Here is a 71,148-nt window from a genome sequence, read left to right on the forward strand (position 1 = left end):
TAATATTAGTACCCATGCTTCCCCTATTTTAAGCCAGTTCTGGTGGTTATCAGTAAGTTACAGTTTTAAATATAAGACTGGCATTCATTTTTGGCATTGGTGTCCTTCAAGATTTAGAAGCTAGAGTTGTCTCTTTCGAGTTGTAGAGTGTAGAAATGTAAGGACTCAATTGCTCTGGGAATTTGAGAAGATTCCAAGTTGTTTCATACAGAAATGATGGATGTCTACATTTGTTCTGTCTCTCTAGAAGCTCTACCAGTGCAACTCCAGCATCACCTCCTCTGGTCTGGCATCTGACATATGCACTATATGTCATATTTCATGAAGACAATGGCTAAAATGTTTTACCTTTGACAGACTCCATGCTTATCAAAGCTCACAAACAACACTTAATTATGGTGGAAGAACGAGATGAGTGTGTGGGACAAGACACTATCCCCGGACTATCAGGCAGGACCCCTGAGTTTTGGTTCCATAAAGGATCAAGAAGTTTTAATGGGTCAAGAATTTGATGTATTTTCAGGGGAAGACAAAACAGGGAACATCACCTTGGCCTGATAGCGACTGGTTGTATTTGAAGCAGGGGAGGGGTTATAAAGTTATATTTTGCCTATCTTAGTGCTTTATTATTTGTGCTTTTGAAGCTTTGATCTTACTGCATTACTTTAGTATGGTTAAATTGTTGGAGTTCCTTAATGTGCAATCAATGTTTCTTCATTTACTTATTCATATCCCACTATATTCCCAAAATGATTCAAGGCAGCTTACAGAAATACCTACAGTTCAACAAGACCAAATGAAATATAAAAATAGCTGAGTGCATCTGAGCAAACAGAATGTAGGGCTACAAAAACAAGAACAATCCGGACGTGACAGGGTATTCTCAGGAGGTGCTGGCAAACCTCAGCTCCTCACTTAGAGGGGAGCCATATTGAATGCTCCCCTTGGCTTTCTAGACGCCAAAGAGGCAACATGACTTAAAATCTCAAGTGACTTAAACAAGTTAATTGCTCAGGAAAAAAAGAACAACTATTTCTGAAAGCAGAGATTCTTCTTTGGAAAACTTACTCAATAAGGAAGAATCCGCTTGTTTATTCCTCAGTCTAGTCATTTCCATTGAGGAATTTGAAAGCTAGACCATCTTGGTACCTAGTGAGCTGGCTACCTTTTTGTGTATTTTTTAGAAGGTGAAGTAAGGATGCCTGTGTTGCATACCCCAGGTCCACACACCGTTTAGTCCCAGTATGGAAGCGTTCGCTTAAATGTGAAGCCCTGGGTCCGTCTGAAATTAGCCTTCTCTGGTGCAGGGATCTTTAGGAAACATACTTCTCTTATTTGTGTGTACCTTTGATGTATGTGGCTTTCATGTTCAATTACTGTGTTAAACACAGTGGTCTTCCTTTTCAAGGCTTTGTGTAGCAAAAGTTGACTTTCATCCTTCGGTTAAATCTAATTAAGAAAATCAACCGAAGGAACTTCCCATAAAAGTGAGATGTTATTGTGTGCTAATGAAAGGCAGATTGTCCTCTTGTTACCCCAGCCATAAACACGAAGCTGCATTCCCATCAAAGGGTCATAATTATCTGTCCCCAGAGCGGTCCCATAATTATGGCATTCTATTGTCAGGTGTCAATGAAGGCCCAAACACGCAGTCTGCATGCAGAGTACCTTCTGTTGAATAGTTGACATGACAGTCTTGGTTAAGCTTATCCAACTTTAAAACCCTAAATGGCTCTACCTCTTGATAGCAAAACCATTTATTGTGTGGCCTCCCCATGGAAGGGTCCTTGCGTTTTTATACATCCAAGGGTGTTCTTGGAAAAACTTTGGGAGGGTGGAGTGGGAGTAAGTGGCAACACAGAGTTGTGCTTACTGTCCCCACAGCTGGAGGGGCTCAGTGAGGCCAGCCAGTGGGTCTTCTCTCTCCACCAGCCCTAATCGCATCAACCTTGCCCTCCTTCACCCCAGTTTTCTCACCGAACGATTGGCAGTACAGAGTCCTTTTGTCCATCCCTCCTGCCTAGGTAGTCTACCCCAGACCAATTGCATCAGACCTTGGTGGTATCTCTTTGTGAAGAGTCAGCTGGATCTCAGAGCCATGGCATGGCATCCAAAACACTAAGGATGGAATTTTTCTTTCACTTGATCACAAACCATTCTCTTGTCTCACCCGTAGGTGATGGGCCTTCCAGAGCTGAGTTCCTCAGATGCCCACTGTCCACTCTCTCTTATCTTGCTTTCTTCAATTCTCCTTTATCTTCTTACAGAGGGTTATTTTTTAAGTCCTCAATCCAGGCCAGTCTCTTCTCAAAGAAAACCCTGCTATCGCTAAGACAGGGATGTGTGTGTGTGTGTGTGTGTGTGTGTGTGTGTCTATATGTGTGTGTTTCTGTGTTTCTCTCTCTCCCTCTCTTTCTCTCTCTGTGTATGCATCTATGGGTGTGTGAATCTGTATGTGTGTGTCTGTGTGTCTGTGTTTTGCATCACAAAGCTTTTCCTTTGTCTTATGAAACAGTGTCCTAGGCTTTAATCAGAGATGCTTTCTTGGCTGGGTCACAGCTGCCCCCCAAACAGCAGGAGAAGGAGTGGTCTCTAAGTGAGTTCAAAACCAGTTAAAAAGAGCCTCCTTCATATCCTCCTCACCGTCTTCACTGGCATGAACTGGGGCAGGTTTCATCAGCAGAAGCAAGCATTGCACCACAAGATAAGCTTTTATTTTGAGGGAGAGAGAGAGAGGGAGAGAGAGAGAGAGAGTGTGTGTGTGTGTGTGTGAGTGGGGGAGAGGCAGAGAGAGAGGGAGAGAGAGAGAGAGAATCCCAACACGGGATCCTGACACCGGGCTCAAATGCACAAACCATGAGATCATAACCTGAGCCGAAATCAAGAGTCAGACACTTAACCAGCTGAGCCGCCCGGGCGCCCCTGAGCACTATTTTTTTTTTAACTGTAGCGTCCAACCCTTCCCTGGAATTTCTTCCAATCTAAGAGTAACCCAAATTAGACTCTTTCCTTCTTCCATTCCCTTCTACCCATAAGAGTGTTTCCTCTGCTGGGGGGCACCTGGGTGGCTCAGTCAGTTAAACGTCTGACTTCTGCTCGGGTCATGATTTCACAGTTCATGAGTTCAAGCCCCACATTGGGCTCTCTGCTGCCAGCCTGTCAGCGCAGAGCCCGCTTCGAATCCTCTGTCCCCCTCTCTCTGCCCCTCCCCCACTTGCGCTCTCCCAAAAATAAATACTAAAAAAAAAAAAAAAAGGAGTTTCCTCTGTTCATCTTCATATAATTGTAATATCCACATGTAAGTAATTGATCATTTAAAAGCCAATCATCCTAAAGAATAACCTTCAAATGGGAAAAATACCAGAGTTAACCGGAATGTGTCTTTCCCTTGAATTCTTATATTATTATTTCTCAACCTTTTCTGCCAACTTTGCAGTATTTGAGAAGTAACCTGTGACATGCCGATGAAGCATCATGTATTCGGCCGATAGGTACTCAGTGCCTGGCTGCTCAGAGGTCCATATCCCCACCCAAAGTTTAGCTGGGGCTCATGGGCACCAGGGCCTGTCTCTGTGAGCTGCAGGGTGCTCTCTTCCCTAGAATCTTGTCTCCTTAACTTTTTCCTGAGCTGTTTGAGATTACGCCCATGCTCATGCTTCTCTCCTCTCCCACACCCGCCCCCTGGCAGGCTCTATCTCCTCCGCAGCTACTTGCAATTTTAAAAATATGTTATTTAGGGGGCACCTGGGTGGCACAGTTGGTTAAGCATCCGACTTCGGCTCAGGTCATGATCTCGCGGTCCGCGAGTTCGAGCCCCACGTTGGGCTCTGGGCTGTCAGCTCAGAGCCTGGAACTTGTTGGGGTTTCTGTCTCCCCCTCCCTCCCCCCCCCCCCCCCCCCCATACTCTGTCTCTGTCTCTCAAAAGTAAATAAACATTTTTTAAAAATGTTAAATGTTATTTAGTATCTGACACTTTTGCTACAGAGTGAGTTCCTCCAGGGTAGGGAGACGGTGCCTGACTGGCTCACGCTGTTTCCATATCAGCGGACCTTAGTACTTTGCAAATATGTTCTAGATGAATAAGTGAACAGTGAATGTACCGTCTGGTTTCCCCACCAACCATAAAGCCTCGCTTTATTAAAAACTTCCCCAGAAAGAATTCAAGGTCACAGAATGCTACAAAATTTGAAAATAAACAAACTTCATCATAGCTCTGGCAATACAATTAGCAGACCTCTAGCTTCAGAAACGATCTTTTGATTCAATTCAGTATGTTTAGTTCTGTATAAAACATACCGACTTTTTTCCCCCAAGATGAATGTTATTCTAATTATCTATCTAAAACTATCGTCAAGAGCAAACTTAATTATAAGTGCTCCTCTATGCAAAGACATCCAATGCTTGCCTAAGACAGAAAGAGAACTTTTATTCCAGAGGCAGAGAAAAGAATCTTGTCTGGGAAGATTACACACAAATAGTCCCAGCAACAATTGTGAAGATCTATGTCTTTTCCGTTCAATGCCTGGCAAGCAAGGCAGCTGAAGCTGGTCTCTGGGAGCCAAGAGCACCAAGTTGGCTGACCTTGACCGGGACCCAGTCCAAGGCAGGGCACTGCCTGTAATGTAAGGGCTTCCAATGACAACCGATAAGTCTTGATACATTCAACAAGGAAAACTTACTAAATTTATCCCTTTTTACAAATTTGTATTTTTAATAAATAAGGTATGGAAGATGATAATTCAGGAGCAGCTGGGTGGCTCAGTCGGTGGAGCATCCGACCCATGACTTGGCTCGGGTCACGATCTCACAGTTCGTGGGTTCGAGTCCCTCATCGATCAGGCTCTGTGCTGATGACGCCGAGCCTGCTTGGGATTCTCTCTCTCCCTCTTTCTGCTCCTCCCCCACTAGTACTCTCTTTGTAAAAATAAATAAACATTTAAAAAAAGAGTATAGGGGTGCCTGGGTGGTTCAGTTGGTTGAGCATTCGACTTCAGTCTACGTCATGATCTCATTCTTCCTGAGTTTCAGCCCCGTGTCGGGCTCTGTGCTGACAGCTCAGAGCCTGGAGCCTGTTTCAGATTCTGTGTCTCCCTCTCTCTCTCTCTCTGCCCATCCCCCACCCATGCTCTGTTTCTCTCTCTCTCTCTTTCTCAAAAATAAATAAAACATTAAAAAAATAAAAAAAGATTATACTTCAGTTAGAAGGTTGATTTGAGAGCTGATTTTGAATATCAAAGACTTACTCTGTAGTTTAAACCTTAAGTTGCCTGCTGGTCGATGCTTACTCAAAAGTGAAACCCATAAAATCAAAGTTCTACAATGATAAATGAGACAGCTTCTAAACGGTGGCTCTGAAAATGAAGCTTTAGCAGGGCTACAAGATCTATTTGTTCAAGTGGATTGCTGCTATCTCTTCCCCCTGCTCCGAAGGGGAATCTTCTCTGTTCCTCTGCAGGACCGGCACTGGCCCCTAGAAATGGAGAGACTTAGAGCAAATCACAGCTAATGTAAAAATGCTTCCTAGAAGCACTCACAACCACCCTGCATTCTTATAATGGTCTGTCCGGGTGTGCAGACTCCCAGGGTTAAACCCGGAACCCACTAGGTGGAAATCAGCAGCCCCCTTGTCTTTCTGTCCCCACTCTGATACTTGGTGGGTGGCAGAAAGCCAAACAAAGGCAAAGAGAAGCCACACAGGGAGTGTCCTTCAAAGGTAATGAGGCCAGTGGGGAGAACAGAAGTGAGCCGGGGCTGTGTGCCAGGTCAACAGAAGAAATCGGGGTCAAGCCTGTGGGAATACTGGAGATGTGTGCTACGGCTCCAAAGGAAGAACTGAAAACATGAGCTCGTGTGACAAGAGAGACCGGAAACATGAGAAATAGAAGCTTGGTTTCTAAATGGGGACAGGGGAGGTCACAGTGGCTGCGTGAGGGCCCTAAGGCAGAGTTGCATTCCTTGGGGAACAGAGGTGTTTGGAAGCATCAGTACGAGAAGTGAGGTGCCTGGTCCTAGTCTGCTGGGGAACACGAGCGCCTTCGCTGAAAGTCTCAGTTTTTGCTTTTTGACTTTTCGATTTTAGCGAATCCTGCCTTTTTCCAAGCGGTTCCAAAGCACCGATGGGGACAGCACCTCACTCAGTTATTTGTTCCAATCCCGGCGATTTGAACCAACCTTGAGATTCCCAGGTTGAGGATCCAGGGGCCGATTGTGAGAAGTACAAAGTCCTCAAGCAAAAGATCCTCACCTCACCTCCCACCGAGTCATCTGCTTCTGCCACCTTTGGGCTGTGACATCCCCACCTTCAGCCCCCAGTCCTCCCCACGTCCCCTCCTGTCTGGGGATGGGCAAAGCACTGGCCTGAGCCATCAGTCAGAGCAGGTGGGGCAAACGCAGGGCCTGCGCCCGGAAAGCTGGGCTCCCAGCCCTGGACTTGCTACATTTTCTTCTGTGTGAAGAGGAACTACTGAAGTCGTTGAAACAGGGAGTGGTATTGTCACACCGTGACACTGGGGCTTCGAGAAGGCTGCCGGGAGGATGATGGCTTCTACAGAAGTCAGAGCGATGGCAGGATGACTGGCTGGTAAGAACAGGTTGGCCAGTCGTCCAGGCCAGAGAAAGGGCCAGTGGCAGCAGGGATGGGAATGTAGGCTCATGTGGGACAGATTAGGAATCAGCACACGCCCTTCTTTGGGATTCTGAGTTCTAGAAGTTCACTGCACTAAGAATACTTTATAGGGGGGCCTGGGTGGCTCAGTGAGTTAAGTGTCAGACTTTCGCTCAGGTCATGATCTCACGGCTTGTGGGTTTGAGCCCTGCATCTGGCTGTGTGCCGACAGCTCAGAGCCCGGAGGCTGCTTCGGAGTCTATGTCTCCCTCTCTCTGTGCCCCTCCCCTGCTCACGCTCTGCCTTTCTCTCTCTCAAAAATGAATAAATATTTAAAAAAATTTTTTTAATTAAAAAAAAAAAAGAATACTTTCTATCCTAACATTACTACCGCCTTGATTATCCCAGGAGGTCTAGTGTCATCACTGGGAGGATCCCCTAAATACCTGTGACCAAAAGATAAGGTCACTTGGAGGCCATGGGGAAGGCGAGTGCTTGAGAGACTCTCAGCCTGGCTGGCAAGCTCTCAACTCCTCCACGGACCTGGGCATGAGCAGCTGCATTTCAAGACAATCTCTTACCTTCTTTAAGCCCAGTTGTGTTTGGTTGTGTTAGGTGGTCAAAGAGATTTACAGGAGAAAAAGCACAAGGCAGGCACAGAGCTGCTCTTGCATATGCCGTAGCGTCCCTGGAATGTGGGGACAGCATGTCCTGCTCCCGGACGGAGCTCATGTTTACCAGAAGTGCCAGCAAAGGCTGGCCTCAGTGGCTCTCCTTGCGCCTGACTTGCTTAGACCGCGGAGGATTTGCAGTCCCGAAGCCCGTGGACTTCCAGACGAGTCAGCTGCGAGGGCTCTCAATGTCCTCTGTGAGCTCAGAGAGGATTTTCTGCCCACAGTCTTAAAAACTGTCCTTTGGAAAGAAAATACAACCAGCAGTAATGATGAGGGCACTGTCTACCAAGCGCTCAGCCTGTGTCCGTTCTGGGCTAGGTGGCTTGGAGGTATTTTTGGTAAAACTGACCACAGCTTCGCAAGATAAGCCCTCAGTGTGCTTATCTGCTGCTGCTTAGCAAACGATCCCGGAGCTCGGTGGCTTCAAACAACGATTGTGATTTATGTGTCTCATGATAGTGTAAAAAGGCATTTAGATAGGTACGGTCGGAGGACCTCACCTCTGCCTCGCGACGTGGGGGACCCGGGCTGGGGTGGCCCACCCGGCTGGGAGCCGCCGGCAGAGCTGGGGGCTGGCTGGGCATCTCCCCCTCCACGCGCACACAGACCATCTCCTGGTAAACTCAGGGGTCTGCCCATCATGGTGGCCTCGGGGTGGTTGTGTTCAGGGCTCCAAGAATGGCAGGAAGTAGTTGCTGCCTGGAACAACACTGCCGCCTCCACGTCCTACGGGCCAAAGCGGCCGAAGCACACCTCCCCACCCTGGGTTCAAGGGAGGAGGGGACACAGACTCCACCTCTCAGTGGGAGGAGCGCCAGACATTTGACTGCCATTTTGAATCCACCACGCTGTTATTATGCTTATTTCATAGAAGAGGAGACTGAGGTTCAAAGAAGTGAAATAATTTACATCCTACGAGGAACACAGCTGAGACTGGCAGTGGGACTGCCTCGAAGCCTTTTCTTTTTCCAGTACCAGCCCTGTTCTCTCAACATGTGAACCTTTGGTGAGCAGCAAAGAACTCTTCCGACCGAATCTAGAAGAAAGCGTAATAACTCCCTTCGCCACCGCCACCTTTCACTCTCTGTCACTAGCTGTAGGCCCCCGGTCCCAACATACAGCTGTAGAATCTAAAGTTTCCTTCAGTTTGAGAGGTTGTTCGAGGTAAAAGACGAGGAAAAATTACCAATGAGCAAAATCACCAATTGAAATGAGAACTACCTGGCGCGGGATAGGTTTCTCTCCACAGAGGATAGAAATATATTTACATTATGAAATACACTGCAATCCAATGGGAACCCCTTGTTATTATTAGATTTCCTCTTGAGAAGGATTCATAAGTGAAAACATAACTTGCTATTTTAGTATTTTGTTTTTCGGGGAAGAAAAAACCCTTTGCAAAAACAAATTTAAAAGGAAAACCTTATCCATTTCAAGCACTTGTTTATTTTTTTTATTTGCCATGCTAAAACCGTCTTCTTTCAACCTCTGATTTTGTTGGGAGCTGGGAGATGAGGTTTTGTTTTGTTTTGTTTTTTATCTTCTTCTTCTTCTTCTTTTTTTCTCGGGGGGGGGGGGGGGGGGGATCTGGAAGGTCTCCTTTCTAATGTGGGCATGACTAAAAAGCCTTACCAGAGTCTATTTCTGAGTCCACGCCTTCCTCTGGCAATGGCCGTGGCCCTAGAGCTCCCCCCCGCGGGAAGAACGGGAACCGCGAGCAGAGGGGAGCTTGGTGCGGGCTGTGTAGGTTCACCGGGATTGCAGGGGCCCTACTGATCCCTGTGAACATGATTCGTCTCTGGAACTTTTACGTCTCTTTACTAGAATGTGTCCCACCATAGTGTTATTCTATCTTCACAGCGACACGAGAATCTCGAGAAAAAGGCTGCTTTTGCAACTCTAGTGCACTTTGTGGGCTTGAAATTTTCATGTTTGAGTAAGCTTTCCATCATAGACTATAGGCACTTTTTTTTTTTTTTTGCCTTCTTTATTACTATTTGTTCATTTCTAATCACACAAGCAGAAGGAAGCTGTCTGTATGTGATCAAGAGGCATATTCCTGAAGATTTTCAACCAAATCCAAACTTTGCCTGGCCTTAGATGGGACTGGATGGAGGAGGGGTGTGTTGGCTCATTCACTCAGCAGTTGGTCTTCTGCACTCCGATGGGGCCTTGGCATTGCGGGTCCCTCGTGTTCCCTGGAATAGGCCAGGAACACACCCTGCCACACCAACGTGCTGCTTTGCTTTATCTCTCTATTAGCCATGCTCCTTGACCGGAGAGCCCACTGGCTCAAGCCATCGTGCCTGCGTGTCTTCATTCAGCTGTCACCTGCCCAGTCAGGTAACTGCTCCCACCCTTGTGCGTGCACTGCTCCAGCTTTATTTTCCAAGAAGCACAGATCCCACCTAGCATTCCAGCTGGTCGCCCAGGCCCCCACCCGCACCCTTCCCTCCCCAGCATATAAACTCTGAGAGCACCAGGCAAGTCTGCCTTCTGTTGTGTCCACAGCTGTACCCCCAGGGCCTGGAACAGTGCCTGGCACACAGAAGCCAGTCCACAAATATCTCTTGAATGAATGCCTAACGAGTAAACAGCATAGGGGCGCCTGGGTGGCTCAGTCTGTTAAGCGTCCAACTCTTGATTTCAGCTCAGGTCACGATCTCAGGATTTGTGAGGTGGACCCCTGTGCCTGGCTCTGCACTGGGTGTGGCACCTGCTTGGGATTCTCTCTCTCCCTCGCTGTCTGCCCCTCCCCCACTCAAGCATGTGCTTTCACTCTCTCTCAAAAATGAACTTTGAAAAATGTTTTAATGTTTGTTTATTTTTGAGGGACCGTAAGAGACAGAGCGTGAACGGGGGAGGGGCAGAGAGCTATGGAGACATAGAATCTGAAGCAGGCTCCAGGCTCTGAGCTGTCAGCACAGAGGCGAATGCGGGCTTAAACCGTGAGATCGTGACCTGAGCCAAAGTGTGACGCTTAACCAACTGAGCCACTCAGGCACCCCTCAAAAATAAATTTAAACAAAAGGGTCGATAGCATGAACTCAGTCTACAACTCTTTGTTCCTGACAGGTTCAAATTGTGCAATTCTTGAGGAATTTTTAATGTGGAAGATGCATGCTATTTGTAAAATTTCATTGATAAAGTCAATGTTGTGTTACTTCAAATTTGTCTAATTTATATTTGCACAAAATGTAGCCACACGAATGTATTCTTTTGCAACAGTATTAAATTATTACAATTGAAGGCTAAAGTCATCTTTACAGGTATATCTTTGGGATGTAGTTTTAAAAAGAACATTTTCAGGATGAAATCAGGTTGTCTGCAAGCAGGCTAATAAAATATACAGTAGGACTCTACTAAGCCGATTTGGTAAATTGGTTTCAACTTTCATTCAAAGATAACTATCAGAGTAAGTTCTACATCTTTTCTCTTCTTACAAGTATTATTTATCAAAACAATTGTGTTGGTTAAAGGGGATTTTAAAAATCTGTTACTAAGCCCATTAATGCTGCAGATGTTTCTAGCTTTACTGTGCTCTGAACTCTTGGGAAACGCTGCCTAACTTTGTGTACAAAATAGTGAGAGGTATCACTTTTATGTGGAAAGTTCAGTTATGAAGGCAGCGTGTTGCCGGAGTCTGGCTCTGTACCAAAAGTAGCAAATCACTGCTGTTTGGATGGCCCGCGGCTCTAAACGCCTGTGCGAGTGGCGCCACCGTGTGTCTACTAGGGAGAAGTACAAGACCACCTCAAGGAGGCAATGAACTGGGAAAGTCTCTGTAAGGTCCACTTACCGCATCTGGCAGGGATGTTTCCTTCTCAGCCATTTGGCAACTTCTGTCAGTCGTATCTAATAAACTCCCCAATTTTTCAATGATTAGTGAAATTTCCAAACACTAACAGATATGTAGTAAAACGTGCTCCGATTTTTTTTTCTTCAGAAATATTTGAACGTCTGTAATTGATCCATGCGCCTAAGTGGGTGTATTGTGTGAGTTGTTATTAAACGACTACAAAACAGGTTCCATTTTTAAGTCCACGAGAGTGGCTCAGGTATAGATTTTGGAGTCTCATGGTTCTGGGTTCAAGTTCTGCCTTCCCATTTACTGATTGTGTGATCTTAGGCAAGTTACTTAGCTTCTCTGAGCCTCAGTTTCCTCATATGTGAAATGGGATCGTCATCGTGCTTCTGAGGTGGTGCACATGAAATGCTTCGTAGGGTTTCGGACAGATTTTAGTTGTCCTATTGAGCCGTTTGTCTCTCAGCTGCCAGGGACTGCCAGGGTGGGGGTCTTGGCGGCTGGCCTCCATCCGTAGCCTGCAGGGTCAGGCAATCCAGACAGAATCCACTGTCAGCCCCGCAAACACCCATCTCCTCCCCACTGAGGCAGGGGCGACTGTGGCATCGTGGCTACGTGGGAAGCTATGCTCCGGCTGAGGCCACACTGGTCTGCCGTCTTGTGCCGAGGTAAGAGGAACAGCACACAGGGTGTGTCTTTTTCCATTCTCACACCCTTGCCCTCTTGTTCTGTTTCTGGAATTCTTCTGAAGATATTAAGGCATTAACAATGATGCTTGCAACAGTTTCCGATCTATAAATCCATCTAGAAATCATCCCGGGGAGGAGCCACACCAAGGCTCTGGAGGAAGCAGCATCTAAACGTCCTAACTCGTCTTCCTCTTCTTCCGCAGGAACGAGAGAATTGCAGAAGAGCGCTGAGTGAGCCTGTTCTCCGTGCAGCCCTGTACTGGGTCCTGCAGAAGTCAGGGGCCCTGTCCCCCAAAGCTCACAGGTGAAGGGCAAAGACAGATACTGCAAACCCTCAGACAATGCCAGATGGAGGCCCTGCGGCCACAGGGACAGGGAACAATTCACCAGTTAACCCCAGGTGTGCACATTGTGTGCCTCTTAAGGGTCAGGCATTGTTCTAAACACCAGCAAACAGACAGTACAAAGAAAGCCAGCCACACAAGTCTTAACTTCCACCAGGAGAGATGAACAATAAACAAAAATCTTCATAAAACAAGAAAATGACATCAGGTAGGGAGATAACAGATGGACTGGGGGGAACGTAGGGCAATGCTGAGGACTAAAAGTGTGGGTTTCTTATTTTTCTTTTTTTAAATTTTTTTAATGTTTATTTATTTCCGAGGCGGAGAGACACAGAGCATGAGTGGGGGAGGGGCAGAGAGAGAGGGAGACACAGAATCCAAAGCAGGCTCCAGGCTCTGAGCTGTCAGCACAGAGCCCGATGCGGGGCTTGAACTCACAAACCGTGAGATCATGACCTGAGCTGAAGTCGGTCGCCCAACCGACTGAGCCACCCAGGTGCCCCAAAAGTGTGGGTTTTTGAGTCAAAATAGTCAGAGTTCATCAACCAACCACCCTCTCTCCCAAGCAGTGACAAAGACACTTCATTTCCCTGAACATTCAGCTGAGGAAGGTGGGTCCAAGAATCTTGCTTTCTGGCAGCAGAGGAGACGAGGGGAGGGAGGTTTGTGCACATGAGGAGCCCGGGGATCCGGGCATGGGCATGAAGAACTCTCCCAAGACCACAGCCCAAGACCGCAGCCCGCCATTAGAGAGCCGGGGGTAACAAGCTCTACCTCAGCCTTGTTCACCCTTTGATGGAAATCACTGTAGTCAGATCCAAAACCAGGACAGCATGTGGGAAGGTAAATTTCTGTGGAGGCAAGATAAAGAAGGAATTTTTAGAATAAGAGGAAAGGATGAATTTGATGGGGTCACTTGAACCAGCAGCCAGCCTGGGGAATGAGTGGGACATTGAGCATCTGAATTTTTTTTTTTTAACGTTCTATTTATTTTTGAGACAGGGAGAGACAGAGCATGAACAGGGGAGGGTCAGAGAGAGAGGGAGACACAGAATCTGAAACAGGCTTCAGGCTCTGAGCTGTCAGCACAGAGCCTGATGCGGGGCTTGAACTCACGGACCGCGAGATCATGACCTGAGCCGAAGTCGGCCGCTTAACCGACTGAGCCACCCGGGCGCCACCAAGGGACATTGAGCATCTGAAGGGGTTCAGGAGAGGAGGTGAGAGATGCCCCGGAAGGAGGCGAGGCAGCAGGTGAGTCGAAGGCAAAAGCCATGATGGCAACCTTTGCTTGGGTGCTGGAAGCAGCTGCTGTGATATCAAGAATTATTTTCATGGGGTATACCACCAGATTTAGCTTGAAAGACTACACTCTTTCGCCTTTCCTCAGTTGGTCCAATCTTTTCATTTTTTGGCTCACCCAAGCTGGCTTCCCTAATATCCCTCCCTCAAGCCCTATTTCAACCCTAATGTAGGAAAAGATTGGTGGAGGCGTTGGTGGGGGGGGGGCGGAGAAGAAGGTAGAATATTTGTGTACCCCCATTTACTGTCCCTGTTCTCTTGCTCCCTTTCCTGTGAAGGAGAGTTAGCATGTACTTACACACCTTCCCTAGTCAAAGGTCTTTGGGAACATAGAACCCTCAGATGCCATGGGGATGTCCTAGCCTTCTTTCTTTTTTCCATTCTTTGTCGCTACTTAGCAAAAGTAGGTTTAATATTTGTGTCCTCTCATAGACCACAAGTTCCATGTGGGCAGGCATTATGTCTTGATAGGGTTTAGAACAGGCTACCCCTAAATATGGCACCTTGGCTTAGTGAAAACTTTAAGATGAAGAAATTTGAGAAACAGCAGGTGCAGGATGTCTCTCTGACCTCGCCCTTCTCTGCCGGAGCAGATCATAAGACCCTGCAGGAGAGGGAAAAGTTTTTCTCAACTCTCTTGGAATCTCTGGCTGGGTCTGCAAATTAAACAGGCAAAGATTAACAGGAGAAAAGCCTACAGGTATATTTCATGTAAGTTTTACATGGCATGGGAGCCTTCATAAGGAAACAAAGACCCCAAGATCCAGACCTGTGTACTTTTATCCTAGGTTCAGTGAAGAGTGGAAATATGACAGGTTAAGGAGCAGAAATCAGGGTATTAAAGTGGCGGACGCTTAGCAAAGCCTGTTTGTTCAGCTTCTTCTCCTCGGTCTTTGGGGATAAGGATGTTGTTTTCCTCCAGGTGTAGGGAGGCAGCTCTCACGTGAGGGTTTTATGACCTGTTTTCAGAGCAGCAGGGCGGTGGGCAGAGGAATTCAGAGTGATCTTCCTGCTTGTACTGTTTTCTCAAACTTCCTCAGCTTAAAACATTCAATACGCCAAGGTGACATATTTTGAGGATCATGTCCTGAACCCATCAGCCCTCCTATGAGATGTGCCCTCCTTATACCTGGAAAAGAGGACCTTCCTTATCTCAGAAGATGCAGGGATGCTGAGGGGACCCTGAATGATTAGTCCTTGCTAAGCCTCCCTCTGGTTACTACCCTTCACTCATACCCTTGGTCCTCTTACGTTTTCCCGCAACTTTCCTTTCCTTCATCGACTCTAGCATCACATTCAGGTTCACCCACTTTTGCACGTCTTCATTTCCTTGGGAAGGCTCTTGTGTCCTGTGAAACTTCCACCAAGCAGATCTGTATGCTCTCCTCCTGTTGATCTGTCTTTCCAGTCTAATTGACAGTGCCCCAGTTGGAGACTCTAAGTTGGGTAGAGGAAGATATTTCTTTCTCCCCTATGTTCCCTTGCTTACAGTTGTATCCTGTGGGTGTGGGCACGGTGCCTTGTGCAGAGTGGGTGCTCAGAAAATGTTTAATAATTGAATGTGTGAACAAGGGAGAATGAGGAGAAGCCTTTTGGTGCAGAAAAACTTCTGGGACAGTCAAATGGTTTTAGAGGTTGATAATGCTGGGTGGATGTTAAGTCTAATTTCCCTTAAAAATGTAAGACTTGGGGCGCCTGGGTGGCGCAGTCGGTTAAGCGTCCGACTTCAGCCAGGTCACGATCTCGCGGTCCGTGAGTTTGAGCCCCGCGTCGGGCTCTGGGCTGGTGGCTCAGAGCCTGGAGCCTGTTTCCAATTCTGTGTCTCCCTCTCTCTCTGCCCCTCCCCCGTTCATGCTCTGTCTCTCTCTGTCCCAAAAATAAATAAAAAATGTCGGAAAAAAATAATAAAAAATTAAAAAAAAAAGAAAAAAAAATGTAAGACTTTCCTGTTTTCTGATAAAGGCCCCAGTTCTCTTATACTGAACCAGTCATTCCAGAGCTGTGGTGAACTGGAAGTCAAGGTCACAATATTTTGCAACTCCTTTATTTCCCCACCTTTTGAATCTGGACTTGCCTTGTGACTTGCTTTAACCAATGAAAACTGCAGAGGTGATTTTGAGTTGCTCCCAGAAGGCCTAGATTTCCACTTCCGCCCCCCCTTGGAATGCTGTGCCTTCATATAGGGAAGCCCAGGCTAGATAATGGGATGATGGCGGGAAGCCCCATGTGTGGGTGGTACTTATACCCAAGAAACTAAGTAAGGAAGTGAGGATAGATGAGAGGGGTTCACTGGAGAAAAGGCGGACTATTCGGGAACTGATACAGAGAATTGGTAGATGGGCTGATGAGGCCAAATGCAAGATCTCTCTTCAATTGCTATTTCCTATTACACAAGAAGTTAAGAGTTGGCAGGCAGGCAGGCAGGACGATTGTGTTGGAATTTTGAGGAGAAAGAGGGTGTCAACAGCCATCCAAGTGAGTGGGTGAGTAATTTGGCAGGAAAATAAAGAACGATTGCTTAGCAGCACCAAAGATCTCCTTGATGCTTATGATCATTAGAATGAGTAATGTTGGCAAACTGGTTTGTTTTTTTTTTCTCCAGCCACATTTCCTTGCTCAAGAGCAGTTCCAGAGTAGGTAGAGAGTTGGGGGTTTTCTAAAAAAAATTTTTTTTCAACGTTTATTTATTTTTGGGACAGAGAGAGACAGAGCATGAACGGGGGAGGGGCAGAGAGAGAGGAAGACACAGAATCGGAAACAGGCTCCAGGCTCTGAGCCATCAGCCCAGAGCCCGACGCGGGGCTCGAACTCACAGACCACAAGATTGTGACCTGGCTGAAGTCGAACGCTTAACGGACTGCGCCACCCAGGCGCCCCTGAGAGTTGGGGGTTTTCTAGACAAGGAGAGAGGAGAAAGGGACGGCCGCGGAGGTTGAGGTTTAGTTACCAAAGAGCAGCTAAAATGATAGAACACAGAATCTACGCTGGGTAAAGAGGGGGAAATGAATAAGAGTAGAAGGATAGGAAAAGGTGAGCGTTCTGTTGAAGGTGAAAAATTCCTGGCACGAGGAAAGGTGATGTGGAATGGCAGGAGGAGGTTAAGTGGAGGTTAAGTACGCAGTTACGAGTAATTAGTAAGGTCAAGAGTATGATCCTGGGAATGGGTGGATGAGTTGGTGGGGTTAGAAACTGAGAGGCTGCCTAGGCATTGCAGGAATCGTCTTTGTGGATATTGAAATCACCGTGAATTAGCAATTGAGCCAAGGGTGTTACTGGCTATTATTTCTGCTTGAACATTGCAAGCGATCCTAACTCCGTTTCATTCAGAGCGCTCACCATAGTTTGTAGCGGCTGGGTGATTATTTGACAGTAACCAGGACGGACAGTCTGTTTTGCTTATTGACTGACGTATAGTTGGCGCTCAAAAGGCAGGATGAGCGAATGAATACTCTTGCAGCCATGGGACAAATGTAGTAAATTATAGCACCAACGTATTTTCACATGAAGAGAAAAGCAAGGCTCCGCGAGGGCGGGGGTTTTTGTCTGTTGTACCCCCTGCTGATTTCCCGGTGCTTGGAACAGTGCCCGGCACATATTAGATGTTCAGTAAATAATCATCGAACGAACGCCGGAATGAAACAACCACCGCCAGTGCCCACGGCGCCTGCGCTAGAAGCGCAAGGCTCACGCGAACCCTGGCACTCTGCGCCTGCGCGTTGTGTGCCTGCGCTGCCTCTAAACGCCCCGCCCCCAGCCTGCTTTGCCGCATTAGGTTTGAGCCCTACAGGCCCCTGTAGGCAGCCGGGCTGCCGCGTCGTCCCGGCTTTCCCCTCGGCGTTCCCACGCCTCCTCAGCCGGGCTCTCGCCCTCCACGTCAGGGCCCGGACCTTCGAGATGGCGGCTCAGAAGATAAATGAAGGGCTGGAGCACCTCGCCAAAGCAGAGAAATAGTGAGTAAGAGACACTGACGTGTGCCGCTGTCCCGGCAGTGGGTCGGTGCCCCCACCCCCGCCCGGTCCTGGCACCTGGGAGTTGGAGGGAGGGCGCGGGGGAGCGAGCGGGGAAGGCAGCGGCCTCCCGGAGGGGCTGCGGCCTGGGCGGGGCCAGCTTCTCCTCCGGAAGCGGACTTGGTCCCCCCCCTGCCGGAAGTCGTCTTCTCTGTCTTTAGGGGTCGGTGGGCTGGAGGCTGTGCAGCTGCTTCTGTTCTGGGCTCTCTGGACTGGATGATTGGTTTAGGAGACCGTCTTGTGCACTGTAGTTTAGCAGCGTCCGTGGCCTCTAGCTACTAGATGCCTGCAGCACCTCTCCTCCCTGTTCGAGCCGACGAAACTGACCCCCTGGGAGATAAAATCGCCTTCTTGAAAACCAGCACTCTAAAGTAGAGTTGAGAAAGGAGCTACAGATGTACCCTGAAAACTCCGCAGTTGTCTCTTGTGTCTCAGTATACGGTTTCTGGGGGGTTGAGCTTCCTTAGTCATTTTATGTGTTCGCCCAGCTTCTGAGATGGTACTAAGTAGGCACCCAACAGACATTTGCGGAACTGAACTGATTCGTCCAGTCCTTGAACACTCTCCTCCTCCTCCGTGTCATTACTGCAACGAATTTTTGTATAGCAGTACTACAACGTGAAAAAGTCTATACGGTGCCGTGTGTCAGATGCTTCACATACCTGATCTGAGATCTTTACAACTTTGGACGTGCAGAATCTCATTTTACAGAAGAGGAGGCGAGGCTTGGAGAAGCTTTATGGTGACTTGCCCGAAGCTGTACGGTTGAAAGATGGCAGCGCCAGTTTTTGAACAGTGGGAAAATTCAAGATCTTTCCGGTGTACCATATCACTGCTTCCAGGCAGTGTGTAAGGTACTGGAAATGACCACAACAGTCTTGCTTTCTACTGAGAGCAAACAAAAGTATCATTAGAATAGTGTGTGTACTAAGGACCAGAATAAAGCTGTGTTAACTTTGCTTTGGTAGCACAGGGAGAGAAGTTTATTCTGCCTGGGGAAATTTAGGAAGATTTCCCAGAGGTGATTTCTGAGCAGGGCGTTTTTAAAATGTTTTTTTTCAACGTTTATTTATTTTTGGGACAGAGAGAGACAGAGCATGAACAGGGGAGGGGCAGAGAGAGAGGGAGACACAGAATCGGAAACAGGCTCCAGGCTCTGAGCCATCAGCTCAGAGCCTGACGCGGGGCTCGAACTCACGGACCGTGAGATCGTGACCTGGCTGAAGTCGGACGCTTAACCGACTGCGCCACCCAGGCGCCCCAAGCAGGGCGTTTTTAGACGGAGGGAAAATCCTGTGAGACAGAATTTATGCACAGGATGTAGTCTGAGCACAGCCCTGAAAATATGCTGGGAGAATAGTTAATGTCGAGTAGTTGTAGTGCCAGGGGATGAGCTAGAGCAGAGAATTTGGGGTCGGACTTTAAAGGGGCTGCCCCTCTGATGGTCCTGAACCTTAGCTCTTCTGGGGATCATATAAGGAGTGGGACGTGTTTGGGTTTATTTTTGGCAAAAGAGGTGTGGCAGCAACATGGAGAATGGGCAGGGAGAGAGAAAAGTGAGAACTTTGGCCTATTCAGTAAGCAAACATCTGCAAAGTTGTCCTGTGTATCTGTCCCAGCCACTGGGGTTATTGAGGTAATGAAAAGTGGTCCTTTGCTCAGGAGCCTAGACTTCACAGGTGGGCATATAAGTCAGATATTAAATGCTAGAATAGAGGTATGCAGTGGTTTCAGTGGATATACAAAGCAAGGAAAAGTTACTATCCTCGGGGTGGGGGAAACGGAAGAAGAGAGCAGGCAGGAAAGGTGACTTTCCCATGACAGGTTAGTAGACTTGGCCGGGGTCCAAATTAAGTAACTGTGCAGGGGGCAGGATTGGGCAACATCTGTCAGACAGAATTGGCAATCTTTAATGACTTGACCGGAGTGAAAAGCTTGACAAGAGTCAAGGTTTCGGAGAGTTTGGAGAGATGAAGTGGAAGAGAGATCTTCAGCTATTGACTCTTCTCTTTTTTTAATTAAAAAAAAAAAAAAAAAAAAATTTAAATTAAAACAATTTTTTTAAATTAATTAGTTAATTAATTAATTGAGAGAGAGAATCCTGAAAGGATTCTGCAGTCACAGCACGGAGCCCAATGAGGGCTCAATCTCCGGGACCAAGAAATCATCACCTGAGCCAAGGTCAAGAGTCAGATGCTTAACTGATTGGGCCACCCAGGCACCCTTCTTTTTTGACTCTTTGGACCAAAATATCAAAAACACTAACAGGTAGAGCCATTAAATTAACCAGTGTGCCTTCTCTCTTTCTTATTAGAGGTATTTAGTTGACTGGGGATGATTTGCTGTATTTTTAAATCTCTAGCTCTTTCCATGTGTAGCACATCAGACAATACATTCAGACTGTGTTTGGATTGGGATTTAAGAAATTACGTTAGTATACGGAATATAACAAACCCTTTAGTGTAGGGTGAAGGATTAGAATTTTGCCTTATTGGAGTACTTCTCTAGTGTTGTGGATTAGACTGCAATTTAAACATTTTATTTTTCTGAGCAATAATATTCTTGGTGAGCTTAAAAGATTGCTCACACATTTGGATCTTATAGCAGTAAATACGCAAACACAAATGTTAAACATGCTTGGCAAAAAATATTGCTTAAAAGTTAGGGCTGACAAAATAAACATGTATTTCTGAGGGCTCTTGGGGATTCCCCCGTCTTTCAGTTAGGGTGCTCCTTTGAAGCACTTTACAGTGTTCTGTGTAAGTAGACTTTCCTTATTGAATTGAAATTTAGAAACTAAAATGACATTTATTTAGCAGTCCTTATGCACACCCAAGTTTGACAGTCACTTTACTTTAGTGACTTTAAAGTGTTAAAGTTACTTCAAAGTGTAAGTCTGAGCTTATTTTAAAATAAAAAAGGAATAAAATATTGAAGAAAGGGCAAGTAAGGTAAGGACTCAAAATTGATGGTCCTTTGCTTTGGTATCTAAGGAACCAGTGGTCATCCTGGAATAGGTTCTGTTGTTTTCATAACATCCTCATCTTTCTTGTTATCCTCCCTGTTCACTGGTGTGAGTTCTCAACCCGTGTTGCTGACTCCCTGTGTTGTTCCTCTGAATGTTTGTATTCTGTAGTCTTTCTGCTCATTCTCTAAGATATCCCTAGGGGATTTACCTAGGCCCCTGGTGTGGCATAAGCCAGTGGCTCCTTAGTTAATACCTCTAGCCCCTCCTGAGCTTCAGCCTCATGAATCCAACTGCTTACTTGATGCTGTGCTGCAGAGGGTCTCAAGCGTTAATGCACCTCATGGTTTGTTATACTGTGATTGCTGCTGCCAGCCCGGGGTTTCTGGTTCTGTAGGTCTGGGGCAGGATGAGTTAGTATTTCTAGCATGCTTTCTGGCAGTGCTGGTCTGGGGACCCCACACTGAGAATTTCTGCTGTATGTGGATGTTATACCAACATTTCAAAGAAGGAAATCCACATCTATGATAGTGAAAGGGAAAATGGCGCGTTGTAGTTCATTGTGAATAAATTTGGGTAGAGGTGGGCAAGATGGGGACTTTGTACCTGGTGGCTTTCCCATGTTGTTGGTGTTTTGTTTTGTTTTTAATATGAAATTCATTGTCAGATTGGTTTCCATACAACACCTAGTGCTCGTCCTAACAGGTGCACTCCTCAATGCCCATCACCCACTTTCCCCTCCACCCTACCCCCCATCAACCCTCATTTTATTCTCAGTATTTAAGAGTCTCTTATGTTTGCCTCCTTCCCTCTCTGTAACTTTTTTCCCCCCCTTCTCCTCCCTGCTGGTCTTCTGTTGAGTTTCTCAGGATCCACATATGAGTGAAAACATATGGTATCTGTCTTTCTCTGTATGACTTATTTCACTTAGCATCACACTCTCCAGTTCCATCCACGTTGCTACAAAAGGCCAGATTTCATTCTTTCTCATTGCCACGTAGTCTTCCATTGTGGAAGGCTCTTTCCATAATTTGGCTATTGTTGAAAGTGCTGCTATAAACATTGGGGTACAAGTGCCCTGATGCATCAGCACTCCTGTATCCCTTGGGTAAATTCCTAGCAGTGCTATTGCAAGGTCATAGGGTAGATCTATTCTTAATTTTTTGAGGAACCTCCACACTGTTTTCCAGAGCGGCTGTACCAGTTTGCGTTCCCACCAACAGTGCCAGAGGGTTCCCGTTTCTCCACATCCTCTCCAGCATCTATAGTCTCCTGATTTGTTCTTTTTAGCCACTCTGACCGGTGTGAGGTGGTATCTCAGTGTGGTTTTGATTTGTATTTCCCTGATGAAGAGCAACGTTGAGCATCTTTTCATGTGCCTGTTGGCCATCTGGATGTCTTCTTTAGAGAAGTGTCTATTCATGTTTTCTGCCCATTTCTTCACTGGATTATGTTTTTTGGGTGTGGAGTTTGGTGAGCTCTTTATAGATTTTGATACTAGCCCTTTATCTGATATGTCATTTGCAAATATCTTTTCCCATTCGGTCGGTTGCCTTTTAGTTTTGTTGATTGTTTCCTTTGCACTGCAGAAGCTTTTTATCTTGATGAGGTCCCAATAGTTCATTTTTGCTTTTAATTCCCTTGCCTTTGGAGATATGTCAAGAAATTGTTGCAGCTGAGGTCAGAGAGGTTTTTTTCCTGCTTTCTCCTCTAGCGTTTTGATGGTTTCCCCTGTCTCACATTCAGGTCCTTCATCCATTTTGAGTTTATTTTTGTGAATGGTGTAAGAAAGTGGTCTAGTTTCAATCTTCTGCATGTTGCTGTCCAGATCTCCCAGCACCATTTGTTAGAGACTGCCTTTTTTCCATTGGATATTCTTTCCTGCTTTGTCAAAGATTAGTTGGCCATACTTTTGTGGGTCCAATTCTGGACTCTGTATTCTATTCCATTGGTCTATATGTCTGTTTTTGTGCCAATACCATGCTGTCTTGATGATGACAGCTTTGTAGTAGAGGCTAAAGTCTGGGATTGTGATGCCTCCTGCTTTGGTCTTCTTCAATATCACTTTGGCTATTCAGGGTCTTTTGTTCCATTCAGGGTCTTTTGTTCCATACAGACTTTAAGATTGCTTGTTCTAGCTTCAAGAATGCTGGTGCAATTTTGATTGGGATTGCATTGAATGTGTAGATTGCTTTGGGTAGTGTTGACATTTTAACAATATTTATTCTTCCAATCTATGAGCATGGAATGTTTTTCCATTTCTTTGTGTCTTCTTCAGTTTCCTTCATAAGCTTTCTATAGTTTTCAGCATACAGATCTTTTACATCTTTGGTTAGGTTTATTCCTAGGTATTTTATGCTTCTTGGTGCAATTGTGAATGGGATCAGTTCCTTTATTTGTCTTTCTGTTGCTTCATTATTAATGTATGAGAATGCAACTGATTTCTGTACATTAATTTTGTATCCTGTGACTGCTGAATTCATGTGTCAGTTCTAGGAGACTTTTGGTGGAGTCTCACGGGTTTTCCATGTATAATATCATGTCATCTGCAAAAAGCGAAAGCTTGACTTCGTCTTTGCCAATTTTGATGCCTTTGATTTCCTTTTGTTGTCTGATTGCTGAGGCCAGAACTTCCAACACTATGTTGAACAACAGCGGTGAGAGTGGACATCCCTGTCGTGTTCCTGATCTCAGGGGGAAAGCTCTCAGTTTTTCCCCATTGAGGATGATATTAGCTTTTCATAAATGGCTTTTATGATCCTTAAGTATTTTCCTTCTATCCCGACTTTCTGGAGGGTTTTTATTAAGAAAGGATGCTGAATTTTGTCACATGCTTTTTCTGCATCCACTGACAGGATCCTATGGTTCTTATCTTTTCTTTTATTAATGTGATGTATCAACATTGATTGATTTGCAAATGTTGAACCAGCCCTGCAGCCCAGGAGTGAATCCCATTTGATCATGGTGAATAATTCTTTTTATATGCTGTTGAATTCGATTTGCTAGTATCTTGTTGAGAATTTTTGCATCCATATTCATCAGGGATATTGGCCTGTGGTTCTCTTTTTTTGCTGGGTCTCTGTCTGGTTTGGGAATCAAAGTAATGCTGGCTTCATAGAATGAGTCTGGAAGTTTTCCCTACCTTTCTATTTTTTGGAACAGCTTGAGAAGGATAGGTATTACCTCTGCTTTAAATGTCTGGTAGAATTCCCCAGGGAAGCCATCTGGTCCTGGATTCTTATTTGTTGGGAGATTTTTTTTTTCTTTTAATGTTTATTTATTTTTGACAGAGAGAGAGAGAGAGAGACAGACAGACAGAGCATGAGTGGGGGAGGGGCAGAGAGAGAGAGGGAGACACAGAATTCGAAGCAGGCTCCAAGTTGTCAGCACAGAGCCTGACACAGGGCTCTAACTCATGGACCGCAAGATCATGACCTGAGCCGAAGTCGGATGCTCAACTGACTGAGCCACCCAGGTGCCCCAAGGGAGATTTTTGATAACTGTTTCAATTTCTTCACTGGTTTTGGGTCTGTTCAAATTTTCTGTTTCTTCCTGTTTGAGTGTTGGAAGTGTGTGGGTGTTTAGGAATTTGTCCATTTCTTCCAGGTTGTCCAGTTGGCATATAGTTTTTCATAGTATTCCCTGATAATCGTTTGTATATCTGAGGGATTGGTTGTAATAATTCCATTTTCATTCGTGATTTTATGTATTTGTATCCTCTCTCTTTTCTTTTCAAGAAGCCTGGCTGGAGGTTTATCAATTTTGTTTATTTTTCAAAAAAACCAACTCTTGGTTTCATTAATCGCTCTACTGGTTTTTTAGATTCTATATTGTTTATTTCTGCTCTGATCTGTATTATTTCTCTTCTTCTGCTGGGTTTAGGCTGTTTTTGCTGTTCTGCTTCTATTTCCTTTAGGTGTGCTGCTAGATTTTGTATTTGGGATTTTTCTTATTTCTTGAGATAGGCCTGGATTGCAATGTATTTTCCTCTCAGGACTGACTTCGCTGCATCCCAAAGCGTTTGGATTGATGTATTTTCATTTTCATTTGTTTCCATATATTTTTTAATTTCTTCGCTAATTGCCTGGTTGACCCATTCATCCTTTAGTAGGATGTTCTTTAGCCTCCATGCTTTTGGAGGTTTTCCAGACTTTTTCCTGTGGTGGATTTCAAGTTTCATAGCATTGTGGTCTGAAAGTGTGCATGGTATGATCTCACTTCTTTTATACTTATGAAGGGCTGTTTTATGACACAGTATGTGATCTGTCTTGGAGAATGTTCCATGTGCACTCAAGAAGAAAGTGTATTCTGTTGCTTTGGGATGCAGAGTTCTTTTTTTTTTTTTAATTTTTTTTTCAACGTTTTATTTATTTTTGGGACAGAGAGAGACAGAGCATGAACGGGGGAGGGGCAGAGAGAGAGGGAGACACAGAATCGGAAACAGGCTCCAGGCTCTGAGCCATCAGCCCAGAGCCTGACGCGGGGCTCGAACTCACGGACCGCGAGATCGTGACCTGGCTGAAGTCGGACGCTTAACCGACTGCGCCACCCAGGCGCCCCGGGATGCAGAGTTCTAAATATATCTGTCAAGTCCATCTGATCCAATATATCATTCAGGGCCCTTGTTTCTCTATTTATTCTCTGTCTGGATGTTCTATCCATTGTTGTAAGTGGAGTATTAAAGTCTCTTGCAATTAACCACATTCTTATCAATAAGGTTGCTTATGTTTGTGATTTATTGTTTTATATATTTGGGGGCTCTGAATTCGGTGCATAGACATTTATAATTGTTAGCGCTTCCTGATGGATAGACCCTGTCATTATTATATAATGCCCTTCTTCATCTCTTGTTACAGCCTTTCATTTAAAGTCTAGTTTGTCTGATAGAAGTATGGCTACTCCAGCTTTCTTTTGACTTCCAGTAGCATGACAGATAGTTCTTCATCCCCTCACTTTCAATCTGAAGGTGTCCTCAGGTCTAAAATGAGTCTCTTGTAAACAGCAAATAGATGGGTCTTGTTTTTTTATCCATTCTGATACCCTATGTCTTTTGGTTGGAGCATTTAGTCCATTACATTCAATATTATTATTGCAAGGTACGGGTTTAGAGTCATTGTGATATCTGTGGGTTTCATGCTTGTACTGGTGTCTCTGGTACTTTGTGGTCCTTGCAACCTTTTACTCACAGAGTCCCCTTTAGGATCTTTTGTAGGGCTGGTTTGGTGGTGATGAATTCCTTCAGTTTTTGTATGTTTGGGAAAACCTTGATCTCTCCTTCTATTCTGAATGACAGACTTGCTGGGTGAAGGATTCTTGGCTGCATGTTTTTTCTGTTCATCACACTGAAAATTTCCTGCCATTCCTTTCTGACCTGCCAGGTTTCAGTAGATAGGTCTGTTACTACTCTTATGTGTCTATCTTTGTATGTTAAGACCCATTTATCCCTAGCTGCTTTCAGAATTCTCTGTCCTTGTATTTTGCCAGTTTCACTATGGTATGTCCTGCAGAAGATCGATTCGATTCAGGTTATGTCTGAAGGGAGTTCTCTGTGCCTCTCGGGTTTCAGTGCCTGTTTCCTTCCCCAGGTCAGGGCAGTTCTCAGCTATGATTTGTTCTAGTACACCTTCAGCCCCTTTCTCTCTCTCTTCTGGAATTCCTGTGATATGGATATTGTTCCATTTGATTGCATCACTTAGTTTTCTAATTCTCCCCCTCGTACTCCTGGATATTTTTATATTCTCCTTTTCTAAGCTTCCTCTTTTTCCATAATTTTATCTTCTAATTCACCTATTCTCTCCTCTGCCTCTTTAGTCCGCACTGTGGCCACCTCCATTTTATTTTGCACCTCATTTATTGCATTTTTTAATTCATCATGATTAGTTTGTAGTCCCTTGATCTCTGTAGCAATAGATTCTCTGCTGTCCTCTATGCTTTTTTCAAGCCCAGGGATTAATTTTATGACTATTACTCTAAATTCTTGTTCTGTTATATTGCTTAAATCAGTTTGGATCAATTCATTAGCTGTTGCTATTTCCTGGAATTTCTTTTGAGGAGAATTCTTCTGTTTCGCCATTGTGGCCAGTTTTCTGTCCCTTATGCGTTTTAAAAGCTTGTTGTGTGCTCTGCACCTGTGAGCACTGCTATATTAAAGGAGGGTGGTACACTGTCCAGGGCCTGGCCCTTCAGGAGGTGTTTTTCTGGAGATTGTTACTTGATCTCTATTTTCGTGTCCTTGGTTATTTTATTACCCTACTGGTAGTAATAATTTGGACCCTCCACCAGATGTGCTTGGATTTGTTCCTTGGAGCAGCCCCAGAAGGCAGCTGGGTAAGAAGATAAATGCCGGTTTGTTTGTTTTTTTTTAATGTTTGTTTATTTTTGAGAGAGGGAGAGAGCATGAGCAGAGGAGGGGCAGAGAGAGAGGGAGACAGAATCCAAAGCATGGTCCAGGTTCTGAGCTGTCAGCACAGGCCTGACATGGGGCTCGAACCCATGAACTGTGAGATCATGACCTGATCAAGTCGGACGCTTAACCGATTGAGCCATCCAGGCACCCTGTTGTTGGTTTTTTAAAATCACCTATAAAGTTATTAAAGCAGGGTTCTGACTTACACATGTAGTTGGTAACTTGTGTCTTCATTTCATTTTAGCCTGAAAACTGGTTTTTTAAAATGGAAGCCAGATTATGACAGTGCCGCTTCTGAATATGGAAAAGCAGGTATGTGTGACCGTAGCCTTGTAACTCCAACATGTAATCTTAACATAGGCTGGTAACTTCTCGGCAAAGTACTTAACACTCGATGCTCTCTGTAAGATTTTAATGGTTAAAAAAACTAAAAAACAACAAAAAAATAAACCTGCTCAAACCCTTGCTTTGTTCTCACTTGTTATTTTCAGATGTGTTGAGGACTGAGTGAGAGGTCCAGTTCCCTGCAGCTGTCTGTCCTGACGGCAGAGATGGGTAGGGTTGGTGGCACATAGCTGCAGGGTTTTTGCATTGTTCTTACATGCTTGAATTTCAGTCAGTTGTTTGCTACTTCCAGGAGTTTTTCTGTATCTCTCTCTTGTGCTTCCTATAATTGAAAAAAAATTTTCTTAACTTTTTAAAATTTAGCCTTAATCTGAATAGATTTGCCAATCTTGTGTTTGTTTGGCACATGTTTTTTTAAGAGCCGCGCTTTTGAGATACACTGATAAGTGTTCATGAAGTATGAAGCTGTATAAATCTTTGAATAAATTTATCTGTACATTAGATAAAAATGATCTGCAATATGCAACAGAGAGGGACTTTATCAAAAATTTAGCATTCAGTTATGGAATGATAGCTTTCAGCATATCCACAATTATTTTGGATATAAAGCCTAATGCGATTTTTGAAGTGCTCTGAATACATTTGCAGTTGTGTTGCAGCCACAGCTTGGATCACGTTTGTTAGCCGAATGTAGAGACCGCCTGTGTAATGTGCTTTTGATAGACTTTAGTTTTAGTATATCACCAAAGAATGCAGAAATCCGGTAAGTAGGAACTAATGAGTCTTTAACACTTTCATTTAAATCCTGAGTAAATTCTTTCTGTTGACTTACGCCAGTTATTTATGTTATACTTAAAAGGAAAATTATTAAAATCAAACCTCGTGTGGATTCTGTCGATACCTTGTACGAGAATGCTTTTGTAAGTGGAGGGCACAACGTTTTGCAAATCTCCTGAGGGAAATTTAACACGGATTTGTTTTATATGCATCCGAGACCATGAGTTGCTTTCACAGATAACGTATTTCAGGTCCTGTTTTGCCGTTAAATCATCCTTTGTTTCTTTTCTTTAGGGGTTATGCAAAATACATGTAATCATTAGAATAACTTTTTTAAAAAGCAAAATGTGGAAGCCCAGGGATGAAAATAGTTTGGTAGTTTATTTTCAACATTTTATTGACGAGAATTTTAAGAGTTTGATTTTAACTAGTACTTTTTTTTTTTTTTAAGCAGTATCCTTTTTTACTTATTTGTAAGCAACCCTTGGCAAGTTTTCCAAAATCTATAAGATCCTATTTTAGGACCATTCCTAATTGTTTTACTCTGATGACACTTTATAACAGTGAGCAATATATTTTAGCTCTTTGGACAATAGAAATGTCATTTTCACAGAAACCTACTGAACAGTGTAAAAGCTTTAAAAGACATGCATTGTTAATGTTTTGGGCATTTATTTAAAGACTGTGACAGAAGGAGGGTTTATTACACAAATATTGAATGTGTTTATTGGTCTTCAGTTTCTAAATAACTTGAAAGATGGACTTAGCTATAACTACAGCACTGTTTTTATTATTAACTGTAAAACTGGTGAAGTAAGGTACTGTCTTTTATGACAGTATCTTATAAAGGTGTTAAAAAGTAGGTGTTAAAAAGACTTGGCTTTGAGTGAACGTAGCACTGACTTATCGCCAGTAGTCTACAATTAAAAAAAAAAGCAAAAACAAAAACAAACTTTTGAAAGTACTTCTAAGTTACTGGTAATCAAAAAAGTTACAAGAAAATTGCTTTTTAAAAAGTGCTGTTTTATAAAACTTCTTAGGTGTTTGATTAAAAGAAGTATATTTTCTAATACTTCCCACGTGATACAGATTTTAGTAATGATTCGTTGGAAGTTTTGTCATGATGGATTACAACGTCTGTCTTTGTTGTTGTTCCGTTTCAGCTGTTGCTTTTAAAAACGCCAAACAGTTTGAGCAAGCGAAAGATGCCTGCCTGAGAGAAGCTGTTGCTCATGAGAATAACAGGGCGTATCTTTTTCAACCTTTACAAAGGAGTTCGGGAATTAGAATGATACGGACTGAAACTCATTGTTTTGTTATAAGTTGGCTGTGTGTGGAGAGAACAATGCTATTAAGTTAGAAAATGATTAGAAAAGTTCTGCATTTTTAACTGAGGGAGCATTTACAGAGACTTCTCATAATGTTTACACTGTTTTGCAGAACTGTAGTTGAGAGTTTATTTCTGTTGTTTCTGGATTTGCTCCATGGTGGTTTTACTTGGGCTGAAGTGAGGGAAATACACAGGTGCTGAAGAGTGAAGCAGGTAGTGGAAATTTTTAAAATACAGTCTTCCTTAGGTATTTGAAAAAAGATGAGTAGTTTAAATAAATTTTTCTGAGGTATTTGAAAATTTACTCTGTAAAAAGTGTCTTTTTTGTCCACTTTGAAATTGCGGTTGTAATAACCTTGCATTTTAGTGAAACTTTACAGATAAATGGGCAGTGGAAAGAACTTAAAAATCTATGTGGTATTTTTATTTTTTCAGTGTTTTTTTGTGAATTATGTAGTTTTAAGCGACATCAATAGGCATAAAATTACTGCTTCATCTGTTTGTAGGATTTGTCTTTTGGAACCAACTGGGCAGTTGACGTTTTTTAAGTGGTAGATGTGTAGAAACTGTTGATTTGGTGTTTTTCCTTAATTTTAACTTTGTTACATCCATTCAGTCTTTTTCATGCTGCCAAGTAAGTAAATATTTTCCATGTTTTCATGTATTTGCAGTTTATGTTTTAAATGTTGCTGTTTTTCATAGGTCGGTAAATTTTTTCTACGTTATAAATCCATAAATAGTGAATTATTCTGTATTGATTTAGATAAAATCATCATTTCCATTTGTTTCAGTCTTTACCTGACCCTTAGAAACTGAGTCACTCCTAAGATATACAGCGGTTAAGTTCAATTCACCAAATATTTTTAGGGCCATTTTGTTCAATGACCTATGAAAAAACAAGTATGTTTTCCCCCCTCTTCCTTGGTAGTTAATAGTACTTGTGGAGAGAAGCAGGCTTTCTCCTGCTTTCGTGGAGAGTACATGTTGCAAAACTTGGATTTAGTTTTGTCACATAGAAAGTCCTTTAACCTGTCTGAGTTTTACTTAATTTTGCATCTGCAAAATAAAATCCCTTTAACTCAGATGTCAGTTGTTTCCAAGGCATTATAGCCCTCAAAAATAAAAAGAAGAAAAAACTGTTACTCAAGGCCTAAAGCAGCATATAGTGCCTGAGCCAGTTTTAGTTGATCTAACTTCTATCTGTGGTAGAAAGTTTCCCCTCCTCCTTATTTCATTAAGATCTCATCTGAGAACTTGTATTCTCTTTGCAGAGCTTATGAGCAAGCTGGCATGATGTTGAAGGTCAGTAATGTGTCACAACTGTTCTGTAGGTAAAATGAATTAACTAGGTGTTAAAGTAAATTTGTGTTCAGATTGAAAAGTCTCCTTGCTGTAAGGTGAGAGGTGCTAAGATTTCATTTCCAAAGTATATTCTGTGTGTCTTAAGATAGGGAGTTTTAAAGGTGAAATTTAAGAGAAAACTTAATGGAGGAAACCAGGAACACATTTCTATGCTTTGTAACCAGGAGCTTGTTAATAAACAGAGAGCTCTTTGGGAGATTTCCCTACTGCTGAGAGCTTCAGGACATTTTAATGCAGTAAAAATTTACAAATACATGTTTTTTGTTACTCTTGGGTTTTATTTTTTTTATTTTTATTTTTTAACTTTTTAAAAAATATTTATTTTTGAGAGAGACAGAGACAGAGCACAAGTGGGGGAGGAGCAGAGAGAGAGAGGGAGATACAGAATCGGAAGCAGGCTCTGCTCTGTCAGCATAGAGTCCGACACGGGACTTGAACTCATGAACAGCGAAAGTCAGACACTTAATGGACTGAGACATCCAGGCACCCCACTCTTGGGTTTTAGAAAGGAGAGTTTTGCTTGTTTTATAAAAGCTGGCATTGAAAAGAACCTTAGACTTAAGCAATTGATATTTAATTCTGATTCTTGTTGAATGGAATAGTTGGCTAATGTGCTTGTGCCGCTTTTCATATTTTTGCCTCATTAAAGCAGGTTGGGAAGTAATACACTGTTGTGGTGAGAAAAAACATGTTACTTTATGACACTTACAAAGCATGCCAAGTAGCAGTTGACATAGAACATTTTCTTTCCATTTTTATGTTTCCTAAGACGGGAAAAGCTGTTTGAATTATTATGAAGCTTTAAGAACTCCTACTTTAGTAAAACTATTTTTTTTAATTTTAATGACTTTTATAATCTTACTGATTTTTTTCAACGTTTATTTATTTTTGGGACAGAGAGAGACAGAGCATGAACGGGGGAGGGGCAGAGAGAGAGGGAGACACAGAATCGGAAACAGGCTCCAGGCTCCGAGCCATCAGCCCAGAGCCTGACGCGGGGCTCGAACTCCCGGACCGCGAGATCGTGACCTGGCTGAAGTCGGACGCTTAACCGACTGCGCCACCCAGGCGCCCCTAATCTTACTGATTTTTTAAGGAATACATGCTCATTGTAGAACATTTAGAAACTGGAAGGACCAAAAAAGCGTTAGTAATGAGTTTATTTTTTTCTTTTAGTCATTTTTCTATGTACATACGTATCTTACTATTTACATTTAACTTTTTCATGCAGATTTTCTTTTTCATGCCATTTAAAAAATTACTTTCAAAATATATATCACGGGCTTTAAGAATTTCCATATCCTTTGACCTAGGAATTCCAATTCTGTGACTCTGTTGTAAAGAGACAGATAGCAAAGATTTATATGTAAAAATGTTTATCATATATTGCTTAAGAAAAATGGCAGTTATCTAAATTTTTAATAATAAGATATTTAAATAAATTATGGTGCTTCCTTGCGATAAACTGTTACGTTGCCATTGTAGTAAAGCTTTTCTGGATAAAACCTGCAACCAGATTTGGTGATGCAGGTCAGGTTATCAGCAGTTTCTTAGCAACTAGAATTTCTCTTGTAGCCGAAGGAGCTGGGTGTCTGCCCTGACCTTCTGCTGTCCCAGGTCCCCCTGAGAAATAGGAAGCTCCCAGGTGGCTCGTGTCATCTCATTTGTGGCTATTATTAGGATCCACTCTCTTAATACAGAAATGCTAGACCACTATAATTTATAATCCTCACAGCTTCAGTTTATATTCTAACAGCTGGGCTAAGACTTGAGTCTTCATAAAAAGATATTATTTTGACATCATTTCCGTTGTGGTAGTATTGGTTTAATTTGAGGATTTGAAGGCACTGCTTTGAATGAAGGAGAAATAAACCTAGTAGGTAGGGGAAGAGACAAGAGAAAATGCTTTCTGCCATGCTCTTGTATTTAAATTAAATGCCTTTGGACAGTCCTTAGCAGCACTAGGGGTCCTGAGCTGCTTGGCTCAGTGTTAATTCCGTGGGTTGAAATTTCCATTCATACAGACCTTTGTAATCATCTGCCAGCAAGGCTTAGAAAGTGACAATATGTGGAAGGATGCCGAGTGGAAGACACCACTTACTGGAGTCGCCCCTGGTTCTGTCATTGTACGACTGTTAGACTTCATATCCTGGTTGTTCCACAGAAGCAGTAGGGTGACTCAGGCACAAAACCGCTGAAAATAAGCATGTTTTTATTTTCCTTTTGATTTTGCCATGCTACAAGAACATGGGGAAGAGTATAAAATAGTGTAACTTTTCAGATGGCAGCCTATCCTTGTTTATTCCTTAGCTAAAGAATGAAAAAGTTGTATTTGGACATCAGTAAGGATGAGACCAACAGGTTTTGTATCCTAAAGAATTTGCCAACTTAGTGAGTGACTGAACAGGCAGATTTGAAAACAACCCATGAAACGTCTGCATGGAGCCTGCTTTAAGATCTAAGGATGTCAACCCGAAGTAGGACGATGCCACATAAACCTTATATCTGGCTTGTAAATGATTATTGTTCTGTTTCTAAAAGAGTTTCGATTTGGAGATAATAGATGTAAGGACCACAGGATGCTGAGACCTATGATCTCCTAGTGAGGCATGGAGTTAACGTGTTGGTGGCACTCATTGTGGAAAAGGGCTGCAGACTCTGATGAGCCCAGGGCAGTGGGGACTGAGGCAGGCCTGGGCGTATAGGACAGCAGGGAGTGTGGAGGGGAGTGCGGAGAGAGGAGGCCACTGCAGGAGACGTCACGCCTCCCGGGACATCCGCTCAGCCTCAACCCACTCCTGCCACGTGGGAATGAAAACCTGCTGACGCCAGAGCTTGTGATACTTTTTTAAAATAGGAAGCTGTAAAACAGAACCTTTGTGAAAGTTTCTGATTTAAAACTACTGAATGGTTCAAGCAAGATGCACTTGGAAATGAGGTACAGCCCTTGAGCTGCTGGTTTGCAGCCTTTGGCATAGGCTTCGCAGCTGGTAGGGACTCAGCAAGTGTTCAGAGAATTATAAATCCTACAAAACAGTCAAGAGCAAGGGTTTTGGTTTCTACCGTTGGTAGAGCTTTTCTGAAACTCTAAAGTGGTGATGAACTCTGTAGAACTCCACTGATAACGTTTTTAGTTTGGCAAAATGAACTTGATGGGGGAGAGTAACCACGTGAAGGCATTTCATCGTAAATCTATCTGTTGTATAACGTATTCACACGTTAAAATTAATAAATTCTACTTTCATGAATAAGGAATAAAATGAATTTCTGATTGTTAATTCTGTGCTTAAGCTGATGCATTTATCCTTTGCCTAAAGGAGATGCAGAAACTACCAGAGGCCGTTCAGCTGATTGAGAAAGCCAGCATGATGTATCTGGAAAACGGCACCCCTGACACGGCAGCCATGGCCTTGGAACGCGCTGGAAAGTGAGTGTGTGGAACACAAGTCTGCATAGGAGCCATTGGCTTTTTGTCTTAATAAAGTCCTTGGAAAAACAAGTTTTCTATCTCTCATAGGAGTCCAATTTTCTTGTCTCATAGGCTTATAGAAAATGTAGATCCAGAAAAGGCTGTACAGTTATATCAACAGACAGCAAATGTGTTCGAAGTAAGTCTGAATTTTACTTTTTTCCTTTAAGTATACTTAGAATGTTTAGGCTCATTTTCTGTAGGAAAATAGAGAAATGCAGTGACTGCTTTTAAAGTTTTCTGTGCTCACAGTTGAACTGTAGTTTTTTATTAGACAGTTAATAAAATGGATTAACAGCTTTGGCATTTTCCCCCTGCCCACTTTGATTGAGTGCTGTTACTTTTTTATCAAATAAGTATCGGGAGGAAAAGAAGATTCCTAGATTAAAGCAGCCAACTGTCTCTTTTCTCTGATTGCTTCAGAATGAGGAACGCTTACGACAGGCAGTTGAATTACTAGGAAAAGCCTCCAGACTGCTGGTCCGAGGACGCAGGTAAGATTTCCAAAACTGTGTTGCTGTGTGTCCATGTAAACCTTCAGTTCACATTTGGAACCGTTAAGTAATGTGGGGAATGACTTGTTAATCTATTTGGTGTAAGCCACAGGCACACCAGGCCACCGAGTAGAAAGAGTAATGTCTACAAGGTGGAACATGGAATTAAATATTAAAAGATCTGCTGTTTTTGTAAACCTGATGCCAAAATGTATCATACATTGTGGTTTTATTGGTTAAAACCTGGCTCAGCAGTGTGGGGGAGCAGTTGTCTTGATACGTTATTTGGTTGGGTTATAACATGTTTCTCTTGAGGAGAAATTGCTGTACAGGCATAAATAACAAGATCCCCCCCAGTGTTCACCCAGGGAAGTTGACCAGTTCTTGAGAGTCAAATATTGTCATTAAATAGGGTATTTGCTTTTTTATCCTTTAAACATGTGACTTAATGCATAAATAGCTGGACCCCAGAAACCTAGAATGCTACTGGATTTTCCTTTATTTTTATTCATTTACCTTAATTTAAGCTTAGTAGGCACTCTCTGTCATTAATAAAATTGTTTGCCAAGACACTGTTTAGTACTATTTAAGATGAACACACTTAGAAAACTGTAAATCTGAAGGTAGATAACCTCATTAAAATTTGCCCCTACTTCCCTCGTGACAGAAAAGACCCAAGATCTATTCTGTGAAGGAATCAAAAAACAAATGACTAAAGAATCAGTTGACCTTTTTCTGAGACTGAATTAAATGTTTTCTTCATGAAGCCAATAGATTGTAAAATATAATTCAAACAGGTTTAAAGTAGCATCGGAATAAATTAATACAGAATTAATAACTTTGGTGTGTTTTCATTTAGATATACTACTTTATAGGACCTCCTTTCATTGATTAGGATTTTTTTGTTGGGCTAAACGGCGTAGTATTTTTGTTGTGATTTTAAATTAAGAGTTTTGTATTAAACCGTGAGGCAAAACTTAACATATACATAAGCCTTGGGTCATTACATTTATTCATTTTACTTATCTAAGCTTCCTAGAGATCCAAACAACTGGAATGCTAACTCCAACGATTCCCAACTTTTAAACGGTGATATAGTAAGTTGAGGTCAGTCCCTGAAAGGGTTTCTTACAGAAACAGAGCTGTCTGTGGTGATGGTCCCAGGTGGTGCAGCATAGCTGAAGTGTACCTGGATTCTGATTCTCTGAGCAGAGCCTCGCACTTGGAGAGACAGGCAGCGGTGCCCTGGACTCTTCTCATCCCAGGACAGACAGGCATGCTCTGGCATACTTTGTCCTCTTCTCATCCACTCCCTGACAGTCCTCCCCGCAGACCTCCAGAGCCTTCTTAAGGCCCGACCGAGGTCCCTTAACCACTGAAGGCGTCCGAAGCGAAGTTGGAGCTAGGGACAGAAAGTCAGGCCTGCTCTGGGCACGAGTGCGCGCTGCTTCAGTCTCCCCAGGGTATTTCTGCTTTCACATCTGCTCACCTGTTGTCCAGACTGAGATGATCTAAAGCTGGTTTCTAGGGGGTGGAGCAAAGGGAAGGAGGGGGCCAGGAGGAGCTCCCCAGGAGGGCAGCTGAGCCGCCTTTTCTAGCTACATGTACATGGTCCCCAGCCGAGCAGTAGCCACCACCATTCCCAGAAGTTACTAGTCAGCCGTAGCGTGTGTGATGAGAACCATTATTCTGGAACAAATACGGAGTTTTCTTCACAGTCCGAGAAAGTGGTATGGAGATGCTGGAAGGGGGACATTTATATGTCTAGGGCAGCCAGTATGTCTTTTATTGACTTCATGAATGTTTTACTGCTTTTTTTCTTCCTTTTTAGTAAAGGTGCATTGAAAAATAGTATTTTATGTAGTATCTTGAACAAAAATTTTATGGCAGTACTTTCTTTAAGTTTTATAAGAACAGAAAGATTGATTTGAATTTATTCAGGAGTGGTAAGGAATTTGATGTTTTGAAAACTATCCCTGGGTATGGATAGTATGAAAGAGTTACAAGTCAGCTGTCACAGTACTGCCGTCAGAATTTCAGTAGTGTGGGATGAGAAAAACCTGGAGGATATATGTTAAAAAAAGAGAGCTGTGAGAATTTATGTGATATTTGAGTATTTTGAATATATACTTTGATTCTAATCTCAATTGGGGCTGTCAGTTGTCCAAAAGAACTAAAATAGTAATTTTATATAATGATGGAAAGAGCATCTAATAGAGTATAGCTTGCAGTTTTAAATTTTATGTTTGTTACATTTAGAATAATATATTTTTATATTAATGTGATTCTGTAATATTTAGTCATAACAGTAGTTTCTAAGTATAGTGACATTAAATATCCTGTTTAATATATTGGTATTAGTCTCGTGCTCTTCCCACATTTCTGGAGAGCCATAATTCAGAAGTGAGTCAGAGTTCATTTAGGTTCCATCTGTGAGGCCTTAAATCCTTCCACACCAGTGCCCATGTCCCCTCCCTGAACAGGCCCTTCCAGTTGGTTTGACTTAACAGACCATTCCTGTGCCTTCCAGAGAAGTTCTGAGGCAGCTGAGCTGGTTGGTAACACTGTGTGGTTGGTGCTCAGTGAACCAAGTCAGAGTGCTTTCCAGAGCTTTGTCATAATTCTCAGTGAGGAGAATAATCTGACTTCTGTATCAGTTAACCACCCCCACCACTACCTGACTCCCCACTTCTAAGGCTCTCTCTCAGACTCTCCCCTGGTGGCTGAGACAGTCACTAGATTATAAACACAGGGAGAACTGGGTGTGTGTATGTGGGGTAGGTACTAGTTGAACATAACTAGTTTCCTGACCTTGTCCTGTCCGTTGTGATGCCAAGGTTTATTAGGGTGATATTAAGCTTAGTTGGCAAGGTGATGAATTGGCTGAAAGTTTTGTAGGTAGTTAAAAATACGTTCTGGATTTCAGGAGGCTGTGGAGGAGTTTTGAGTTATTGTGAGGGAGATAGATGTCCATTGAAAACTGGGTTGAGTGAAGTCCTGTGACAATTTCCTGCCGTATGCACATAATTTTTGTGGGGCTTACATTTTATTTTATTTTTGAATTGTAGGAAGATCAAAAACAGTTTATTCTCTTTTCAGCAAAACCAGATGCATTTTGTTTTGTTAGGAGTATTAAGAATTACCTCCATGTTCCATTATAATTTATGAATAATTTCCTGGATACATTTGAAAACAGTTGGCTTTATATGTCAGTTTCGTGGACTTTTAGCCAAGTTGATCATTTTTTTAAATCACACATAAACAAACAGTATTTCTCTTAGATGCCTGTTTTGCTAACTAGCTGTTAGCACATGGAAATGCTGTTTTTATGCCAAGGAGATAAGTGAGTCACGTGTGAAGAATACAGCCTTTATCGTTAAATATATGAAAAACTTAAAATGTTAAGATTTCTACTAGAGTGGTGTAATCTGGTGTGATGTTCACCGAATGTCCTGATGTAATATGTTTTATAAAACAGGATCTGGGATAAGCTCATGTCGTAATTAGAAATGATACAAATGTATGTTACCCAGCATATTAATTTCCTTTTCTATATGACAAGTAACCACAAACCCAGCAGCTTAAAACAACAGTCACTCATTCATTGTCTCACAGTTTTGCAGGTTAGAAGTCCAGCTCCAGTATAGCTGGGTCCTGTGCTCAGAGTCTCATTAGGCTGGAATGAGGTGTCCAGTATGGCTGTGAAGTCATTCTGGGCTCATTGGCTGTCGGCAGGATTCCTTTCCTTGTGGCTGTAGGACGCACACCCATATTTTCTTGTTAGTCGTGGCCTGGGGGCAGTCCTCAGCTCTAAAGGTACCCATAGTTCCTTGGCATGTGCCCTCTGGACGGTTCACAAGATAGTAGTTCTGTGGCTTCTTCAAGGTTGGTGAGAGCATGTCTCTTGACTTCAGTCTCTGACCTTTTAAGAGCTCTTCTGATTAGGTCAGGCCCATCCAGACAATCTCTCTGCTTCACTCAAAGTCAGTTGATTAGTCACTGAGTCACTCCTCATAGGAGTGAGTTCTATCATATTCAGAGGTCATGCCCACATTCAAGGGAAGACTACATAAGGATATGTATAAGGAGCAAGAATCTTGGGGAACAGTCTTAGAATTCTGCTACCACGTGCAGTTTATAAACTGCCTTTGTTCACCAGATTTATCAAGTTGGGCTTAAGAAATTCAGAATGTATTTGTCCAGTTAGCCTTATTTTTTTTTAATATAATTTATTGTCAGATTGGCTAACATACAGTGTGTAAAGTGTGCTCTTGGTTTTTGGGGGTAGATTCCTGTGGTTCATCGCTTACATTCAACACCCACTGCTCATCCCAACAGGTGCTCTTATTGTATGAGGTATTAAGTTGCCAGGGTAAGGCCCACAGAAATTCAATTTAATTTGTAAGAATTAAACCAAGCCAATACTGTGTGTGTGTGGTGTGTGCACGCATATGCGACTCAACTATTCAGGCATAATTTTAAAATTATCTTTTTAGAAAGATAATTGTTAACATTTTTATACATTAATTTGGGTTACGAAACAGCTCTTTGCCTCTGCATCCAAACAGTGCAGACTGCTTGCCCTTTTGGCTTTTGGGATGAGGCCTGCACACTTTCTTGAGGCAAGGGTTAGGTGCCAGGAAGGGAGTCCCAGGACGGGGCCATGGTACGCCTGTAGAAAGAGATGAGGAGCTGTGTACGGTGTGCTGGGATTGAGGCTGCGGAATGGGAAGGGCGAGGGCCTTGGAGGATTCGGGGGAACAGTGGTAGCAGTGCCTTTCCTCTTCATCCTGCCGTCTGAGTGGGATGGAAGAAAAGGAAAACGGATGAGAGTTCATTGAAACCGGTGAATGGTGAGGACGAAAGGGACATTTTTCCTGGCTCGCTGAGCAGCAGTGGAGCGTGTGGTGGTGAGGACAGAGTTGGGGAAAGAACTCTCCAGCTGTGAGGCACTGCCCTTGGGGTGTCTGGATGGCCTTAGTGGAAGGAAAGAACTCTGGGGTGATTAAATCAGGGCTTGTCTAATGCTTTTCACGGAAATTCACAGAGCAGTTTGTTGAATTGGATAGATGGCTCATTAATGGGTGATCTTTACCAGACTTAAACTTCTCTGTTTGAAGTAACTTATCCTTACGTGCTGCTTTTTGTCTGTCTGCTTGATGCCTGAACGGGTGAGTAGAGTGTTTCAAAGATAAGCCATGGGGCGCCTGGGTGGCTCAGTCGGTTAGGCATGCGACTTCGGCTCAGGTCATGATCTCGCCGTTCATGAGTTCGAGCCCCGCATCGGGCTCTATGCTGACAGCTCAGAGCTTGGAGCCTGCTTGTGCTCTGTCTCTGTCTCTCAAAAATAAATAAACATTAAAAAACAAACAAAAACATAAGCCAGATGTGCAGAGCTCATGGAAACTGGGTTACTGAGCTAAAAGTGCTTTATGTGTTATTTTCGCTAAAGTCTGTGCTATCAAATACAAAGGCGGTCTTCCCTTTAGGTCATTTAGAGCTGCCTTGTTTGACATTTCTTTGTTTTGTCTTTAGGTTTGATGAGGCAGCACTTTCTATTCAGAAAGAAAAAAATATTTATAAGGAGATTGAGAATTATCCAACTTGTTATAAGGTATGCTTTGAAAGTGCTTATTTTGGCTTTATATTTGTTAATTTTTCATATTGGTGTAACTGTGTACCTAGGACTGGATTCCATGGATATTTTTAAAAATAATTTTGGGCAAGATGGAGTAAGCCCCCTATAGTCTGTCTCTCCTGCTGATTACAGCTAAAACTTCTGGACAAAATATAAAAATTCCTGGACTCTGAAAAATAAAAGCAGGGGGTGAGTAAGCACTTGGACAGGCAGCCAGTACAGGAGATGGTTTCCAGAGTTTTCCCTATTTTTCTTGTGGCATTGCTGGAGAGAGGCCCCCAGTCCTGGAGCTCGGCAGCAGAGGCTCCAGCAGCTAAAACCCATCTACCCCATGTTTCTCCCATGGCTTTGTTCTGAGGGTGAGTCCTAGTCATGGCAACGGCTGTGACGATGGTGCAGGCAGATGAAACACCACAAGAGGCTTATCAGTCTCTTTGGCCAGAGGAGCTGGGACGATGAGCCACGAGCAAGGTAGAACGCCCAGGAAGGAGGAGAAGGGAATCCCGAGTGTGGGTGTGAGCAGGCGCCCACACAAGTCCTGGGTTTACTCTCCAGCTCTGTGTGTGCCGGACAGACCCAGAGCAGCAGGGCATAGGCTTTGGGAGCTGAAGTAAGATTTGACCACTGTCCAGGGCCCACAGCACCCTGGCAGGACTCTTGCTTGGGGCCGAGCCACAGCGGCAGGGCAGAGGCGCTGAAGACCAGAGCCGCTGCCCGCCAGCCGCAGACGGAACCTGCAGTCTGAGCCTGCCTGCGGTATTGCCTGCTGAAAGCATCCATGCTCTCCTGAGAATTCTTGGAGAGTCTATGCAGCATAACATCCACAGTGTCCAGGATACAGCCCCAAAGCGCTCCACACAGAAGGAGCCAGGAAGTCGGCCAGTTTTCAAGAGAAGACAGTGGACGCCCACCCAGAGGTGCCCCAGTTGTTGGAATTACCAGGTCACAACTTCCCAACCTTTTTTTTTTTTTTTTTAATGTTTTATTTATTTTTGAGAGAGAGAGAGACAGTGCAAGCAGGGGAGGGACAGAGAGAGAGAGAGAGAGAGGGAGACACAGAATCCGAGGACAGGCTCCAGCCTCTGAGCTGTCAGCACAGAGCCCGACGCATTGCTCGAACTCACAAACCATGAGGCCTTGACCTGAGCCGAAGTCAGACGCCCAACTGACTGAGCCACCCAGGCGCCCCCACAACTTCACAACTTTGAAGCAGCTGTTGCAACTGGCCCATGAGGTGGAAAGGCAAACAGATGAATGGACAAAAGGACTGTTGTTTCCTCTTCTCTTTCTTTCTTTCTTTCTTTCTTTCTTTCTTTCTTTCTTTCTTCCTTCCTTCCTTCCTTCCTTCCTTCCTTCCTTCCTTCCTTCTTTCTTTAAATAAAAACTAAAGATGAGCTAAATGAGAATTTTGGAACTGAAAAGGCAATGTCTGCAGTAAATATTGGATGAACTTAATCTGATAATGGAGATGATAAAAGATACAGTGAACTTAAAGATGGATCAGTAAAAGTTGTCTGAAGAACGGAAAAAAATTGAAAAACCCGTTTTGAAGAGCCGTTCTGCCAATAAGATCTTATCAGTCATATCTTTGGTCTTAATGATGCTTTTGTGGGCTTATAGATAGTATTGTTCCTATTACCTAAAGTTTTTATTCATTCATTTGTCTTTTTCCTACTGTCTAAGAATTCCAGAGTATTATTGTGGCGTCACAGGTCTCCTCTCTTTTTCATTCCTTTTTCAAGATTGAGCCTATGTAGATACCTAAGAGACGTTTTCTTACAGCGTGTGGTAGTTGTGTTCTAAGTTGTATTATTCAGTGTGGTCCTCAGACTGGCAGTGTTGGGACACCTGGGAGCAAGCGGGATTGCAGGCTTGCCTCGGACCCACTAAATCAGCCTTCATTTAGCAAGACCCTGCGTGGCTCGTGGGCACAGTACAGTTTGACCTGTGCCGTTGTGTGTTTTCCTTCACGCGTCCTGTGGAAGCTACTAAGAATTTATAAGTCTCCATATGACTCCAGGTGTCAGGGGATTGACTTTGCTAAACAGATGTAAATTTGGGCCGTAATCACCTCTTCTGTTTTAGAAGACAATCGCTCAAGTCTTAGTTCACCTGCACAGGAGTGACTACGTGGCCGCGGAGAGGTGCGTCAGAGAGAGCTACAGGTAAGACGGAGGCAGCGCTGCCCGGATGTGCGGTGTTAACGTCTGTAGTTCTCAGTGTCAGACCACTGCTTAGACAGCTGCTATTGGTCCTGAAGCCATTTTTGGTTTTTAATACGTTTCATAGTGGTGGGGGGACTTCCCTAACCACTTCAGCAGGATTTTGACAAGTTCGGATCTTCCCTGTGTTTTTCTCCTGGGGATTTCATGGGAGTGAATGACTTCAATGATTTTGTTCTGTTTGCCTTCTAAGAAAAAAGAACAACAAAAAAAGGAGTAAAGAAATGTTCTCAGATTATATGTTACAGGAGGATCATGTCTTACTGAAGGTAGTTCCAATGAGTGGTCTCAGCCTGGGCAGTGCTGACATTTTGGGGCGCATACGTAATTCCTTGCTGTCTGGCCTGTCCTGTACCTTGTGGGGCGTCTGGGGCATCCCAGGCCACCACCCACTTGTTAACAAAAATGTCTCCAGATATTGCCAAACATTTGCTGGGGGGCAGGATGGCGGGGGGGCAGGTGGAGACGTGTGACTCGTGCTTGCCGCAGCATTCCAGGGTTCAGCGGGAGCGAGGACTGCGCCGCCCTGGAGCAGCTCCTTGAAGGCTATGACCAGCAAGACCAAGACCAAGTGTCGGAGGTCTGCAACTCGCCCCTTTTCAAGTACATGGACAATGATGTAAGTGGCCTCTTTTCTTTCCCCTTCAAAGGTGGAGGCTTCTAGTGAGATCATTTTTCTCCTGTGGGCGTGTGAGATGTTCCCCCTCTATTTTTCACCTCCGGCTACTGCCCGACAAGGAATGCGGCAGTTGCCCTGAATTTCACCATAGTCTGAGACTGTTGAGATGTCAGCCATGTGGGTTCACAGCCATTTATCTAGCCTTCTAACTGTTGACCATATCTGTAGTTTTTAATTCGGTTCCAGTTCTCAGCTTTGCCTTCCTCCCGTAGACCTCTGTAGGTCGCTTAGTTTGAGTTTTCTTTTAGGCTTCACCGAAAGAGGCTCCTCAGGTAGTGGCCTTTGTAATTCAGGGGCCTTGTCGGAGGCCCACTTCCGTGACAGCTGGTTGTGTGACACGGGGTATTACTGAACTCCTGAACTCTGGAAGCCTCACTTAACTCATCTGTAAGAATGGAGGAGCAGGTCCCTGTCTTGCCCACCTGTCTCGAAGAATAGATATGCACGTGGGAAACAGCCTCGCACAGTGCCGTATACAGAGCGCGAGCCGTGTCTGTGGGTCTCCCTTGTGTGCTTCCCTTTTCAGTAGATTGATGAGCCCCTGTTCATTTGATTTGATATTAGAGCAGCTTAAGACCTTCGGTTTTTTGTAATGACGTATATAGGTTGTTTTCTTGATAAATTCTTCTGTAGGTTTTTGTAAGTTTGATGATTTTTGAAGAATTTGTCTCTAGCTTAACTTCTCATTTACTGCACAGATCTTTATTTTGTAGGTACCTGCCAGTATTACTTAGCGGGTCCCAATGATCTCAGATTCCTAGGTGTGGCAGAGAACTGATGTTTTTACTGGTTGCGTACCTGTCACGTCACGGTCATGAGCCATCCGCTGGCAGAGTAGTGTGGGTTGTGCTGTGGGTGTCCGTCCATCTAAATGGTAGTATTGGTAGAGAACTAAGATCTGTCTCGTATAGATAACTACTGTTGACACGTGGCACACTGAGATTCTGGTCATCCAGCTCCTGAGAACATGTTTTGTCGTTGACAGTATGCTAAGCTGGGCCTGAGTTTGGTGGTTCCAGGAGGGGGAATCAAGAAGAAATCTGCAGCACCACAGGCTAAGTCTGAAGGCGCCACTGCCCCTGCCACTGAGGAAGACGAGGACGAGTACGCTGGAGGCCTGTGCTAGGGTCTTGGCTCCGCAGAAAGGAAGAGGAAATTTCTGACGTGCCGTTCATGGACTTGGACCTTGTCTAAGGGGATCCAGACTTCACTGCAGTCATGGTTTTGAAAATGCTAATAAAGACTCATCTTTAGTCATCATTTTGCGAAGTCACCCATTGTACCCACTACCTGAGAACTTTTTTTTTTTTTCTTTCCATAAGAGCCTTTCTAAGACACCCAGCAAGAATGAACAGGTAAATGTATTGTCACATTTTAATACAGTTGATTTTGGAATTTGCAAGCCACAAATGATGTTCTAAACAAAAGGGACAGTAGACATAGAAATTCTTTTCTCTTGGGCTTTTTTAATTTATTGTTAGAGAATTTTCTTTGCATTTTATTTAATCATTGCTGCTAAAAGTAAAGTTTACTGGTTAAACAAAGCAGTATTTTAAACTTTTGTTTTGAAAAGGAGATTTATCCCCAGTGATATCAGATACATTTAAATTATTAAATCTAAGTCTTTTCCAAGGCAAGACTGGGACAGGATGCTATTTTGAGCCTTACAATATTGTTTAGCCCAATGAAAGGTACATTTAAAGTCTTACACGTAAATTGAATCCTTTGAAGGCATATTTAGCTCCTCTTTGAAATGCATTTTTTCCACCTAAAAAAACACAGCGGCTCTCCCCAAATCCACTTGGTTTTGACTAAATGGGAATTAATGAGGACTGTTTTTATGCATTCTAATTCCCAGCAGTCTAGAACATTTCTTCCCTCCAAAATAATTTTCGATTGACTTAGAGCTGTAACCGGACGGTAACTAGACGTGGGAATGCCGTATACCATAGACATTTAGCTGAGAGGGAAGAATGGTTTTTGAAGTACTTCTGTTTAAAGGACTGACTGCCAGCATTTTAGTCCTGGTGGGTATTCCTAAGAGATTATTTTTGAAGCATTCCTTTTTCACCTCTGTCTCCCAGTCTGCTAAGCGGAAAGAGGCACCGGTCAGCAGCAGGGTGCCTTCTGCGGGCAGGGTGGTTTCCTGTCCGCATGTCCTGTCTTCACAGAGACCGGCCTTATGCGAGTGCAGCGTGTGTCTGTTTGCTGCTCCCTGAAGACCCCAGGGCCGATCCATCACGATGTGTGGTGTTTAGCCATGGTTTTAGCCGAGGGAGAGGAGGGCTTAGCCAGGACGTTATCTTCATGTGGCAGGTGCTCTTGGGTGGGGGTGGGTGGGAGGGGAGACAGATTTATTGAAGACCCTATTTAAAATACTAACAAATACAATGTTTGGATTCCCCAAGTTGCTCTCCTAGTTCTGGTAGCAGCCCATTTTCACTGACTGTATGGAGATTAACTTTGAACAATCTCAGTAAAGCTGCACTTAGACATTTGTACTGAAGGACATACTAGAATGCTGCCAAGATCCCTCCATTGCTGCTGTGCCCTTTAGATCTAGTTGGAAACTTCGGGAGCCTCATACTAACGCTCCTGTGAGCTAAGTCACCATCTGTCTAAACAGATTTGGCAGCACTTAAAAGATACTTTAGACTATTTGTTTAAAGACCATATTACCCATTGCAGCCTTGGAAAAATCGGTAACTTTTACATTCTAAAAACGAGGAGTGATTCAGTGCATTCTGCATCCGCAGGGCAGCTGACCCTTAGCAACGTAAAAGGCTCTGTTTCTTCCAAGTGAAGCCTCCTTCCCCCTCCCTGCCCACGCTCAGGGACTGACGTGCAGGACGCACGCTGTGGTGTCCAGGAAAGAGCCCTTGTTCCATCCTCATGCAGTTTAGTGTTCCACGCACGGAAGTCTGTATCCTGAGTGTGGTCCGAAGTGGGAAACGTGTGTTTACAACAACAGGAAAACCTTTTGCAGAGCTCGCGCCATCACTTTTACCAAAGTGGAAGTCTGCATGAGTATGCTCAGAATTGAATACTCAATGTTCTATTATATTGTAAGTGAAGTCGATCTACAAATCTATTTAATATATTGAATTTCTTTGTACATAGAGTATGTATGGTATTTGTGTATGGAATCTGTGCTTCCTTCCTATTTTTTCCAGTTCTTTGATGAGAAAACATTAAATGTGTTGTTACGGAAATGTAGATTATTGCTTCAGTGGGAAGATATTATGAAAATAAAATCTGTAACTATGATATATATATATATGATATGAAAGTATGATTATTACTGTTACTCATTTCGCTTTACTTATTTCCTTTCTTCCAAGAACATAGTCTCATTTATGTGATTTCCAGCCATACATATACAAGAACAATATTTTGTTAGGTCCTGTATTCTGCTCTTTGGGAGTCAGTTAAGTACCTTTAGGAGTTACTTTAAACTATTTGAGTTTTTAAGATACTGATCCTCCAGTTAGTATAATACTGTACTATCTGCTGCTTGTTGAGGTGGAAGACTTTAATACCTCTTCCAAGAGAGTAATTCTTTCACGAAGGGAGGCGGTGGAAGTCAAGTGCATCATTTCCAGGCCAGACCACTTACTGCTGGAGGGACACTCACATGAGTTCCCTTTCCCCTGCCACTCAGATCCGGAATGCTCCCGTGTCCCGCCCTGAGAGCGGAAGCCGTAAGCAGAGCCCTCAGCTGACCTGTGATGCACACAAAGCAGGAATGAACTTGGTTTCCAGTGCGTCTTAGTACGTAAAGACTGTCCCAGGATTTGTGCAGAAGTTGACTAATTATTCAAGAAATTTTTCTTGAAAAATGTTATTACTTCTATAAGAATATAAGCCTGGAGTAAGGCACGTTTTGTTGTAAAGTGTTTTAGTTGGTCTTCGAAAAGCGCGTATGACTTTACTGTTAAGAGTTGATGGAAGCTATATTGTGTTTTTTGTGCGGCGCTGGTGAGCCAGGCTCCTGGACAAGCCGGCCCGCGGTGCTCCCAGCTGACTTGCTGTGGATCTTGGGCAAGCTGGCTTCCTCACTTAACCACAGGAGCCTCATGGCGTCTACTTAAAGGGGCTTGGGGGATTGAGTTCACAAATGCAAAGCACCTCACGGAGTAATTGACAAATAGCGGGTGCTCAGGGATGAATGAGATCGTGAACTCTGGGAGAGAAAAGGTCAGTTAGTCGTTCCAATTTTGACAGCCAAACTTCCTTGCGAACTTCTGCATTTCAGACTCCGGTGTAAGTCATTTGATCTAAGACTTCATTTTATTCTCATTGTGGCCGGATGACAACTGAGGCCAAATCTCTGCTAGACACTTGTGTCTCTGTGCCTGTTGGCACCTCCCGGTTAGACTGACTGATGGGCCGCAGCCCTCGGGCTTTGCGTACCCAGGATGCTGCCTGCCGGCCTCTCCCACAGTTCCGTGTGCGTCCTCCACTGCCCCGTGATCTCTTGGAGGCTGACCTCTGCCTGCCTTCAGACCAGGACCAGTGGCTCTGAACCTGGGGGCGGAGTGGGGGGACAGCCCAACATCTCCCTCCTCCCTCTGCAGGCTGTGTGGTGGGCCCTCAGCAGTCAGGTTCAGACACTGTCCCCACCCTCCTGGCCACAGTGGTTTGGTCCCAGACTTGGCTTCTGACTCCAGCTGAGCAAATTAGGGTTCGTTCCCTCCCAGAGAATGTGGGATTTGTTCTCACTCTCCAGATTGCCCTTTCTTCATCCTGTGTTATTTTGCTTCCTGGTGCTTCTCAGTACTTGGAATTACGGCATGTGTGCATGTGTCTTTTGTGTACGAATTGTGAAGAAAATGTGAACTCCATTAGGTTAAAATACGGCCGCCATGAGAGCAGGGCCTTCATTCTCGCCCTCACCTGTGAGTCTTTCAGAACAGTTTCTGGCACATAGTGGGCACTGAATAAATATTAATAGATACGGGAACAAAAGCACTCAGCAAATGTTATTCCGTTTGCTCTTACTGAAATCGGCTGGTCTCAGGGCGCCTGGGTGTCTCAGTCGGTTGAGTGTCCACCTTCGGCTCAGGTCGTGATCTCACGGTTTGTGAGTTCGAGCCCCGCGTCGGGCACTGTGCTGACAGCTCCGAGCCTGGAGCCTGCTTCTAATTCTGTGTCTCCCTCTCTGTCTGCTCCTCCCCTGCTCATGCTCTGTCTCTCTCAAAAATAAATAAACATTAAAAAAAATTTTTAAAAAAGAAAGAAATTGGCTGGTCTCTGGTCCTGTTCTTTGTCACTCTTAATTTGTATTAGCCAATATTTATCCAGTGCTTTCAAACCCAGTAGACGTAGCACTTCTAAGGTCATGAAATGTTAACTTAGGAGCTTCTCTGTTTTCCCTGTCCCTCCATGCCTCATTTAGAGGGACTGAACATTCCCTGCTATAGATCTTAGGCCAAGGCACTCGTAGGCCACAAGCCTCCTCAGGGAGGCTCTGAGAAATACCTGAGCACACGGAGATGCGTTTGGCTATTTGCCTTCGAGAGCCCAGCGAGGCCATGTTGGGTGAGTCTCAGGCTGCAAGTTCTCCAGATATCAGAGCCAGACCCTGAAGTTGTTTTATTGCTCGAAGCTGAGGTCCAGTCTGGCTTTGATTTCACAGGGGCGATCCATCAGAGGGGCGGAGATTGGAGAATCTGAAAACAAAATTGGTCCGAGCTGTGCTGTTCGAATCTTAGAACTTGTACACAGAAACCTTGCCTTTCCTCTTCAAGCCTCTCTGAAGCTCTTTCTAGAACCTGGGCTTCCCAGTTCAAGAGAGCGGAACATCCTGCCTTCTTTGCACCTACGACCTTGATGGTGAGAACAGGCGACATTCCGATAGCTTATTGCATGAAGTCCCCCTGCAGAAGATTTCTGTTCAAAATGAAACCAGTGTTTCACCTTTTTGGTGTGTTTAGGTTTAGTCCTTTGGCCAATAGCTCCTTTTAACTGTGATGTTAGCAAATGTTTCTTGAGATTTGATTGAATATGATTTTGATGAGGGAGGCTTTATAAAATGTCTGGGGCACAGTGATACCTCCCAGAACCGTGCAGATGAATATTTCTAACTTCAGGGCTGACGTCAAGCATGCTACGTGAACTCACTCACAAAATTGAACTGTGATGTGTAGAGCGTTGTAGAATGAGCAACACGTTTTGATCTCTTCCCGTATTTTGGAAGTCGCTTTGTAGCTGTCTTGCGTTTTTCCAGCATCTTCCACGGCTCAGTCTCTGAATGTTTTCCTCTTCATATCCTCCGCTGTCTCATCCACACCTCTACAGAAGCCGCTTAGCTCCGGGGCCATATCCGTGGCTTCTGTGGGCATATAGACAGATGAACACCCCACCGGAAGCTGGACCGTCCTGTCACCTGGCAGACGTATGAGAGGCATGTCCGGACTTGTATCTTCAGAGCTGAACATTGGCTTAAACGTTGCAATGCGATAATCCTAACCAATTCTCTTGGCAAAAGCAGTGGGTTTCTGTAGCTGTGTTATCCGAGAAGGGTGCAGAAGGCACGAGAAGAAAGATGAATGGGACGGAAGTATTAAGATTTATCAGGACCCGACTGCCATTGTGACGCTGGCGACTTCTCCCACCGCTGGTGCTTACTCAACCGGGATGTATGGGTTGGCACGTTACCGTGTGGCTACCCAGGATGGTGAGCGGTGGCCCTGCCCCCCCCTTTCCTGCATCCCCCTGCGTCAGTGGTGTGCCTGTGGACAGCTGCACAAGGGAGGAAATGCAAGGATCCCCAAATGACCTAGAACTTCAAGGCTGCCACGAGTTGCCCCACAGCTGCTGGCGACCCATACCCAGCTCCAGTGAGTCTGGAGTTTGGAGGCCTTCTCTAGCCAGGGTCAACGGGATGATTTTTCTGGGCCCAGTGTCACATGAAAGAACAGGCCTCTTTGTTCAAAAACAGGAAAAAAAAAAGTTCTGTTTCTTTGCGTGTGTGTCTCTCTCTCTGCCTATCATAGTGTTTGCATTTGCTATTCAATGTGGGTGCTTCGGGAGCAGACCCTCATGGGGCCTTGGCCCTGCCGTGCACCGGGTGCATGCCTGACGCCGACCCTTCCCACACCCAGGCCGCCCTCCCAGCAGAGGCGGCCCCAGGTCGGTGGGCAGGGGCAGGGAGCCGGCTGCTGAGAAGCCTTCCCATGACGATGGGGAGGCGGACCCCGCATGAGTCAAGGCTCCAAGGCCCTGGCACATCCCCCACTACCCCATCAGATTGGCTTACAAAAGACACCTCCAAAGACAAGATTATTGAGAAATTCAAGATGACCCCAGGCGTGGGGCCCTTTGTGCGTGGACCCTGTGTAATCGCACCGGTCGCCTGCCAAAGGCCCAGCCCAGACCCATGGCAGCTGGGAAGCAAGGGCTTCAGGTCAGGTACGCATTTCTCGCTCTTGGCATCCCAGATGTTATTCCATCCTGGAGGAGTTCCTCAGGGGCCCTGCGGATCTTCATTCCAGAAGGGCGCTGACGATGGACCCATAGGAGTGCAGATGTTGTCACTGTCATTAGTAGGAGGGGGCCAAGGCCTTCCAGGCTCTCCAGTGCAGAGTAAATAAACACAAATAGCACTTCTCGTGCTAATACCGACCCCTTCTCATGATCCATCTTCCTTGAATTATTAAGCTAAGAGACACCCCTGGGGGTGAGGGAAAAGTGGGGAGGTCTAAGGGGACCCAGACTTTATCAGTCTGCCGTAGCCAAGCCCTAGACCCAATGGGAATGCCAGGGAAGGGCTGCTGGGGACAGGATTCTCGTACTTTACCAACAGACCCTCGGGGGCTTCTCTGCCGGCTGTGATTCTAGCTTGCCTGGGTCCATGGTTTTCCCGTTGTGATTTCTCTTCTGCCTTCTCAAGTGCGGGGCACACGTCGGCCTCTCTGGGTGCCCTCTAGAAATGTCCTCAGACCGGGCGCCTGGGTGGCTCAGTCGGTTGAGCGTCTGACTTCGGCTCAGGTCATGATCTCACAGTTCGTGAGTTTGAGCCCCGCATCGGGCTCTGTGCTGACAGCCCGGAGCCTGCTTCGGATTCTGCGTCTCCCTCTCTCTGCCCCTTCCCCGTTCACTTTCTGTCTCCGTATCTCTCAAAAATAAATAAACATTTTTAAAAAAATAAAAAAAGAAATGTCCTCAGACCCAGTCTGTGCACGCCGATTGTCTGATAACTGACACAGGAGCCGGAGGCCTCCCACTTTAGAGATGCAGTAGGGGAAGCAGGGCAGGGAGAGCACATGGCCAGTCCCTCTGGAAGGAGCCTTGGAAAATGGATGGAGAAGCAGAGAGTGAAGAAGACCTCCAACCAGGGCTGAGAGAAGCCACCTACCCACGTGAGAGGCAGGAAGCCCGTAGACCCAAGTCAGACCGAGCCACGGTTTTTCCCCGGACCCTGGGGGTAGGGGGTGGGGGGCGGTGTGTTGGAGGGGAGGACGTCCTCCTGGGGAAGGCCTGCTGCAGGGTTCGTGCTCTCATGAAGACGCTCCTCTCAAACCCTCCCCAGATTTCACCTGGGAACAGAGCTCTGAAGACACACGCCTCATGCCATTTTCTGCCAGAAAACATTTCTGGAATGGAACCTTTATTTATTGCTCATTTCTCTCCTCCCTTTGGGGGGCATAATAATTTAGGTTTATCAGGACAGTTCCAGGGCTCCAGGGTTAGAATTTTCCAGCCACCAGGTGGCGCTGCAGAGCAAGCTTAGAGCGGGCCCTGAAGGGAGCCTGCCGGTGGGAGGGCGCCTGGGTCTGTGGCCGAGGGCGAGCCGTGCTTCGCACAGATCAACTCCAAAGTTACTGCTCACAGGGACTGTGAACAAACTATAGGATGGCTGATTAGGATTCAAAGTTACCACTCAGATGAAAACTTGCAGCTCTGTGTCTCTCTGAATCATGCACTCTGTAGGCAAACCCTTGGTTATATTTATTTACGTGTCGTTACTCTTTTAGCATAAAATTATGTAGTCGACCTGAACAGGACTGGGCCTTCCTGAAGGCTCTGTCCTGGGCTACTTTCAGTTCTTCCGGTGGTGGTGAGGGGGCGGGGGGGTGGGGGGCGGTGGAGAGTAAGGAGGCGTTAACTTTGGCCAGGGCAATTCTTTGTATGGACCTGTTCCCCTCACTGCAGGTCACTTAGCTTTCCTTGACTCTCGCCCGCTAAATGCTGGTTGTGTCCCCCACGCATTGTGACCAACCAGTAATGTCCTCCTACATGTGCCCGTGCCCCACCCAGGGTTGGGTTAACGTCCCGTGTTGTGAACCAAGACCGCTTTGAGAATACAGTACCTCTCGGCCTTACCTTCTAAATAGACCTACCGTCAGAGCATCAGCAACACGGCTCTAGAGCGCGTTGCCCTATATAATCCCCACATGGAGCTGCTCACATGGAAAGAAATCAAAAGGAGATCCAAGTAAAATTCCTCTCTTTGGCCGCGCTAGTCACACCCCAAAGGCTCGATAGCCCCATGGGTCCAGTGGCTACCGGACCGGGTGTGCACAACAGAGCATGTATTTGGCTCCTCCTGTCCGACCCCCCTTGAGTTTCACATACGCCTGATGCAGGGGACCTGGTATCCAGGCCCCCAAGTAACTGTTTTCGGTCTGACCCCACTGGGTTTATTCCTTCTCCCGAGAGTCACAAAGTTGCCTAAATGCAAAGTCCTCGGCCCCTCCTCTTTCTCCTTTCAGACTGGATTACCGGATTAGAGGAAGGTTTCCCAGGCTAGCCACCCGGAGACATTTAAAGGTTTCTGACAGAAATTCCCTCTTCCCCAACAGAGGACACAGGGGCTCAGTTCCACAGCAGGCACCAGGCAGTGGCGGCTTGGGAGCAGGGAGCATGGACCCTCCCCAGGGAGGTCCTGTGAGCATGGGTTTCAGCTCCGTGTTAGGCGGGCTTCTAAGTTGGCTCAACAAGTAAGAACTGTTAGCACAGAGAGACATACTTTAAGTAAAATAAACATCTCCTCACCCCAGAGAGGAAGAGACACTCTCAGCGGCATCCTGGAGAAGCAAGGAGCCCGTCCGACACTTTTCCATCTCAACTAGCAGTTTCTGAAACCCTTCCAGCACGTAGCATCTCCCAGGGTGTGTCTCAGACCGTGTTCTCGTGAGATGCTCCTTGAGAAAACAGTTCTAAGAAAACAGCTCAATGTTTAAGAAAGTCTACATAGTATTTTCTGGAATGCACTATGGCATATTAAAGATTCAGAGAAGTTCTGGGGCTCCTGGGTGCCTCGGTTGGTTGAGTGCCTGACCGGCTCAGGTCACGATCTCACGGTCCGTGGGTTCGAGCCCCGCGTCGGGCTCTGTGCTGACAGCTCAGAGCCTGGAGCCTGCTTCGGGTTCTGTGTCTCCCTCTCTCTCCGCCCCGCCCCATCTCAAGCTCTGCCCCTGTCTCTCAAAAATAAGTAAATGTTAAAAAATAAAAATAAAAAAAAAAAGATTCAGAGAAGTTCTGGGCAAGGAAATAGTTACAAATCGTATACCTCCGCGTTTTCCTGATGCATTTGACCCTGAAGACCTTCTCTCGTCAAACCCCATCCACAGCCAGCAGACGTGGTCCCTCAAAGACACAGCTGTGAGGTGGAAGGTTCTCTGCAGGTGGTCAGGCTCGGCCCCAGCCCACAAAGGCAACTCAGATGTCCATCTGAGCTCAGGCTTCCCCTTCTGGGGGACCATGCTGAGTGCCAGCCTGCCTGAGCGCTGCCCCCAGAAGCAAATTCCACCAGAGTGAGAAATAGCCATTTTAGAACCTCACAGCCCTGGTGATAAAAAGACATCTTCTTGTCACCGATGAGCATGACAGCAGCAGCAATGATAGCACATTTTACAGTAACAAAAGGTTTCGTTGTTTTTTGTTTTGTTTTTTAAAGTATTTATTTTTGAGGGAGAGCCTGCAAGCGGGGGAGGGACAAGAGAGAGGGAGACACAGAATCTTCTGGTCCAGGCGGTGGTGGTGCATAAGCCAGGCGGTGGTGGTGCATAATTCTCCCCAACTTCGTCATCGATAACTTGACCTCGGTAGCTTGGAACCAGCCATGGTGGGAGTAGCGCCACCATGGAAATTGACAAAAAGCCCTAAGAATCAGGGCTTTTTCCACTCTCTCGACTCTTTCTTTTCTCCAAAGAGTTGATGTCAACCACTGTGCCAGCACACCCCGGGGGGGGGGGGGGGGCGGGCAGCAGCTTTTACCTGTGCAAATGCAGTGGCCTCCTGGCTCCCCGCTCCCGTCCATTTTCTACCCAGCGGCAAAAACGGGGCTCTGGAAATACAAGTGGACCCATGCCTTGCTCTTCCTTAAAGCCTTTTGATAACCTCTCCCTGCACTTGGAAGAAAATGCAGGCTCTTAAGATCCTTTACGAGGGTTGTCCATGTGTCCCACCTCATTCTGTGCCAGTTGCTTGCAGAAGTCAAGTGCATTTGGCCTCGGATGAGTCAAGTCCATCTGGGCGGGCTTTGCCAGGAGAGCTGAATAATGAATGCCTGTGTTGTGAGATTGAATTTTATAGGCCTCATTCCCAGGGTGCAGCACTGACACTTTCTATATTTTGTAGAGTTTTCCTTTCTGACTTTGCTGCCTTGTTAAGTCTGATGAGGAAAACAATCTAGACCAGTGCTGTCCGATAAAAATATAATCCGGGTCACGTGTGTAATTTTCAACGTTCTAATAGTCATATATGTGAAAGAGTAAAAGGAAACAGGTGCAATTAACTCCAATAAAACGTTTTCTTTGGCCCAGTTCGTGCTGCTCCAGATATGACTTCTTCCCACTGGCCCTCTTCTGTGCCCTGGTTCGCTTCCACCCTCCCAAGGTGCACGGTTACCCTGGCTCGGACTTGGGGCATTTGCCTTCTGTCCTGTGGCATCCAGGGAGCCCTCTAGGGTGCCATCCCTGGAGACAGGCTCACAGGTCACTCTGGGTGGCTTCCCAGTCCTGATGGCTAGCCCTTCTTCAGGACAGCCGGTTTCCCAGCTCCAAGGCCCTACTCTCACACTCCCAGCAGACTGGAGACTGTTGCCAGGCACTTGCTGTGATCATTCCTTTGTGGCAAAGCAGCAAAGGCCAGGGGTCAGGACGGGCCACGCGAGGCCAGACTCCAGACTCCCCTGGGCTCTTGCATCCTTCATCCGGTTTGGGAAACCCTCTCCTTCCATGTAGCTTGGCGGGGGGGGGGGGGGGGGGGGGGTGGGAGGGGGACAAGACACCTACAGGTGGGGTCCAGGTTCTCTTGCCTCCCGCTTCCAGGTAGGGGGATTTATCCTGTCCCAGGGGCGGTCCTGGAGGGGGTCGGGCTGGCACTGGCTGGCATCTTCTTTCATGTATTTTCACAAGGGCAGCCTTGCTTCCGGCTCCCCTCTTCCCAGGGGTGCTGGCTTGGTTGATGTCCAGGGAGAACTCTGCTGACACCCGTCCCCACAGGGGTGCCCAAGGCACGGATGGGAAACAGGGTCAGAGATGTGCAGACATCTGCTCAAATCTTCTTATATTCATCCCTTACGCGAGTTTTCACACACGAGTCAACATTTTCTCACATGAGTCTGCCTGTGCCTGTGCATATATACGGACATACCTGTGTATATATCTGTATTTACACCCATCTGCATGTATCTGAAAGGCAACAGTACCAAAATTTAACCAGGGCAGTTATTTTTAATGTCTATTTATTTATTTTTGAGAGAGAGAGACAGACAGAGTGTGGGAGAAGGACAGAGAAAGAGGGGGACAGAGGATCTGAAGCAGATTCTGCGCTGACAGTAGAGAGCCCGACGTGGGGCTCGAACTCACGAACCACGAGTTCGTGACCTGAGCCGAAACCAAGAGTTGGACGCTCAACCGACTGAGCGTCCCTTAACCAGGGCAGCTTTAATTAATTAATTTACTTTCCAAACACTCATATAGCCCCTGCTCTGTGCCGGGCACTGTTCTAAGTTATTTACAAATATGGCCCCGATTAACTCTCTGATCAACTGTATGAAGTAGATACTATCACAGCTTACGATGGGGACACCGACTCACAGTACCGTTTCTGTTACCCAATTCATCGCTTACTGCTTGGTTATTGTTTTAGAAAAAAAACCTGACTCACCTTGAGGCGCCCTCTACTTCCTCCAAAATGTAAAAAGGACCACTTTGCATGTGTAAATAATGCAAGCTAAGAGCTTCTCTAGGATACGGTTCAAGACGACCTCATTGATTTTCCTGGGTGAAGATACGATGCGGTTTGTGGCAGAGTTTCATTACCAATGTAATTTCCACCAGGAAGCAAACTGTACTTTGATTCAGCGGATGGAGTAATTGACGACTGTTCTCAGGGCTTTCTCTTGGATTTACACATTTACTTGTATAGATCCCTGGGAAGCAGTTTAACCATCACCCTGACAAAAGAAAATAAAAGTAGGGAACAACAAATAATACTGAAATTATCTGAAGCGTTAGCGTGACCAAGCAAGTCGATTTGCTCAGGTCTAGAGGTTACCTGGGACCTGGGACTGTCGGTTCTAGAACCCCAAGGGTCCCAGGCAAATAGAGCAATTGCTGTCCCGACTCTCGGCATAAGGCTTCTGACAGTAACAGATGCAAAGCAGTGAGAAATCGACACCAGTGAGGCTTATAATCCGGAGACTGTGCCCCTCGGACTCTTCACTTGGGACCCTGCAATGAACTCAAGAATGAGACTGTGTTAAAAATGGATATTTCCTGTTTTATACAAAATTTTCCTGGCCTTTGCTGCTTTCTGTATTAATGTAGCTGCTCTGTATTTTAGATGCAACGCATTTTTTAAAAAGATCTCTTCTTAATTATTTTTAAGCCTCTTGACATGATTGCCCTTTAATATGTGACTTTTTTTTTTTTCCTTCAAAGTCTGGTTTTTTTTCAATGTCTGGTCTACCTCTTGGTAAGAAGGTGGATCTCACCAAATAGAGGGGTATAGCTTATCTGGGAGGATTTCTTTTAAGTCTTCTGACTTAAAACTTTATAATGTGGCTATCCCAAGAAGAAGGTGCAATTCTCACCTTTCAGGGAAGTTGTTTTTAATGTTTATTTATTTTTGAGAGAGAGAGAGAGAGAGAGACCAGGGCTTGAACTCACAAACCTCGAGATCATGACCCAAGCTGAAATCAAGAGTCAGATGCTTAACTGACTAAGCTACCCAAGTGCCCCTCAGGGAAGTTTTAAGAGTAAATTTTTCCACTTTACATCTGATCACATGCATGAAAGCCTATATGAAAAGAGTTCAATTAGTTGTTCTTCTAGAAGTACAGCCTTTTTTTTTTTTTTTTTTTTTTTTTTTAATGAGCAGCAGACAAAAGTTTATTAGGATATAAGATCAGAAAGTAAGAATAGCATGAAATCTCTCTTTACGGAGAGGGGGCATTTGAACATGAATGCCCGTAGAAGTAGAGCATTTTTAAGTTTGCTCAAAGGGAGCCAGGAAAAGTGAGCCACTAAAATCTAGATTAAAGATGACGTCCTGTCCCCTTATCACCAATGGCTCCATATTTCCTCTCCATCACCCTCTTCCCCAGGCATCACTTGCTTAAGACAAAGGCAAGTTCTATGCCAGTGATGGGTGCATAAAGCTAGAGCAGCCAGTCTCACTAGACAAAGAATACAAAGACTCCCTGCATAGAGACCATCACTTTCTAATTTTCTCTATTTTTTAATCTTTCTTTTTGAGAGACAGAGAGACAGAGACAGAGTGTGAGCAGGGGAGGGGCAGAGAGAGAGGGAGACACAGAATTCGAAGCAGGCTCCAGGCTCCGAGCTGTCAGCACAGAGCCTGACGTGGGACTCGAACCCACGAACCGTGAGTTCATGACCTGAGCCGAAGTGGGACGCTGAACCAACTAAGCCACGCGGGCGCCTCTGGTTTTCTCCATGTTAATTAGTTGTTTTGGCCTCCTGCTGGTGCGGTTTTAGGTATTACCACATCCCCACCCCTACACCCCCTTGTCCTTCCCGACAGGGAAGCCGAACAGTCTTGCCGTCAAAAACAAAGCCAATTAGTTTAGTCAAATAAGTGCACAGCCCAGGGAAGATGCTTAGACTTCAGCTCAGTGAAATGAATAAGGGATTCAAACTGTGTTTTCATGGTGCCAGACTAATCGTTTTAAATGAGGATAGTCCAAATCCACTGGTTGCCTTTAATTTTGTGTAATTGATTTTATTTTTTTCTTGAAGGTTCTTGTGCGGATTCAGTGGCCATATTGCTTAATTGTGAAGACCTAGCTTCCGATGTCACCTTTAAAGCTATTTCGGGGGCGCCTGGGTGGCTCAGTCGGTTAAGCGTCCAACTCTTGTGTTGGGCCCAGGTCATGATCTCACCGTTCGTGAGTTCGAGCCCCACCTTGGGCTCTCCACTGACAGTGTGGAGCCTGCTTGAGATTCTCTCTCTCCTTCTCTCTCTCTGCCCCTCCCTCACACACTCTCTCTCTCTCTCTTTCTCAAAATAAATAAACTGAAAAACATGCTATTTCGTGCAGAGTAAATTAGGATCCAAATGTGTTATTTCTCTCCTGGTTAATCAACCAATGATTCAGTGTCTCAGGGCTGCCTGGTGTGGCAGGAAGGCAATGGCCTTGGGCAATGCACCGCACTCCAGCTGTGACAGTGGCCAGGCCACCACACCCCTGGCTTTCATTTCCTCTGCTGTGAAAAGAGGGGCTGGGCCCAGGTGCACTCAAGGTCCCTAAATGTTGAAGACTCGGGCTTTATGACAAAATGACCTAATGTCCTCGTTCCTCCAGGTTGGCCTTAATTTATTTTCCTCCTCGTCACAGGTATAAAAATTCCATTTCTTAGGTCTCACACACTTACCACACCTATAAGCCCTGCGAAGGGCAAGTAAGGTTGACATTGGGCGTCATGCCAAACTTCTCATCGTTGATGGCTATGGGAAGCCTGCTGTTAAGTTCGCTGCCTGGAAAGCTCCAGGCTCCCGCGGTATGACCGGGCTTCCGAGTGGTGGAAACACTCGGTTCTGGGTCAGGCTGGAGGAAAGGTCTCAACACCTTCGGTTAAAACTTTACGATCTTTTAAGGTCCTGGACTTCTGCCACGTTTTCCATGAAGGATCCAGCATCTACTTTCCACATCTGCCCCGTCCTTCCTTGGGCTCCGAAAGCCTCTACCAGCCACTTAAGGGCAGGGACTACGCTTTCCGGGCAAACTGTCTTTTCATTCACTCATTCCTTCGCTTGCTCTGAGCATCTGTGTTTGTGGAGGATTTTACATTTGAAGGATGTCATGTGAGTCCTGACAACCCCAGTGCCTGACCTGTGATGTGAACCTGGATGCTCCTGAGAGAAGGGCGCTGGGTTCCCGGGCCGAGGGAACTGGTTGGTTCTGGAAGCAGCTTATGCCTCGGGGTCTCTCAGGACTGGGAAAGGGGCCAACCAATGAGCTTATGTAAATTTTTGTAAGATATTTTAAATATCTAAACCTTTAGATAGAACCTTTAGAGGAAGGTTTAGAGGAGTCAAGGAAGGGCAAATACAGGGGCGCCTGGGTGGCTTAGTCAGTTAAGCATCTGGCTTTTGATTTCGGCTCAGGTCATGATCTTGTGGTTCATGAGTTCGAGCCCCGCATTGGGCTCTGCGCTGACATTTTTCTCTCTCTGCCTCTCTCCCGCTCACTCTCTCTCTCTCTCTCTCTCAAAATAAAGAAATAAACTTTTAAAAAAGATACTTTAAGTACAGCTGTGTTGGGCAGTGTCTTTCAATCCCAGCCTCTCTTCCCCTTCCCACGTGAGGAGTGAGTGGCCAGTGATGGAGTCCGGATAAGGGGACAGTTTCCTAGTTTGTGCAGGCTGCTGTGACGAGGTACTATCAATGGGTGGCTACAAACCATGGGAATCTATTCTGTCAGTTCTAGAGGTTAGAAGTGCAAGATCCAGGTGCCAGCAGGGCCGCCCCTTCCTGAAGATTCTAGAAGAGATTTCGCCATTGCTCCTTCCCACTTCTGTGGCTCCTGGAAATCTTTGGTGTTCTTGGGCTTGTGGCTGCTTCACCAGTTCCTGCCTCCATCCCCACGTGGCCTTCATCTCTCCGCGCCTGGACCTCCCTCCTCCCCTCTTCTCATAAGGACGTCCGTCATCAGATTTGGGACCCACCCTGATCCAGCATGGCCTGATCTTAACTAATCACAGCTGCGAAGACCCTGTTTCCAAATAAGGTCCATCTGAGGCCCCTGGCGGACACGAATCTGGAGGGACGTGTTCAACTCGGTATAGGTTGGCTCTCCAGAAACCAACTCCGGGATGGGGATTTGCGTATATGAGTTTGGCTGGGGAGGCTCTTAACAACACCTTCCCGGGCATGAGGGAAATTAACAGAGGGCATGAGGGAAATTAACAGAGGCAGCCGCGCACGAAGAGGAGTGGAGAGTGTTAACACACTGGAGAAAGATGTGGGTTTCTTGCTGACTTGTCAAAACGCTGACATCATCCATGGAATCTGTAACGCCCCGTGACGGTGAGAACGTCAATTACGTTAATGAACGTGGTTATTTTAAAATGTATTTGTGAAAATTTGAATTATCCCGAAATCTTACGGTTAACACGTAGAAGAAACATGACAGAGGTCTCCTCAAATTTGACAAAAATTCAACCCACGGAAATATTAATAGTGAGCCGCTAACGCAAAAGAAACTTCCCTAAATTGTCAACGATAGAAAACAACATTTGTTCGATCACATTAGAGGAAAGCGGAATTAGCTTCTTCATAGAAAAAGGACAATATAAAACCGTTGTCATATAATAAAAGATGAGAGAATCTGAAACCCCAGAATATTAGGAAAATTAAGTATTATAACATTACGACAGAGGGTAAGTTAATTAACAATTTTTTTTTCCCCTGGGTTTTGGAATGTTTATGGTATTTGCCAGCTTTCAACATTTTTAGAGTGCTGTGGTTTCTTTCTCCTTCTAAATAAACATGCACTTCTAACCTAATTTTGTTTTCCAATTTTTCTTAAGGAAGGCTCTTTAGACTGTACGCGCTTCAGGTTCCACGAAGGCTGGATCTGCCCTGGCTGTTGGGACCAGGAGGCTGTCCAGCTTGCAAGCAAGGGCCAGGAGGTGAATGTTTATGCCATTGGAACTCGGGACTCCCGGAACGCTACAGCACAGAGGCCCGTGCCGGTGAGGTGGCCCGTGAGCACCTGGGGGTCTGGCCCAGAGCAGAGCTGTAGGAATGGCCCCGAGGTCCCCCAAGGTCTGTCCCCTCCAGGACTCTGCCCAGCCCACTCTGGGAGGGTGAGGTACTACTTGACTTCTGGGCTTGGCTGCATTTGGGTCGCAGTTGTGAGACTGAAGAGCAGGGGGAAGGGATAGATTTTCTAGAAAGACTTCCCTGGAAAAATTGTGATCATATCCATCAAGATGGAGGCCCCAGAGACACCACAGACGGCAGCTGTGTGTCTGTAGGGTCACACCTCCCAGCAGACATCGGACCTCTGGCTCATGTGGGGCCATTTTGTTCCCATCACTTCACCAGGGAAAGAAAAACCAGACCTGTGACCCCCTCCAGCTGGGCAAAGGCCAGAATAATGTGTATTCCCAGCATAGCATGTGATCACCAGGAAAATCTGGGTCCATCTCACCTATGAGCTTAAGAATGCAGCCTCCTTGGGTCCCAAGGGATTCCTTTGGAGAACAAGGTATAATAGAAGCTCTTTGTTGACACTGGCAGTGGGAACCCGAGAGCAGTGCGTGTCTCCACATCCGGGAGAACATGAGTCTCAATAGGGGCAAGAGAGCCCCCCAGCAATCCTGGGAGCACACAGCCCTCCACCCAGGTTTCCTAGAAGCCAGCGCTGAGGATGGAGGGAAACTTCTGCAGGGTCAGGGAGGTGCCACAATTCTCTCTTCAGCCCTCGCTGGCCATGCTCTTGCCCAAGCCACTGACCTGCCTCTGGGAGACTCAGAATTAGTCCCTGCAACAAACCAGTCCCTGCTCCTCAAAGGGGCAGCGCCATTATCCAGTGACCCCGTCTGTAGCCGGGGATGGATTGCAGGTGTGGATGCGGAGGTCCTTCCGTTGGGGCGGACCAGGATGTGTGTTGCTGGCTGCACATTTTAAGCCACGCGTGCAGCTCCAGATGCGCAGGGACTTGGAAAAGAAACAACGGGCCAAGCACAGAGCTCTACTCGATTAGGTAAATATAATCTTGAGCTTTCTTGTCCTGAGTCGGAGGTACAGAGACTCGCTTTGACGCCGATCTCCCTTCTTGCTGGGAGTATTGCAGGACCCCCCCCCCCCCCCCGACAGGTCCTCTCTGGTCTCAGGTGATCTCCAAGTGGCTGCCTCCCACTCACAGGCTGGTTGTGCAGTGACACAGCCAAAACAGGGAGGCGTCAGGCCTCACATGTCTGCATCACTAGACGTGGGCACCATGGCTCATGGCGTGCACCCTGGCAGCAGCCTTGTTCCTGTCTCCTCACTGTCTGGGTTGTCAAAGTCAGCAGCAAGTGTAAGGGGCCCGGAAGTGGACGTGAAGTAGCATTGGGCTCCGATTTGCACGGTGGCTGGAAGAGCACGGGTGACGGTGAGGCGGCCCCTGGAGGTTCCCCACTCCTGTTCCGGTCGGTGCTGTCCCCCGGGTGTGAGCTTTGGGGCAATGTGCCTTCCCCTCCCGCCCTACTCCAGCCCCATTTCTCTTCTGGCTCAATAATAGTCCTTGTCAGGGGGCGCCTGGGTGGCTCAGTCGGTTGGGGGGGAGGGTCCCTTGCCCGTGCGTACTCCCGCCCTGGCATGGTCCTCCCACAGTGAAGCTGGGCTGACCTGGAGCCATGCTGTCTGCCTTTAGAGGCAAGGTCTTAAAAGACACTGTGGCTTCCCCCAGTGGGTCAGAGGCCACTCAGGCGGCTTTGTGGGGAGGCCCACATGTGTTGGGGTGATGGGGGGGTTCGTGGGGTCTGGAGCCAATGGCCGAGAAGGAATTCTAGAAGATGTCTTTGGTGCAAAAGGTGATTTTATTAAAGCAGGGGGACAGGACCCCAGGGGAGGAAGAACTGTGCTGGGGATGTAAAGAGTGGCTCCTTATATATTATGCAGTTGGGGAGGTAAAGTCAAAAGAGAGGCCTCCAGGGGCGCCTGGGTGGCACAGTCGGTTAGGCGTCCGACTTCAGCCAGGTCACGATCTTGCGGTCCGTGAGTTCGAGCCCCGCGTCAGGCTCTGGGCTGATGGCTCAGAGCCTGGAGCCTGTTTCCGATTCTGTGTCTTCCTCTCTCTCTGCCCCTCCCCCGTTCATGCTCTGTCTCTCTCTGTCCCAAAAATAAATAAACGTTGAAAAAAAAAAATTAAAAAAAAAAAAAAAAAGAGAGGCCTCCAGAGGGACTTTGATATGCTAAAGAGGACTCTTAAGATACCTGGGGCCTAGCTATTGTCAGGCTAAGGTTGTTTGCCCTCTGGTAAGGCACTAACATTCTGATGGCAAGGGGTTCCTGGAGAAATGGGATACTCTGTATTTGCCTCAAGTATTTGTCAATGGGCTGCAGGTTATGAGGAAATTTAATTTGACCCGCCATTTCCTTCTTGCCTTTGTTCCTCCTATCACTATGGAGGGGTGATGTTGGGGCTTCAGGAAACCGAGTTTATAGGTTTCTGGAGATTAGGCTATTGATAAGACGGTCTGTTTCTTGTAATTTACTAAGGTATTTGCAAACTGATGGAGACTCCTGTCCCGTATGCCTGCGATCTCTATTGGTGAACCATTTGTTTTCTTTCCTTTGTTCTTGGACAGCCAGGAGTGCCCGAGGAATATCACACATATCCCACCTGGGGCGGGGGGGGGGGGGGGCGGTGGTGTTCATAGCTTGCATTCTGTCCTCACCCATCTCAGGCTCCCTCATCAAAAGGATGCCTCTGCCCACAGCCTCCACGAGCCTTCCAGTCACGTGAGTGAGCCGCCTTGGAAGCGGATCCTTCACCCCCACCCAGGCTTCAGACCTGCAACACGGCAACAAGTGAAGAATGTGAGAGCAGATAGGCAGAGGGAGCCTGAACCCTCCGCAATATTGTGAAGCCACCGTTTAAACCCATTCTCACTATGCCCAGACTTCCCTGTTACACAGAGAAATCAAACTAACCAGTTTGTTTAAGGCACCACGGAACTTGTTTGGCCTCATCTTTCCTGCAGTTCAGCCTCTCCTTCTTCCCTAGGTCCCAAATAAAACTTCACACCATTAGACCTGCCAAGGAGCTGCCTGCTTCTACCTTAACGACACCCACCTTTGCCCTGGGTTCTCGGCTCACCTGGGACGCCCTGCTGCACGAACACTTTCCTGTACCGTGGAAAGTGCAATGGCCCTGGGGTGGGACAGGAGGAAGGGGCTTTTTTCTGGGGCGTTAGGGTGGATCTAAGTCTTTAGGGATTATTGAGAAGGGCAGAAATCTGACCTAAATCTCTAGGAGTTGTTGAGAAGTCCCCCCCACAAACAAGTGGCTGTGCCCTCCTGGGAAAGCACTTTGTCTTTCCCCAACTTCCACATAAAAATATTGATGGGGGTTACCACCTTTGGAAAGGGAAGACACATGGACTTTCAAACTAGCATTCCTGGAAGAAGAGCCTGTATGTTGGCATCTCAATAATTCATCCACTTCATGTTCCATGCTGACTGGGTAACATTTACTGCTCTGTGTCTAGATGAATGTGATTTCTTGTGTCCGTAATGTGATACAACATGGCCAGTGTGCAAGAGGCTTTAATAACACACTCCCCACGAAGGCACTTTAAAGGCGTCGGCCTGCCTTCCACTCCCTCTGATCAGAGAGGCAAATATGTGCACCAGATACAAGGGCAGTTGTCAGATCTTTATTGCTTAAAGCTCTGACTTTGGAATAGAATGAGCATGAGGTCCTGGACTCCCACGAGAGAGAGAAGACCCTTTATCTTGAACAACTCAGAATTCAAGGGATACAGATGAACACAGAAGATGCCAAGTGTAAAAGAGACAAATGCCGATTTTACTTCTTTGGCCCCTGGAGCCCATCACAGTGGAGGGAACTTGCTAGAGCAGCTGGGTGTATGCCTGGGGCCTCAGCAAGGGCTGCCTCCTCAGCACCTGCTCGCAGCCCTTTGACCCTGGTTCTATCTTTCTTTCACAGGTGAATGGTAGTGATAGGTTGTAAAGGCCCCTCTGTCTGAAAAACTAGGCTTCCTTTACGCATATGTAACTTAGCTAAAAAGAATAATAGCCATTTCCCCTGCAATTTGCAGATCGTACACTCTTTTAAGAATCTTTATCAAAACCATCCAGTATATCCAGTTTGAATATTAGCACATTTTTTTTTTCAAATAGAACGTGGGATTATGAATGAAGGAACTAGAGAAATATCTTAACAAATCATAGCACCCAGGTAGGGGGGTTTCTCTCTCCCTGAGCTAGACAATATGGTAACATCCAGAAAATCGTCTTGCTTTATTTTCCTTACTGAGCAAATCTATGATAAGTAAACTCAAATGCAAAAGTAAGATGTTTGGGCTATGCATTGCTGTGCTATTAGGTATTTCTTAATCTATTGGGCTTACTAGTGATGTATATGTACATCGTGCATCTGTATTATTTCTCATCTATTTATCTCTATATACTAATCTCATCACCATCACCACCACCACCTCTGTCTCTAGCTAAACTGCACAGAAAGACCCCAGGAACCTTTTGTATTTTCCACAGTGCTTACGTGTGGCCAGGGCTCAGACACAAAATAAGTACCAGTCAATAAATATTTCCTTTTAGGTTTTGTTTTATGGACATGAGATAACTTTTTATTTATTTTTAAAAAAAGAAGAAGAAGAAGTACAGCAAACAACCATAAAAGTACAAGGTAAGGGCACCTGGATGGCTCAGTCGGTTAAGCATCCGACTTTGGCTCAGGTCATGATCTCGCGGTTCATGAGTTCGAGCCCCGCATCAGGCTGTGTGCTGACAGCTCAGAGCCTGGAGCCTGCTTCGGATTCTGTGTCTCCCTCTCTCTCTGCCCCTCCCCACTTGCTCTCTCTCTGTCTCTCAAAAATAACTAAACAAAAAACTTAAACAAAAGTACATGGAAAAGGCAAAAACAAATTCTTGCAAATCTTATCATTCAGAAATTGATGTTTCTTTTGTGATGATCATGCCAGTCCTCTGCACAACTGGTGAAAATACAAAAATATATAAATTATTTTACAGGATAGGACCTTATTTACTATTTTGAAATAAAATTGTTAATACTTAAGCTTCATGGAACTTAGTGAAAGGGAAGAAATTCAGACAAATGTTTCTTCACAGGAGAGATTTATTTCTACAAGATTCCTTCCCCATTTAAAATGGATCAGACCGTTTATGCTTTTATGCCTAACTCAACTGCAAACATTTTCTGTTGATTTCTTGCTTGGAAATGAGATCATTAGCATTCCTGGGGGCCTCACACTGTTTATTTTTTTAAAATATGCCCTGATTTTTTTTAACGTATAGGATTAACTTTCCATTTTCTTAAATTTTTTTTTCCAACGTTTTTATTTATTTTTGGGACAGAGAGAGACAGAGCATGAACGGGGGAGGGGCAGAGAGAGAGGGAGACACAGAATCGGAAGCAGGCTCCAGGCTCCGAGCCATCAGCCCAGAGCCCGACGCGGGGCTCGAACTCCCGGACCGCGAGATCGTGACCTGGCTGAAGTCGGACGCTTAACCGACTGAGCCACCCAGGCGTCCCAGGTTGTGTTCTTTTAATCTGTAGAGTTAACTATGTCATTATCTCAGGAATATTTAATTCTACTAAATGAATTTATTATTTTCATCAAGGTAATATACACACAAAACTTAAAGAGTCAAAGACACGCTGCCCCACACTTCCCCAAGCCCTAATCCTGTTTTCCAGAGCCGACCGAATTCAAATTTTCTGTTTCTTTTTATATGCACCTCTGTATTTCTAAATAACACACTTATTTTTTATTTTTTTATTTTTTAACGTTTATTTTATTTTTGGGACAGAGGGAGACAGAGCATGAACGGGGGAGGGGCAGAGAGAGAGGGAGACACAGAATCGGAAGCAGGCTCCAGGCTCTGAGCCATCAGCCCAGTGCCCGACGCGGGGCTCGAACTCATGGACCGCGAGATCATGACCTGAGCCGAAGTCGGATGCTTAACCGACTGAGCCACCCAGGCGCCCTTGAATAACACACTTATAATGCTGTTTCTTGATTTTTAGATTTTAGAAGTTATTTAATAACTTCCTTTGGTGGAAGGTAAGATTTTGCCTCCTACTCTTTCCACCTTTTCTCAGCTAACATAGTTTGATTGATTAATGCCTTATGCTTTCATTATTTTAAGTGTATAAATACTGTTTATTGCCTATCTGATGTTGCCATGACTAACACAGAAATTCTCCTTGAACATCCGAGAGCCGTCCTCATGTTCCTTACCCTGAGGTTTCTTTTCCATAACCCTCTCTTGTCCTTCCTCCCCTCAAGAATGCAAGGATTAATCTGTGTTGTTCCTGCTTTACCCCAGGGCTAAGAACCAAGCCTGTCATGAAATTGCTCCTCATTAAATTCTTGTTAAATAAATAAATGCTGAGACAATTAAGCGCTGTGATTATATATCCTATTTTGTGCATTTTTAATTTTTTCCCCTGAATGAATAATTGCCTACAATTAATCATTGCCTTACATTTTACTTCCTTATATGTTTGGAATTATAATCAATCCTTTCCAGAATTTCCCAAAGAAGTTGTAACCTTCATGCCTACCCCCGAACACTGTTTCTTGATGTTGTGATGCTAGACCCGGGGATCTCTCCCCTACCCCACAGCCTCCCTGGTGTCCAGACTGCTATAGCTGTCTGCCGGGGACCCCTGTCCGCACATAGGGCGCTCCTTCCGGGTCCCTGCCTCCTGATTCTCCGTCTTCCTCTTCTTGGTTTCCTCCCTCATTATAGTGGAGCACATCTTCCAGCGATTCCCTGAAAAATGCCTCTGTGCACTGTTTTGAGCTAGTGAATGTATGAATGAACTGTTTCGTTCTAATATTTGTGATCGGGCTGAAACTAACATTCCAGGTTGGAAACCCTTAGACATTTGAAGACATTGCCCCATTATCTTCTAGATCCCACGTTGCTTTTGAGAAGTCCATTGCCATGACGGCAGCTTTTCCTCTGTATCTCTCTCTTTCTCTGGAATTATTTGGGATGTTCTCTTTAGCTGGTATTCTAAAATATCACGATGATGTGCCTTGGGGGATTCTTTGCATAGATTACACGGGGAATGCCAAGATCTTCATTTCTTTTATTTTTCAAAATAATTTTCACTCTTCTGTTTTTCCCTTTTTCGATTTTCTCTTTTCGATCTTTCTCTAGTAGTGGGGTGTTGCACATCCTGATTTAGTTCTCTGATTTTTATTATCCTTTCTCTCCTGTTTTCATCTTATTGTTACATAATGGAGGATTTCCTCAATTTTATCTTTCAAATATTTTGCATGCATTTTTCATTTAAACTCTCATATTTTTAATTTCCACCGAGCCCCCTTCTCTTACCTTGCTTACCAATGGTTCTTCTTCTCCCTCCTAACATGAACTGTTATTTCTTGAATGCAATATCGTATACCGTATTATCTTTTGGAGGATGTTACTGTGCTTTTGAAATTCAGCCCTTCAGTTCCATTTGTGTGTGTGTGTGTGTGTGTGTGTGTGTGTATGTGCTGGCCTCTGCCTTTCCTGTCAGAGGCGCTCCCCACGTGTCTGGTGATACTCTGAGACCCTCAGTTTGAGGGGGAGGGGCTAAGCGCTTAGTAGGAGGAGCTATTTGTGGGCGGGCCTTACGATGAAGGGGCTGTGCCGCAGGCTGGTGTGCACAGGTGTTCAGAAGTTTCTTGGGAGGATCCCCAGATCCCCGGGAACTGAAGGTCTCTTCTCTAGATCTGTCCGTTTTTGCGGAGAAGGCACCTCCAGCTTCCGTGAGCAGGTGGAAGAAGGGGCCGGCCGTCTCGCAGCAGCCCGTGGACACTCCTGGCCTTCCAAGACAGGCCATCCTGCCTGCCTCGCACCAGACCCGGGGATCTAGGGTCTCACTGCTCCTTGGCCAGATTTGGCCCCATGTGCCTGTTTCCACCCGTCACCACGCCAGCTCTCCAGACCCCCCCGGGGGTCCACAGGCACTTAAGGTGTAGCCTTCTCTGTGCTTCTGTTTCGTACCTTGCAATCTGCCCAATCTGTTCATGCTTTAAACCCACACAAGTCCAGCTCTTGAGGGTTCTCCTTTGTTGGGCTTTGAACCCTGCTTTCTTCCTTCCCCCTCCCTACGCTTTAGGGAGGGGGGCGGGGAGGGGGAGGGGTTGGCAGTGCCGGAAGTGTGCTTTGGGCCGGCTGGGATCAGTCATTATCTCTTCTGTAACTTCGAGTCTTTTCCATCCCGTTCGCTCTGCTTCTTCCGTGGCAACGCCCTTGTAAGTAAGCTTGTTGGACTTCCCTCAGGCCCACTTGTGCCGTCTTCTGCACGACCCCCTGGAGAACTGTGTTTGTGGGCCCCTGCCTCCTTTGTCTCCAACTGTGTCCTAAACCACGCCATTGTTGGTATGATTGCTTCCAAAGCCATCTTCATCTTTAAAAAATTCTGGTTGTGTCTTCTCTTTCTTCCTTGAGAAGATTGCCGTGGACCCCAATACCTCCCCCTTTCCACATCGCGCCATGTGTATGCACGGTTTCTTGAAGGCTCTGAAGAACTGAGGGCCACCTGGGCACCTCAGGAGGTTAAGCGTCGGACTCTTGATTTCAGCTCAGGTCAGGATCTCACCGTTAGTGAGCTGGAGCCGTGTCCCGCTCTGTGCTGACAACGTGTTGCCTGCTTGGGATCCTCTCTCTCTCTCTCTCTCTCTCTCTCTCTCTCTCTCTCTGCCTTTTCCCCATGTGCTCTCTCTCTCTCTCTCTCAAGATAAATAAATGTTTCATAAAAAGACTACAGAGAGCTATTTCTCTAAATCTGCCTCTTTCTTATGCGGCATCTCTCTCTTTTTTATGATTGTGTAGTGTTTCTTTTTGTTAAAATTTATTCGAATGTGGTTGACACACAGTGTTCCGTTCGTTTTAGGCGTACATCGTGGCGATTTGACAAGAGTGTGCACTGTGCTCGGCTTGCCACGTGATTCACTGCCGTCGGTCCCCACCCAATGCTGTTACAATACCATGGACCGTCGTCCTTATGCGGCATCTCTTGTGATACACCTCTGCCCTCTGCCTTTCACTTATGTGAATTTCCTACTTCACATTATTTAGGTATAGACCCTACGTGCGATCCTTTCTGATCATTACTCGTGTTCAAGTATTACTCAAAACTTACATGGGGAGGCTGGTATCACCTCGCAAGACCTATCGTGCGCCCCTGCACAAGCCTGCGGTAGGTGAAGGAGAGAAGCTGGCGTTCTTACGCGCTCCGAAGTGTGCGTAAGCATCTGCTCTCTGAGCTCTGCCGCCAGCCACATCCTTGAGCACTGAGGGTGATTTATTGATTCCGTTGGCTAGGTATTACTTGGCGGTCAATATTTCCAGAGCTGTCTCGGGGATTTATTTGACTCATCATCCTTGAACTTGGGTGAGAAAATTTCACAAAGTACACAAAGTTCACAAAGTTCACAAAGTACAATGACGTACAAATGTCATTGAGAGGAAGTAGTGTCACTGGGGTGGATTGGCTGACCTGCCAGGAACCTGGGGCCTAGGGGCCTCACCCCCTCCTTCTTCAGGTGGGGCCTTTTCCAAAGAAAGGGAACCCAGAGAGGGGCTTACAGGAGAGATCAGCTCTGTGACCTCAGCAGAAGGCTGCTTCAGTCATCCTAGATGACCTTGGGGGGATTCACTCCTGGTGTGGTTTAGCCCCTGAGCGGGTCCTCTGGCCGCGGGGCAGGCTAAGCTGGCTGAGCAACTTCCAATTCAGAACAGAATTGGAAAAGAAGTAAGAGTGTCCTACCTGTAAGTCAATAGAAAGGGGGCCCTGTGGCAGGAAAAGATCCACAGTGAACGTGATCCTTCGGA

The 71,148-nt window shown here is 45.4% G+C and overlaps 1 protein-coding gene across 1 annotated transcript; it reads left to right on the forward strand.

Moving 5' to 3' along the window:
• The first annotated feature begins 17,227 nt into the window (after positions 1 to 17,227).
• NAPG (NSF attachment protein gamma) lies at positions 17,228 to 46,391 on the forward strand. Its single transcript, XM_040479416.1, has 12 exons — positions 17,228 to 17,369; positions 27,042 to 27,109; positions 29,083 to 29,167; positions 29,866 to 29,883; positions 30,521 to 30,551; positions 33,929 to 34,038; positions 34,153 to 34,219; positions 34,504 to 34,574; positions 40,110 to 40,188; positions 42,298 to 42,377; positions 42,924 to 43,053; positions 44,099 to 46,391. Exons 1-12 carry the CDS (start codon positions 17,314 to 17,316, stop codon positions 44,237 to 44,239), a joined length of 936 nt encoding a protein of 311 aa, XP_040335350.1. The 5' UTR covers positions 17,228 to 17,313; the 3' UTR covers positions 44,240 to 46,391.
• Positions 46,392 to 71,148: the final 24,757 nt, after the last annotated feature.

The sequence above is a fragment of the Herpailurus yagouaroundi genome, unplaced genomic scaffold (assembly GCF_014898765.1).
Source record: "Herpailurus yagouaroundi ecotype Mexico unplaced genomic scaffold, PumYag 142, whole genome shotgun sequence".
Classification (NCBI taxonomy): domain Eukaryota; kingdom Metazoa; phylum Chordata; class Mammalia; order Carnivora; family Felidae; genus Herpailurus; species Herpailurus yagouaroundi.

Bases quoted from the DNA above. Each gene is read 5' to 3' on its own strand.
- NAPG (XM_040479416.1), top strand. From the start codon at position 17,314: ATGGCGGCTCAGAAGATAAATGAAGGGCTGGAGCACCTCGCCAAAGCA. The intron at 30,552-33,928 runs GTCAGTAATGTG...CTTTGCCTAAAG, and splicing joins AAGCTGGCATGATGTTGAAG to GAGATGCAGAAACTACCAGA. The intron at 34,575-40,109 runs GTAAGATTTCCA...TTTTGTCTTTAG, and splicing joins CTGCTGGTCCGAGGACGCAG to GTTTGATGAGGCAGCACTTT.